The sequence below is a fragment of the Heloderma suspectum genome, chromosome 2, assembly GCF_057233095.1.
Source record: "Heloderma suspectum isolate Gila_16-S chromosome 2, 16-S_ref, whole genome shotgun sequence".
NCBI lineage: Eukaryota > Metazoa > Chordata > Lepidosauria > Squamata > Helodermatidae > Heloderma > Heloderma suspectum.
In genome coordinates, this window is record NC_139459.1 from 384,717,819 (window position 1) to 384,789,370 (window position 71,552).

Genomic DNA, 71,552 nt, shown 5'->3' on the forward strand with positions numbered 1-71,552 from the left:
TGAGATAGATAGTGATCCTAGATGTGAGAAAGTGTGGGAACGGGGCTTGCTAGATGCTTGACTCAGGGAGCGACGAGCGATGGAGGGTGCGGAAAGGAGGTGTAGTGCCCATTTGGCGCAAAAGCAATGGTCGCGTCCCAAGGACCCAAGGGAAAGAGGGAGGTATTCTCCCTAGCACATAAGTTCAGGGTGTTCCCGTGATTCTCCTTCAAACGGGGATCAACTGCCTTCTCGGAGCATAGGCCACTCTACTGTTCCTTGCTTAGTCGCTGGTGATGAGCATCTGAAAGAGTCATTAAGTTCTAAAAGGATTAAAGCCTTGAAAAGAATCCTTCCGTCTGTGTCTTGAGTTGGCTATTGCAGTCAACTGAAAGAGGCCACTAGGTCACTCCTGAGAGCAGGGACGCAAATGACATCGGGGATGCCATTTGTGTCCCTGCTTTAGCTGTGATAGGCTGCGTAAATATATACGTAGCCTATCACAGGCCGGCGTAGGGACGCAAATGATGGCCACTACGACGGCCGCCATTTGCAGCCGCTGCAACCCGGCAGTGGCTGGAGCCGCCGCCAGAGCTGGAGCAGCAGCCAGGTAGGCTCCGTTTTGCGGGGCTTTTGCAGGGTGGAGGGGTGTGGGGGTCTGTTCTGCCACGGATTCCAGGGGTGAATGGTTGGAATGCTCAACCTGCATGTAGAGCAAGTCCTGTACTGCTGAATGGTGCCCCAGTATGGGGAGAATCCGATCGAGTTAGAAGAGATGGCATGGATTCTAAGTGCAGAGACAAGGGGAGACCAAAAGGAGTAACACGATGCTCCGTTGGGGCACTACACTTTGGAGCCAGAGTCAAGGTGAGATTTGGGAGGAGATGCCCATCCTCCCCATATGTTCTGTGGAGCAATACTAGCATATCATAAAAGCATTTTGGTTCAGGGTTCTCCTCTGCAGGGTGCTACATTGACAACCCTGCATTTTCCAGGAAAAACAAAGGGTTGGAGCTCAATAATGCCCACCCCCTTCACACACCCCATGCAGTTGTAGGAAGGGTGGATCCTAACCCATCTTGTTCAGAAGAGCCCCCCCCCCTCCAGGCCAAATGAGCATCTCTGTGATCTGAAAGAGCAAAACATCTCCGAGATCTGAAGTTGGCCAAAGAAGGGTGAATCCATCACAGAGGATGAAGCTTTTACTGTACTTCCATCCCAGCTCAATGCATTTATGACCCAGGACTGTCACCACCAATCATCAGGAAGCAGATTGCCTTGGTCCTCGTCTGTCTCTCCTCTTTGGGCTTCCTGCTCTTGCTCTTCCCTGCCTCTCATGTCTGTCTCCTGTATCCAATTTATATAGCAGGTAATCTGGCATGGATTTTTCACTTGACCCTGGCCTCCTGCCCCCACCCATTTCCACAATGCCATCATCCTATTTGAATGGAGAAAAATTGGGAGCAAATCAGAGGAAATAAGAAGGTCCTCTAAACTTGAGTAGTACAGAGGCGTGTTGCCCTGGCTGTGGGTGTTGAACTCTGAGGTTAGAGGTTCCAATAGTGATAAATCAGATTCAGGTTTGCTTCCAAGGAGACTTTATTGAGTACTTACAGCGCACAGGTGTACCCAACGGTTGGATCAGACAGCTTCTCTGAACCCAGAACCATCGGGTACAATAGGTTTTATAAGGCAGCTAACAGGAGCAAGCACCCCTAGCACTCATTCCCAGCATAGACTAACAGCACTAGGTTCTCAGCACAGCCACCTGTATCTAGGGATGGGCAGATTCCCTACCTTCCAGTCTGTGGGGAATCCACCTGGGGGGGGGGCAATCTGGTCCTCCCCCCAGAATCCCCCAGAGCTGGCTCCTCTCCAAGGTGATTATGAGGAGCCGCACGTCGGCTCCGTATCGCTGAGGAATACAGATGCCAATGGCGTAGTGGACACCACTTGCAGCCGTAAAGCCCTTAGTTTAACCTAATTGCACATTTACGACTGCATTTAGGTTAAACTACGAGCTTTACAGCCGCATGTAATGTCCACTATGTCATTTGCATCTGTATTCATTCCTCAGCGATATGGCAATGGGGACCGCCATTGCCATATCGCCAGTGATACAGAGCTGGCGTGCGGCTCTGCGGAATCGCCGCAGACAGGAGCTGGTTCTGGAGGATTCCAGAGGGAGGCGGAGGTAAGTCATCCATTCTGCCGTCGACGTTGGAGGCTGGATTCTTTTGGATCTGGCCTCATTTGGGTCCGCAGCAGAATTCTCCACCAGCCCTACCTGCATCTCAGCATAAACACATAGCTTCACTTCCCAGGCATGGCCTGATAAGGCCCTCAAGTATTAATTCACAGGGAATGCTCTGGGGCTGTTATCAGCCTTTTGACTCATCTGCACATGCTCAGAGGCTTACTACCAAGGGATTGCACCAATAATGAATTTAAGCAAGCATTATGGATCTATAGGCCCCTCTGACACTATAAATGACTTGGCTATGCTCCTGGGGCCAATACAAGAGGGCAAAAAGGAGGCTTGGTGGTGCCATGTGGAACTTCCTTTGAAGTCAGTTGAGAGAGAGCTGGTGGCCCCGCAGCTGATAAGTGGGGCAGGGCAGAGAGACAGCACTGCACCTGTTTTAAAAGTGTTTCTTTGGCTCACAGTGAGCTCCAGGGTGCAGATTAAAGTGCTGATACATTTGAAGCCTTTCACAGTCCAGGCTCATGATAGGAAAAAGTAGGGCTCTGCAGAGCCCATCCAACCAGCTTAGGAGGCTGATTCAGTGGTCCTGAATCAGCCCTGACCCACTTTCAGCTGCTCCAAAGGCAGGTTGACCCACTTCTGGCTCCAGATCTGAAGCAACTTCTAGAGACCTGAAGCGGGGGGGGGGGCAATCCCCAGGAGACCAGGAAAGGGTGGGGGCCTGTCCAGACAGGTGCAAAGCATCCCCCAAACACTTCAGAGTCCTCTAACCCATACTGGAGTGCTTCAGAGAGATCCTGACGCGTTTCAGAACTTCACTGCTTCGGTCTGAATCACCCCGATCCACTAGGGGTTCAGGATTTGGACCGAAGTGGTGCAAAGCCCTAATAAAAATGATGTCTTCCACAGGAGGCTTGGACATGCTCTCTTTCAGCATCTGATGAGGACTTGTCCAATGGCCCAACCATCTGAGATTTGGAGGGTGACAATTGGCAGGAAGGCATGTTGTGTTGTGGCATCATCCCTGGAGATTTGGTTGGTCATGAGTCTCAAGCAGGAAGTCCTTTGTGTTTCAAGGGGCTTTGGTTTTTGAAATTGGAATGGGATTTTTATGATGTTATGCTCTGGTGTTTCATCATTTGTTTTTTCTTCGTGCCTCTATTCATTTAATAGAGGTTCTACTCTATTAATAGAGGTTCTACTCAGTGGTTTGGCACAGTGGAGGCTGGTGGCTCTGATTTGGGTGAGGCTGTGGTTCCATTCTGAGTTTTAGTCAGAACCACCTAGAACTCTGAAAGAGTCATCCGAGATGCTGAACCTATTTGGGGGATATAAATCCTTCCTGTACCCCCCTTAGTGTCTCCAAATCCACCATATATCCCCGTCTTCTAAAAAAGCCTTTCCTCTCCCAGCTGTGGGATGAGGCCTCCAATCCTTCCTTTCCCTTCTGCCCTGTCACTGAAGATCAAAAAGGGGAAGAGGAGAGGGCCTTTTCAGGGGTTGTGCTATCCTCCCTCAAAAAGCTCATCTCCCTCCCCCTACAGTTCTCCAGGATTGCATGCATAAGTTTTGAAGCTTGTTTTTTTTAATTCCTATTGCATGTAATTTCTGTTATTTTATGGTTGTCTTTTAGTTTATTTCATTGTTGTACCTTTTCTCCTTCAGTTCTTACATTGCCTTGAGTACATGTGTAGTAAACATGGTATATACATTTTGAAACAAACCAACAGACCAAATACCTCCGTGCCATGTGGTGATGCATGAAAAGTGCTTCCCTGAAAGAAGGACCTGGGCTCACATCTCTATTTCACTTATGGTCACTATTTTGAGAGCCTGTTGGGTCCTCCCTAAGCTGTATGACTCATTTCCATAGATAGAAATATTCATAACACTGGTTCCTTGATGCTCCTTCTCTTTGCTGCCAGACCGTGCCTCGTTCCAGGTGCACTGAGAGCTGTTGCCCCAGATACGCCAAGGAGGTCCAGGAAGGAGAGCCACCTTGCTGCAGTGCATGCACTCCATGCACAGATGGAACAATCTCCATTCGGGAAGGTGGGTGACATCAGAGGAATGGGACCTAACTTGGGAAATAGGGCAACCATTTGAATCCACCCAATAGTCTCCACAACCCTATTCTGATTCTCTCTTCTTTTCTTTTAAACCCCTTGAGCAAAACATTCTATGAGTAGGTAAGAGAAGAAGGCTTCATGGATGACTGTTGCTGCTAGTTGAAAATATCATGGCAATTCCTTGAAAATAGAAGCAACAGGAGGGTTGGACTTGGACCGGAGAGACCGGAGTTCAAATCTAGGGATGTACGAAACACCGCTTACCTGGCTCCACCGAGTTCCACTGGGGGGGGAGGCACTCCGTCCCTCCCCCCGGAATCCTCATTTTTTTTTTAAAAAAAAAAGCGCATACGCAAATGACGGCACCCATGGGCACCGCCATTTGCGTACGCGCTTTTTTATTTTTCTTTCAAAGTCACCCGTGATAGGCTACGTTAATCGTTACATAGCCTATCATGGGTGGTTGTTTTTTTTTTTACTTCCTTTGTTGCAGAACCCAGAGTCAGAGAGACCACGGAGTGAAGGAAAAAGAGATTCTTTATTTAACGTGCGGGCTTAAGGCTGGAATCATTTCCAAAGAGCCAGAAGCCCCGAAATACATCAGCACATTGGTTTTATAGACATTGTGACACATATGAAACGGCTCCTCCTCTCCCTCCCACATGGGGTTGCAGTCCTCAACATTTCTTCTCCTAGCACCATTGTTTATAATACAAGAACTGGGTTATAGGGTAGCCATGATAAGGAGAGAACAGAAGAGAACAGCAGAGAACAAGATATACAATTGTATGACCTTTGACAAAATAAGGAATTCCTGTGTCTCGTCAGCTTACAACAATGTATTCAAGAGCTCAGCAAGAACATGAAGCATGAGACTGCATGAGGCTACTTAGTCTGACCCCCGATATGGCTGCTACATTCCCCCCTTAAATGCATAATTTCATTACAATTATAGCATTTCTGATAACCATACAAAGCGTTTTGTGACATACATATTACTTAGCCTCTTGTTGGGCTATTAGAGCATAGAGGGCAGCTGTTTTACTAGCTGAGACATAAAACAGATTGGTTAAACAGCGCATAAGACAAGGAACGCAGAGACATAACAGTATCTCTATGAACAACACTGGTAGAATTAAGATGAACAATGCTTTTAAGCCAGCTAAGATCTGGAAGCCAAGGGGTTAACTAATTGAGCTATTTGTTTTGTCTTATTGTTTTGTTAGCTACTATATTGTGCAGCTTGTTGATCTGTTCATCTACAGCATTGCCATTATCAGTTAAGTTAAAACAACAGAGCTTTTGGTGTGTCTCACAACTTAAATGATGAAGAAGGAAGAGGTAATCTATACCAGGTCTGTTTTCTAGAACTGCACCTCTTAGATCACGCAACTCTTTATTTAACAATGACAATGCTCGTGAGGTTGATCTTTAGACCATTAGCCAAGGCTAAACCTGGAACCCTAACCAGTGACATTGCTAAGGCCAATTTTTCTGAGTCAGAATATAACTGCACATGACTATTACAATTTTTAGTTAGTTGGAGTGCTCGAGGCTGCTGTCGATGGATTTTCTCGGGCTACAGGGGAAGAATTGGCACCAGTTCAATTGGCGGCTGAGGCAACATGGGTGGTTATTAGACAAGTTGGCAGGAATGAATGACCAAGTGCGGGAACTACATGTCTAAAACCATCCATGAGGCAAAGTATGTGGGCATTATTAAAAGATATGTTTTGAATTTTATTACAGTGGAAGGGGGCCAGGGATAGCTTTATATTTTCTGGAAAATTTTTGACAATTAAGCATTCATGCACATGTAGCATTTGTTTCAGCAATGATGGGGGTGCGTAGAGTGAACTCTGTAGGGGGTAGGATCTTTGCAACCATGCCCCAATTAGCATTTTGGGAATAAGTTAAACTTACACCATAAACTCTTAACATGGTATCTTTTTGAATTTTCCCAGGATGTCTACAGACAGGTATTAGGCAAGAGCTAGTAAGCCTGTTTGCAGGTATACCTCTTGGCAAACAAAAATGTTTTACTCTCGTGATGTTAGCCAGGTGAAGCCAGTAATTATCAGCAAATCACTGGGACAAACTTCTTTTTCCAGGGGCAGACCCCCCCTTTTGCACCTTATTAAGGAAACACAATGCAACACTACTAACACTACAACACGCATGTTTGATCTTCTTTGGGATCTGACCGTACGCTGGGCAGCTATTCACCTGGCAAGCTGCAGCAGGGTCTAGTCCCCTTCTTCAATTCTCCAGTTGCAGGTCTGACCGTACGCAGGGGGACAGTTTCCTGGTGTGTCCACAGTAAGGTCTAGCCTGAGTCTTCTTACTGCTTTTTCAGAATGATTTTTAAAGGATTTTCAGGATTTCTGTTTATAGTCTACTCTCCCCCTCTCACTGTCTTGACTCATGTCCAATGTATCCAGGGTTTAACTCCAGCTGCTTTCATAGCTGCGGGGGTGGAAAGTATGACAGTTTTCAGTCCTCTCCATCTGGGAGTCAAAGGGTTATTTTTCCCTCTTTAACTCATACTTTAACTCTTGGTTGGAAAGGATGAGCTTCTGTGATGGGAATGGCTTAATTTTTTAAGACAAAGCGAGGCTGGGCTTGAAGAACTTTGCTCAGTGTTTGAACTTCTTGTTTAAGGCTAACATTTGCTTGCTTTTGATGCTGCTCCAGTGTCAATTATGAAGTCAATGTCACGGCCCCTCACAGTCAATGTCATGGCCCCTCTCAAGCTGTCTCCCTCTTCGCCCATTCTGGCCCCTTTGGTTTTCTCCTTTGTGTATTTGATTTATTTTATTTGGGCATTCATGCCACTAATGTCCATCTTGTCCACACTGGGCACACTGGTCCTTTTTTAAGAATCTTCTGCCTCTGCCGGGTCTTCTTTTCTTCTTTCATCGATGTCTTCTTGGGCCTCTGGGTTGAGGGAGGTATATTTATTTATTTATTAAATTTATTAATCGCCCATCTGACTGGTCACCCAGCCACTCTGGGCGATGTACAACCCACCATAAACAATTTAAAACAATAAAACTTTACCATAAATTTTTTTTTAAAAAAATACCCTAACCCACCCCAAATGCCTGCCTGAACAACCTTCAGGTATACTGGTGATAGGCATCTGAAAGACGCTCCAAGTGCGCTCTGGGGCCTCGGTGGCACCTTGCAGCACTTTAGACACTTTGGTCATATTAATTGACTTCTTTATACCTGCTTTCATGGCTTTTAACAGCAGGGTTTGATACTGGGTGAGGCGCTCTAGCCCCACTTGTGTTTTGGGATTTCAGCGGGGGGGGGGTTACTTACAAGGAGACTTTATTGGGTAACTTACAGCACACAGGCGTACTTAATGGTTGGATCAGACAGCTTCTCTGAACCACGAGCTATTGGGCTAAATCGGTTTTTATACCATACATGTTACCCATGGGGCAGCACAACACTAGCAAGCATTTTCAGCATAGGCTAGAAGTGTTTGGTTCTCAGGCAGAGCTTCCTGTAAACAACTTCGCTTCCCAAAGTGCTTGATAACACTTTTATTCATTAGTATGGGAAGACAATTTTTTTCTCTTTCTTTTGCTTTTTTTTTTCTTTGCTGATCTGCCTGTATTGCAGATCATGTTTCAAACTTTTTACCTAAAACTTTCTGCTCCATGCACCAGCCTTGTCTCTTTATTTGTCTTTTTTAAGTTAAACTCACTTACTTAAACCTTTCTGCCTTACACTAGTCCCAATGACACACATTTGGGATAGGCTCTTCTTCTCCTTCTAGTTACATTTTCTTCATTTTAAAGAACTATTACATTATTGTGGCTACTTTACCCCAGGTAATAAGCTCCAGGCACAACCAGCTGCTTTTAATTTACCCTGGGGGCAACTATGGCCACACTTCTTTTTTTTCAAATGTTTTTTCTCTTTGCCTCTTGCCTCTTGCCTTTTCTTTTTTCTTTTTTCTCCCTTCTCTATCTGTCTTCTACTTTTTCTATTTCCTTCTTTTCAACTTGCTTTTGTCTTTTTTCCTTGTCATCCATTGGGAACCACACTTAGTATCATTTGGAGTTGCAACTAACACTAATCTGCAAATATCACATATACTTTATGATATCTAAGAAATCATAAAATATATACAACAAACTTTTTCTGCAATTTAACACAATGAATGGAAAGCACTTTTAGCACAGTAAGGCATGATGGAGCAGATCCAGCTGAAAGCTCTTCTGGCTGAAAGCTCAGGGCCCATTAAAATCAAGGGACGGGCATACCCACACACGCAAAGAGTTCTAGGTCACCATTTTTGCATCGGCAACTCCATGCTGCATGAGTTCTGGCAGAAGGAAATCTAAAAGTCATAGATCAAACTCAGCCTGCTGTACACTGAGCTGACTACAAACACAGACACACGGTCCACAGCGATGAGAGTTCAAGTTTATCCAAAGCTTCACAGCACTGTCCATGGCAAGTCTTTGACAATTTAAAATTTTAGTTCATGTGCAGAGTGTCTCTAAAAAGCCCAGACAATGATGGAAGCAAACAGAGAAGGCTCTGGGCAATGAAGATGCGATGTTTCCAGCAAAGGCTCTCCACTTTTGCATCAGTTTAAAAAGGGAAAGTGTGGCCCTACACCCCTTCTGACAGACAAGGGCCTTTAACTTTTTAGCAAGGCCTCTGTCTAAACAGAGCAGCACAGCTCAGCTCTCTAGCCGTGACGCTTTAACCTGGGCAACTCCTCTGTAAATTTTATTCTACCTCTGTCAGGTTCTCTCACAGACATTTTAAAAACTTGCCCTTTTTTTTTTCTCTTCTATCCTGGTACACGAAAGCACTGAAACACTGAGTGCCGAAACTCAGGACGCTGGGGGGTGATGGGCATCGCCTTATACTTGCATTTTTCAGGCAGCCGTTAATCTTCGGGGAGGCGGTGGGGTGATTTGCAGGACTTCAAAGGCAAGCTTCTCAGTTTGTTTGTATTTGTAAATCCCAAGCTTAAAACAGGACATGATGAGGTACAGGGCAGCCAAATTCCTGCTTTGGCACGGGCAACAAATAACTCGGGTCAGCTTTCTTCGCTGGGGTCTCAAACAGGAAAACAGTCTTAATTTAAAGTTGTAACATCACTGACAGCATCAGCCAGCCAGCTACACAGATCTCATTGTTTTTTAAGACAGTTGCTCCAATATCTTCTTTTCTTCTCAATCAGGTTGGGTCTCCCAGCTTACACAGTTTATTGCAGCTTTCAGGAGCATGGTAGTAGCGTGATTTTGGCTTGGCCAGGAACATGCTGTCTGGTTTCTCGGTCACTTCAGCACACACACTTAGGCAGTGTAACACTGGACACTTAAATCAGTGAGATTTCTTCATTGCAGGGAATCCCACGGCAAAAGCTTAATGGTCACGCTCTTCAGAAATCATATAGCCGATGGTCAGTAGCTACAGGCTCTATGCAATTCTAACACAGTTCAAAGCTAAACACGGCTACCTTGACAGAGATCTTCAACGTGGTCTCTCCGCTTCATTCTGCTTTGGGACAGTCTTATGGCACACTTTTCACTCGAAGAGGGGTCTAGCCTGTGCTCTGGGGGCTGATTCTTCACCTTTATTTTCTATTTTGCCTTCATCTTCTGGGTCTTCATTTTCAGTTTCCATTTCTTAGGGATTTCATCTCAATTAGGCGAGGTGATGATGTTGCACAACTCAGAACGTTGTGGGCAATTTTCCTGCCCCCCCTCTCTCGGCGCGCTAGGCTAACAGCTACTTCTTCGGCCTTACACTCTCACGCTCCCACGCTTTGTTAAAAGCCAGACTGTCCTGCAACATTTCTCTAATTAACAGCCTCAGATCTTGTTCTTTTTTTTCTCTCAGCTCGACCTTGAGCTTTTTGCTGTTTTCTCTCTCTATTCTGAATCTTTTTTAAAAAACCTTTTTCCTTCTTTGTTTGACATACATCTCAAGGGGGTGCAAGGTTTGCTTCCCCCACCACCCATAGCCTCCCTCCTAAATTGAAGACAGACACAATTAGGGAATGGGAATTGGTCAGTGAGTAAGGGGTCTCACTGGCCGACACAAGAGGATTTTTCGCACCACGCACTTTGCTACTGGCCTGGGCACCCGGACGGTCAACGGTATGCGTCAGAAACCGCTGTAGCCACTCACACAATCATCATTCTCTCCACTGCATCCATATGTCCCTGCCACCCACTTTTCCCACTTTTTACCAGAGCGGAAAGCAGCTTCCCCAACTTCCTCAGCTTCCTACTGAGTACTGGAGTGCTGGGTACTGGCGCCCACTCGGGGGTGTGATCAGGCCCCCCTTCTACCCACAAGGAGTAGGTTCTTTTGTATACGTATACCACCAACACTGACCTTCTTCATAAGGCGGGGCCCTCTTTTTTTCTGCCCAGTGGCCTTTCTCCCTAAAGGCGGGGCCCTCTTTTTCCCATATACTTGCCTTTCTCCTGAAGGCTTCCAATGTGGGTTTCAACTCAATTGCAGCTGCGATACAGGCGGGGCTCAAGTTCCTTCCTCCGCTTCGCAAGGTTCTCTTGCTGCTCGCTGCCGTTTGGGCGATCCCAGTGCAGGCTTTCTCCCATTCACTCGACAAAAAGGTCGGTGGCGCCAAGAAAGGGAGGCATGCGCCGAGCTCGTCCTCCTGGTGCGGCGATCAAGAGCAGGCAACTGCCACCTGTCTGGCTCAGAGCCTGCCACATCCGAGTCACGGCACCATTTATGTTGCAGAACCCAGAGTCAGAGAGACCACGGAGTGAAGGAAAAAGAGATTCTTTATTTAACGTGCGGGCTTAAGGCTGGAATCATTTCCAAAGAGCCAGAAGCCCCGAAATACATCAGCACATTGGTTTTATAGACATTGTGACACATATGAAACGGCTCCTCCTCTCCCTCCCACATGGGGTTGCAGTCCTCAACATTTCTTCTCCTAGCACTATTGTTTATAATACAAGAACTGGGTTATAGGGTAGCCATGATAAGGAGAGAACAGAAGAGAACAGCAGAGAACAAGATAAACAATTGTATGACCTTTGACAAGATAAGGAATTCCTGTGTCTCGTCAGCTTACAACAATATATTCAAGGGAGAAAGAGCTCAGCAAGAACATGAAGCATGAGACTGCATGAGGCTACTTAGTCTGACCCCCGATATGGCTGCTACATCTTTTGTAATGGCAGTGGTGGCAGCCGGTTGGAAGACCGGCCGCCGCCCCCGCCCCCGACTAAACACCGCCGAACTCCCGCCGGGACCCGCCACCAAGAGGGACATTCGAGGGAGATAAGTCCCATCCCGGGGGGAGCGGGGGGGCGGAGAATTTCACCAAAAATTTTGGGGGGCTGAATGTGTTGGCATTCGGCCTCCTCGAGATTTGTGGAGAAATTCTCCGCCATCCCTAGTTCCTAAACAATATCATTCTTTACAGCATCAGACTTTCTTTTCACCACCAGACACATCCACAGCTGAGTGTCCTTTCGGCTTTGGCCCAGCCGCTTCACTCTTTCTGGCAATACTTGGAAATTCCCTCTGCTCTTCCCCAGTAGTATATTGGACACCTTCCGACCTGAGGGGCTCATCTTCCGGCATCATATCTTTTAGCCTTGTGATACATTCCATGGGGTTTTCTTGGCAAGAATACTGGAGTGGTTTGCCATTTCTTTCTCCAGAAAGACCACATTTCTTTCTCCAGTGGACCACATTTTGTCAGAACACTCAGCGATGACCTGTTCATCTTGGGTGGCCCTGTACGGCATAGCTTATGGCTTCACTGAGTTACACAAGCCCCTTTGCCACAACAAGGCAGTGATCCATGAAGATACAAAACAGCATAACCTCACATATACTCCCTGACCCTGAATAATGTTGGGATAATAAACACAGTTGCTTCTCCACATTTCAACATGGTAGGAAGCTGTTTTTATTCCAAATCAACCCATCAATCCATCTAGCCCATTCTTCTCTTCTCTACTCCAACAGGAAAGCACTCCACAATGTCCCACAGAGATAGCTTTCCTGGCCCTACAGCAAAGGTCCTCCTTTTGGTGATGAGGCCATAGATTGAAACTTCTGGTGATAAGCAGGCCCTCTGCAAGGCAATGTTGGTTTTTCTTTCTGCCCAACTGCACATTGTTCCAGATGTACAGTTGATGTGAATCCTACTGAAGTCACTTTCCTTCTTCTCTAGGGATGGCGGAGAATTTCTCCCCGAAACTTCAGGGGGCCGAGCGCCAACGTGTTCGGCCCCCCGAACAAGTTTCGGTGAGAAATCCTCCACCCCCCCCGCACCCCCCCGGGACGGGACTTACCTTCCCTGAATGTCCCTCCCGGCGGCGGGTCCGGCTGGCGGTTCGTCCGGTGTGCGAGCGGGGCAGGAGCGGCAGCCGGTCTTTCGACCGGCTGCCGCCCCCGCCATTGCAATCAAAGAAAAAAAAAACACGTCCCCTGATAGGCTACGTGATGATTCACGTAGCCTATCATGGCTAGATTTGCAAAGTCAGCCGTGATAGGCTACGTGAATCATCACGTAGCCTATCCCGGGTGACTTAAAAAAAAAAAAAAGTGTGTACGGATAATGGCGGCCCCCATAGGGAGCCGCCATTCCCGTTCCTTATTTGGTGGCTGTAGTCTACGTAAATGTTTCGCCGTAGTCTACGTAAACATTTACGTAGACTACAGCAACTAAATAAGGAACGTGAATGGCGGCTCCCTATGGGGGCCGCCATTCGCGTATGCGCTTTTTTTTCTTTTTCTTTTTTAAGTCACCTGTGATAGGCTACGTGAATCGTCACGTAGCCTATCAGGGGACGTGTTTTTTTTTTTTTTAACTTTCGTGTTCGCGGCCGGGCGAGGCGGGAAGCCTCCTCCCCGGCCTGAATTTCGGCCGGGCGAAGCGGGAAGCCTCCCCCCCCGGCCTGAATTTCGGCCGGGCGAGAAGGGAAGCCTCCCCCCCCCGGCCTGAACTTCGCGGGGGGAGCAGCGAAGCGCTCCCCCCCACCGCGAACAAGCTGCGAGAAAAGGTAAGTGACTTTCGTCCACCCCTATTCTTCTCAGATGCAGACCATTGCACCAAGTGTTCGGAAGATCAGCATCCAAAGAAGGATCGAGATCAATGTGTCTCCAAGGAGATAACCTTCCTCTCCTATGGAGAACCTTTGGAGATTGTTCTGACTCCCTTTGCTCTATTCTTGTCCTTATCCATGGGCTACATATTAGGAATTTTCATGAAATACCAAGAAACACCAATAATCAAGGCCAGCAACTGAAACCTCTCCTACATTCTCCTCATCTGCATCATGCTTTCCTTCTTGCCTTCCTTCATGTTCATGGGGCAGCCAAGGAAAGTGACTTGCCTTCTCCGACAAATGGCCTTCAGCATCATCTTCTCACTTGCTGTTTCTTCGGTATTGGCCAAAACCATCATGGTGGTATTGGCTTTCCTGGCCACAAAGCCAGGGAACAGAGTGAAGAGATGGCTGGGCAAGGGTCTTGCAAACTCCATTGTAAGTTCCTGTTCTTGTGTCCAAGTTATCATGTCCACCATCTGGCTGGGGAGCTCTGCCCCATTCACTGACTCTGACATGCACTCCCAGCCTGGACAGAACATCGTGCAATGCAACAAAGTATCAGTTGTCTTGTTTTATTCTGCCCTTGGCTTCATGGGCGACCTGGCTGCCATCTGGTTCCTGGTGGCTTTCCTAGCCAGGAAGCTGCCTGTGGCCTTCAATGAAGCCAATCTGATCACCTTCAGCATGCTGATCTTCTGCAGTGTTTGGCTGTCCTTTCTGCCCACCTACTGAGCACGAAGGGGAAATACATGGTAGCTGTGCAGGTTTTCTCTATCTTGGCCTCCAGTGCTGGGTTGTTGGACTGCATCTTCATTCCCAAGTGCTATGTTGTTGTACTGAGGCCTGATCGGAATACAAAGGAGCATACCATGTTCACAACGAACTAGAGCATCTGATCCATAGAAGTAAAGCTGTGGAAGAATATTTGGTATAGTTTTAGAGGAGAGACTAGTATAGTTGAGATCATAGTTGACAGACCTTTTTGATGCCGAGGTTTTTCTCCTTGGAATGTGTTTACAAGTAGCTATGTTGTGGAGTATGATTTACTACATCCCAAACAACATTCTGCACAATTCTGATGAGCTCACTGGAAGTACTAATAGGGGGAGATCACTGAGTTGAATGGCGACCACCATTCCTCCTGTGATCACTGGTAATCCTGGCTTATCCATCCCCAGGTAGTGTGCACCTTCATGCGCATAAGGAATGGGGAAGATGCGGCCCTTCTGATCTTCTTGGACTGCAACTTCCATCATTTTTCCCCATCCACTAGGCCAGTTAGGGCTGTTGAATGTTCAGTCCACTGCTATCTGTAGGGCCACAGGTTCCCAATCAATGGTTTGTGTCTTTAGATATTTCCTTGATCTTGGCTCTTTTGTGTGAGTTTTTCAAATACAGGCCAGGCCAGGATCACCTTTCTCCCTTGCCAACAAGAAGATGGAGCTGCCTGTGTGACTTCTCACAAACATGTTTTTCTCCAGTTCTGCAGCTCGCCTCGAGGCACTCAGAGAATCCATGAAGTTGCAGCTGTGAAGCTTCCCTGATCATTACCAAAAACATAGTGATCTATTCTGATTCCTGCCAATGCTCAAGAGATATTTTACTTCCTATTTTCCTTGGAGACCAATGATGTAAACATCAGAATGAAAGGCAGCTCCAGGAACCCTCGTGCACCGTGCCTGAAAAGCTTGGTGCATAAAACCTCTCCTGTGCTCCCGAGAGCCTGGGCTCAGATTTCGGACAGGCTGAGATGGCCATGCCTGTGGTGTACTTAGTACTTTAGTACACCACCTCCCACCACTGGCTTTGGCTCAGAATTGTATGTTGTTGCAAAGACACTGCAGCCTTGATCTTGCAAGTCTTTTCTCCCATCTCCTGATTAGCTGGCTGTGGATGTGAAAGGAACAGTCACAAAGGAGGAACAGCAGGAGGCAGGCGGACCCAGAATGATTTCGCTGCTGCTGCTGTTGTTACTCCTGCTTCCTTATGCGGCCGGTCAACTTCAGAAGACAGACTGCCTGATGACTCAGAAGAAAGAGCAAGAGTTAGGATCCTATTATTACCGTCCAGGAGACTACCTCATCAGTGGAGTCCTGTCTTCACAGTATTTTAAGTGCGACGAACCATACGTTTTCTCTGAGTCCCCTTTAAGCAGAGTTGTCATGTAAGTGATGATGATGATTTAATGCTTCCAAACTCACACTCGAACTGTCCCCATTTACGAGAGTCTGTTCATCTTTTCTGGTATCTCTTGTCATCCCTGATAAATCGCTCTCCTGACTTTTGCCACTCTGTACTTTTTGAAGAAGAATTTGGAGCTTCATTGAAGTAAAGGCACCATTTAATTCAGTACGCTCATGAACGACTGGATCCATGGGTTTCCCTTGCATTGTTGCAGCCAAAAGAACCAGCAGCCTCTTTGCTTTTAAATGTTGTGATAAGACACAGGCTGGAGCTGGGTTAGGGATGGCGGAGAATTTCTCCCCGAAACTTCGGGGGGCCGAGCGCCAACGTGTTCGGCCCCCTGAACAAGTTTCGGGGAGAAATCCTCCGCACCCCCCCACCCCCCGCACCCCCCCCCGGACTTACCGGCCGAATGTCCCTCCTGGCGGAGGGTTGACCGGCCGGTGGTTCGGCGGGTGTTCGAGTGGGGCGAGAGCGGCAGCCGGTCTTTTGACCAGCTGCCACCGCCGCCATTCCAATAAAAGAAAAAAAAAACGCCCCCGAGATAGGCTACGTGACGATTAACGTAGCCTATCACGGCTAGATTTGCAAAGTCAGCTGTGATAGGCTACGTTAATCGTCACGTAGCCTATCACAGGTGACTTTAAAAAAAAAAAAAGTGCGTACGGATAATGGCGGCCCCCATAGGGAGCCGCCATTCCCGTTCCTTATTTGGTCGCTGTAGTCTACGTAAAGATTTACGTAGACTACAATGACTAAATAAGGAACGCAAATGGTGGCTCCCTATGGGGGCCGCCATTAGCGTACGCGCTTCTTTCTTTTTTTTTTAAGTCACCTGAGATAGGCTACATGATGATTAACGTAGCCTATCATGGCTGACTTTGCAGATCTAGCCATGATAGGCTACGTTAATCGTGACGTAGCCTATCACGGGGGCGTTTTAAAAAAAAAAAAAAAAAAACAATGGAGTTCGCGGCCAGGCGAGGCGGGAAGCCTCCTCCCCGCCCTGAATTTCGGCCGGGCGAGGCGGGAAGCCTCCCCCCCAGCCTGAACTTCTTGGGGGGAGCCGCGAAGCGCCACCCCCCACCGCGAACAAGCTTCGACGAAAGGTAAGTGCCTTTTGTCCACCCCTAAGCTGGGGAGGTTCTTTCTTGGCAGTGGTCCAAATGTCCGCACAGAGGTTCCCTCTCCAGAATAATTACAGGGCCATAGTTTTTAAGGCTAAGCACCTTTCTCCCTCATCCACCACAGCATGTGACTGTAAATCCTACTGCACTCTGTGGGATGTACTTCTGAAGAAACCGTGTGTGTGTGTGTGTGTGTGTGTGTGTGTGTAATGGGCGTTAGACACATTCAAGATAAAATACAAGACATAATATCAGGACACAGGGATACAGTTTCTTCAGTTGAGCTCATACAATCAGCTGAGTGCTCATACGCATGATGATTAGAAAATAATTAGCCACCTCTTTGTCGAGACATCTGACTTTTCCCAAGACAGTGAATGACCAATCTTTCCTCAGAATGCCCTGGGAATTAGTCACCAGAGCATACAGCATATGGCCTCTCAAACCAGAATAAAAATTACAATAAAATTGTCCTTGGGTCAGAATTTCAGGGACTCCTGCCTTACACAGACACGATCTGCTTTGCAATGGAGTTTCCCCAAACCTCCCCTGAAATGCTGCTGCTGGTGCAAGATTAACTCATGCATGAATGGATGCTTGATGGCCCTGTTTATTCTGAGGAGACGTCAAAGAAAAGAGTAAAGTGCCAGAACTAGGCAGCATCACATGGGGTCACCGGGAAACAGATTCTGCTGGGAAGGAGTGTAGTTCCTGTCACTCAGTATCATCAAGTCTCTGAATCAAGACTGCAGAAGCCTGTGGTTGCTCCTGCGTCAGAAGAGATTCAAGCCAAACCCCAGTTGAGTTTGTTTTGTGTTTTGTGGATAGGTTCCCTATCATGGAGAAAAGGCTTCTGGGATGGCAATGAACCAAAGCCCTTGGTTACCTTTTTGGTGATCTGTTCATTTAGGTTGTTAGAAATAGGAGAGCTAAGAATCTGTATAATGTGTCTCCAATTTTTGTCCGTCTATATCCATGTATATCAAGTATACAGTGGCAGATCATCGGCACCGAGCTACGCCTCTTGTATTATTCATAGGTAGAATCTCTTCTTCTTCCCCCACTCCTCCCCCTGAATATAACGTGGCTTAAGACTATTAACATCCTTCGTGCTATTAAGGACTGGTTCATATTCCAGAATGGCTGAGTGGCTGGTGTGGAAATTCTTTTTTTATTTGAATGCGAGCTTAAAATGAGGTAGAAACTTGGAAATGCCTTATAGTTTTCTGAGGCATAGTATATTCTACACCTTCTTCCTTCCTAAGAGGACAGACTGTTTTCCAAGAGATGCTGTACAAACAGGAGAAATGATCCTCCAAAGTAGCCCATGTAACTCAGATGGGAAACAAATACAGACAAAATCTGTCAAACTGCAGGAGCTCAACTATCAAAATTGAATAGGGATGTACGATCTCATGGATCTCGGAGAGGCCGAATGCCAGCGCATTCAGCCCCCCGAAATCGGTGGCGGAATGGCCCGCCACACCCCCGCCACACCCCCGGGACGGTACTTACCTGGGGCGGATCTTCCTGGCGGCGGCCGCCATTTCCAAGTAAAAAAAAAAAAAGGTGATAGGCTACATAAAGATTTACGTAGCCTATCACAGCTAAATTTAAAAAAAACACCGTGATAGGCTACATAAATGTTTACATAGCCTATCACGGCTGATTAAAAAAAACCCAAACAAACGCGTGTATGCAAATGGCGACGCCCATGCGTGCCGCCATTTGCATTCCTTATTTTGTCATGTCTTAGTGTACGTAAATATTTACGTAGACTAAGACGGCGAAAATAAGGGGAACGCAAATAGCGTAGCATCTATGCTATTTGCGTTCCCTTATTTTCGCCGTCTTAGTCTACATAAATGTTTACGTAGACTAAGACGTGCTAAAATAAGGAACGCAAATGGCGGCGCCCATTGGCGCCGCCATTTGCGTACACGCGTTGTTGTTGTTTGATTTTTAATCAGCCGCGATAGGCTACATAAACATTTACATAGCCTATCACGGCTGACTGCAGGGACGCAAACGGCGGCAGCTACAGCCACCGCCACTGCTAGCCAGTGGCCAGATGTCCTGCTGCAGGCGGAGCTGGCCGGCGGCTCCACAGAATCACTGCGGAGCACAGCCGGCCGGCCAGGATTCTGGGGGGGAGAGGAACGGAGCACCTCCCCCCCCCGGCGAGGATTCCGGGGTGGAGGGATGGAACGCCTCCCCCACAACCATCAGCATAATCCCCAATAGGTAAGTACCTTTCGTCCATCCCTACAAAAAGGTAAGTGACTTCCATACATCCCTAGCTTCAATTTCAGTTTCCACTTTTATGTTATTTCCAGTGAGTAAAAATTAGTGGAAGACAGCTTTTCTTTGAAGCATCTTTCCCAAGCATTTAGCACAAATACTGTAAACATTATAAGCAGTATGTAGGTAATAATAAAATAATTGTTATTTTTATTTATACATAATGAAACAGCATGGATAAGAGGGCACTGTTAATCTATGACATCCCCCTCCCCATATTACTCAGTTTTAAGCCTCTGTGGGTGATATTCAGTAACAAAAGCTTGCAAAGCTAAAAGAGAATTGATTTACAGATAATTTAGGGGAAAGGAGAGAGTGAAGCTAAACTCAAACCAGAAGTGAAATTGCTTGAAACACATAGAACGATAAAAGCAGGAAGAAGCAGACACAGGCATGCACAACTTTCTTCAAAGCATTTACTTACTTTTAAATACCCCATCCTACTTTACTATCATTTCATTGGTCATTACATACCCACTAAATGTCCCTCCAGACATTTTTTTTCCCAGTAGATATCCCTGGCAAAATAAAAAATACTTCTTTGTTTCTTAATGGCTATTGCTTTGATTTCAAACATCAGAAAACATGGCATGATGCAGAAAACAAAATGAAAATAAGGCCTAAAATGGTGTCAGGTGACTTGCATACACATAAAAAGGATTATTTTAAAAAAAAAAGTATTCCATCATCCCCAACACATGAGGAATAGGAAATCATCAATGTTTTAGACAAAAAGAAAAAGTTTTTTTTTTTTCTTCACAGACTCTGATCCAAACAAGGTCGCTGATAACATACTCTCAAAGTCACTTTCGACAGAGAGCCAGGTTTCTTTGTTTCCCTTTTCTCTTTATACTGCTGTTTCTCTCCCAATAGTTCACCAATAGGCCTGGAAATTTCATGACATGTAAACGCAACACTTCTTTTGGCACCTGTAAATTTCAAAAACATTGGTGAGACCATTCTGAATGATACCCCACCCCTATTATGATAATTACATGGCGGAATGATTGTTTTTACTGATAAGCCTTAAGAAAAGACACGTGTGTGTGTGTGTGTGTGTGTGTGTGAGAGAGAGAGAGAGAGAGAGAGAGAGAGAGAGAGAGAGAGATTATCTATCTAAATATAGATAGATAGACAGACAGCTAGATCCTTGATCCTTGAAATCTACCAACATCCCCTCTCAAGGAATGTGGTACAAATATCTTGATCTTTCCTTTCTTCAGGTAAGTGGATACTCAATTACCTTGGAACACAGGATTATGTGATGATCGGCTCTTCCGGGATTTAAATTGCATGAAAAAGTATTTGGGGGTATAAAAGAAAGAAACTGAGATTTGTTTTCATTCAGTGGAGAACGGTAGCATGAGGCATCGAATTTTATCATGATTTATTGTTTTGCAGTTTGCAAGATACAAGGCACTGGCACATCCTGTCCTTCATGTTTGCCGTTCAGGAGATCAGCCGGAACCCCAGGCTCTTACCCAACATCACCCTGGGCTACAACGTCTACAAGTCCTTCTTTGACGGAAGAGCCACCTCCTACGCCATGCTGCAACTCCTTGCTGGAGGCGAAAGCAACATTCCACATTACAGCTGTGGGAGAAAGAATCACCTCCTGGCCGTCCTTGAAGGGGCTGAATCGGACTTCTCCCTCCACATTTCCTCCATGTTGAGCATCTACAAAATCCCACAGGTGTGAATTGGGAGCGGAAAGGAGGCCGTCAGGTGCATAGATAGGGGAGCTGAGCACTGCTTGGGCTCAGCTCTCGCTCTTCAGTCCCTGTGCCTCCTGGGCATAATGCTTCTCTGGAGTAGAGATGTCAGAGAATTCCACCATGGACTCCAGTGGCGGAATGGCCTCCCCCCCACCGCCACCCCACGGAATCCCCCCGGGACGGAGCTTACCCGTGGATACGGCAGTGGTGGATGCGGCTGCGGATACGGCAGCGGCTCCTCCAGCAGGTCTCCCGGCCACTGTGGGGCTGCTGTGGCCACAAATGGCAGCTGTCATAGAAGCCACCATTTGTGTGGCTGCTTTAGCATAATAGGATAAATAAATACTTACATAGCCTATCATGGCTCGCAGCCACGCAAATGGCGGCCAGCGTAGCTGGGGAGTATTATGGGGGGGGCAGAGCACCTCCCCCCACCACAGATGGACCCAGCGGAACCAGGTAAGTGTTTCGTACACCCCTCCTCTGGAATGTGTGTTGGAGTTGAGTCGTGTCAGCGGTGTAGTGCTGGGATGGGAGGCCGGGCATCCCCGGGGGCGGGGATGGCAGGAGACCACAGAACCCGTACTAGACAGATTCTATGTGATCCCCAGCCTGGTTCCCGCCCCTTCCCAATGCCTCACATAGATGTGTGAAAACGTCCATCTAAGGCAAAGTGCAGCACGGTCCGGAGGGAATCCCCTTCTGTGTGCTGGTTCTGCCCTGCATTGGATTGAAGTCCATTCAGTAGACTTCATTGGATTGAAGTCTGTTCAGTGGACTTCAGTGGAGGTCTGAGTGCTTGTCTGTCTCTGTAGGATTGCACCTTGAATCATGTCTTGAAAGGCTCTCCGATGCAGGCGTTGTAGAAAACAGTAGTGGCTGACAGGAGCAAGAACCCTCTCCAGCAGTTTTTGCTGCCCCCACATGACCACTGCCATGATTCTGCCCCAGAAGCTATGATGTCACCAATGTCTCTGTTGAAGGCATAGAGCTGGCATTTATTGATTTCTGTATTCATTTCTGTATTCATTTATTTCTTTACATTTATATTTCACTGCACATCCAGACAGATTCCAGAGTGGTGAACAATAAAAGATACAAGATAAGATAAAAGAATAAAACTCCATGTTAACAATTATTTTTTTAAAAGAGAGAGAGAGAGAGAGAGAGAAACATAATTATAATACAACTGTTGTTGTTGTTCAGTCGTTCAGTTGTGTCTGACTCTTCGTGACCCCATGGACCATAACATGCCAGGACTTCCTGTCCTGTGCTCTCTCCCGGAGTGTGCTCAAGTTCATATTCATTGCATCGGTGATGCTATCTAGCCATCTCATCCTCTGCCGTCCCCTTCTCCTTTTGCCTTCAGTCTTTCCCAGCATCAGGGTCTTTTTCAGAGAGTTTTCTCTTCGCATTAGGTGGACAAAATATTTGAGCTTCAGCTTCATTATCTGTCCTTCCAATGAGCACTCAGGGTTGATTTCCTTTAGGATGGACTGATTTAACCTCCTTGCAGTCCAGGGGACTCGGTTGGTAATAAAATTATTGCAGGGAACCACACCATGTTCATGCCTGCCTGACCTCCACAGGCAGGGAGTTCCACCGAAAGGGGGCCAACGCACTGAAGGCTCTTCTCTGGTTGGACTCCAATTGAGCCATAAGTCCATGGGGAACCACCGGGAACATGCCCCCCGATGAGCTCAGTAATCAGGCAGGTTGGAAAGGGAGACGGCACTCTTTCAGGTATTCTGGTCCCAAGTTGTTTAGCTCTTTGTACACTAGTTAAAAAAAACCCTTAAATCTGACCTGGTATCAAATAGGCAGGTAGTGCAGTTCCCTCAGCAAAGGGGTAGCATGCTGAAGAGGGTCAGCTCCCGACAACTGCCGAGCTCCTGAATTCTGAACAATCGTGAGCTTTCGGAGCAGCCTTGAGGGCAGCCCCGCATAGAGTGCATGGCAGTAATCCAGTCTTCAGGTTATTAGCACCTGTACCATGGTGAACAAGCTACCCCATCCAGGACAGGCCATAGCTGGTGAACCAGCTGAAGTTGGCAAAAGACACTCCAAGCTGCAAGGGCCAAGTGGGCCTGCAGGGACCATGGATGTAGGACTCCCCCGAGATTACAAACCTGATCTTTCAAGGGCACTGCAGCCCCACCCAGAAGAGGCAATGAGCCTATCTCCTGGACTTGGGAACCACTCACCCACAGGGCTTCCGTCCACTTCCAAATCCCCTCATTACTGCTCCAGTGACTCCATAGAGATGTCAACAAATACTGGGGACAAGATGGTGCCCTGTGGAACCCGGTAGCTCAATTTCCGAGAAGTCAAGGAATGGACATCCAACATTACTCCCTCAAATCAGCCCCGTAGGTAGGACTGAAACTGTTGTAACACACTTCCTCTGATTCCCTTCCCACAGAGTCGATCCAGCAGGAAACCATGGTCCATGGTATCCAAAGCTGATGAGAGATGGAGCAGAATTAGCAGGGTGGCGCTCCCCCTCTCCCTCTCTTGATATAGATCATCCAGCAGGGCACCCAAGGCTGATTCGGTCCTGTAACCAGGTCAAAACACAAAGTTGGTTGCTTTTGTCCTCCTGTTGCCTCTTCTTTGGTTTAATAATTAAATAAGACTCCTGTGTGCTCCCCAAACAGAATCTAGAACATAGTTGGGGGCGGGGCTAAATCTATCCATTTCAGTTGTCTCACATGAGGCAGCGAGCAGGTCTAACCTCCATTGATTGGTTCCTGAAGTGTATCACTCTACAGAAGTTTGAATGTGTGTAAAGGACCCCAGCACAAATTTAGCTTGAGATATTTTTGCATTCCCCGTCCATATATACCACTTCATAGTGGCAGGCATTGAGTTAGATACTATGTATGTATGTATGTATGTATGTATGTATGTATTTAATATCCTGCCTTTTTTCCTCTTTAAGGAACCCAATGCAGGATACATAGTCCTCCTTCCATTTTAGCCAAAAATATTTGACCTTCATCCAGAAAACAAACTGATACTAAACTGCAGTCTCTTACTTTACTTTGCTCCCTAGATCAGTTATGGCATTGCTACTCCTGTTTCTAATGACAAAAGTCAGTTCCCTTTTGTCTACCGCATGGCCCCGAAGGAAGAAACCCAGTACCCAGGGATCGTCCAGCTGCTCCTGTTTTTCCGATGGACGTGGGTCGGTCTCTTTGCTCCAGACACTGAGAATGGGGAGAGGTTCCTGGGTGCCTTGACACCCCTGATGATCAGCAGTGGGATTTGTGTTGCTTTCTCCAAAAGGCTACCTCGAAATTTCTTAAATCAAATATTCCAGATCGACCTTTCTTTCTTGGGGAAAGAAGTGAAGGTAATTGTTTACTATGCAGACTCACACTATGGCTGTTTTCCGTTGATTTTGATGCAAAAAACACTCGAAAAGAAGCCAACAGGAGCAAAAGTCTGGATCACACCAGCTTTTCAGGACATTGACTTGAACTTGTATCAGAAACCTTATTACTTCCATTTCCTCCATGGTTCTTTATCCTTCAGAATGAAGAATAAAATAATGACAAAATATGACTACTACGAGCCGTTCTCCTCTTCTCTGGACCAGTTTTGGGATGAAAGCTTTAAGTGTTTCAATTCAACACATGTTTTGCCCATGAAAATTTGGACAGGTTGCAGAGAGAAAGAGAAACAGGCGACGCTGCCCCAGGAGGAGATTGAGAGAGCCCTGTCTCAGGACAGCTACGTTACATATAGCAGCATCCAAGCTGTGGCCCATGCCTTTCATGCTGCATATTCATCCCGACCCAAGCGGATGCTGATGGTGGGTGAAGGAGAAAGGCGGGAACGTCAAAGGCTGCAGCCCTGGGAGGTATTCCCTTTTTCGGTGGCAACACCTCTATAAAGACTCATGATGAAAATAACCAAACATGGGCTAGAGCAGATAATTGTTTGTCCTGCATGGCAGTGCAGGCAGCCACTAGACCCTGTTTTCTGCCACCGTCACATGCTCAAGTAGCTTCCCTCCTGCAAAAATCCCTTACAAATGAAGGCCCAGACCCATCGAGAACCAGTTGTTGTTGGTTTGTGAAGCACCGTGAGGATACAATTTCTTGACTTAATGTTTTTGTTGTGGAAGATCCAGTGGGATCCATTGTTGTTATCGTGGTCGTATGAAGTCCACAGCATGCACCAATGTGCCTGGTTGCATGTCCTCCTAATACAGCTAGCTGTGCAGGATGGGGTATGACCAGGTGGGTGCAGCCTGTGGTAAATGGGGTTGTCACAAGCACCACCTTCATCTAGGAGGCCAGCAGACTCCCCCCTCAGCCCCCTTGACCCTGCTCGATCTGCCATGTGGTGCTCACAGAGCTGGTCGCTGAGCAGCTGGGAACAGCCCCGAGTTCTAATCACAGGCACCCCAACAACTCTCAGTATCTCCTCCATTCTTCTGAAGCGCAGACCGCCTGTCTCCAAAATGTAGCAACTTTCAAAAGGTATTGGAGGGGGAGAGGAGGTGGAAGTTAAGGGGGAAAAGGTTAGGCTTGGCAAATGGCAACTCTAGTTGCCAAATTAGGGCTGAGTATAACCCAGCAGTCTCCATTCAGTGACAGTGGTGGATGGGGGGGGCAGTACTGGAGTGGATAAATTGGAGAGATCAGCCTGCTTTCATTTCAGTGCGTGTGTCTGTGTATGAGTGTGTGTGAGAGAGAGAGAGGGAGAGAGGGAGGGAGAGAAAGAGCACTGACTGGGTGGTGGTTTGGATTTACGATGTGTTGTTAGGAAGATGTCAGGGTGGAAACTGAGCTGATGGAACCCGAGAGTAGTTCTTATTCTGAGGAGGATCAGCAATCCATGGGAGAGGAGCCAGCTCAACCCTCACAGGCATAACAGCTGGCAGAAATTCCTCCTGCCGGCATTTCTGAGATAGATAGTGACCCTGGCAGTGAGCAAGTGCAGGAGGGGGGCTTGCTGGATGCTCAATGCAGACGCAAAGAGCGACAAGCGATGGAGGGCACAGAAAGGAGGCGTAGCACCCATTTGGCGCAGAAGCAACAGTCGTGTCCCGTGGACCCAAGGGAAAGAGGGAGGATCTCTCCCTGGCCCATATGTTCAGGGTCTTCAAATAACTCTCCTTCAAATGGGGATTACCTGACTTCTTGGCGCATAGGCCACTCTGCTGTTCCTTGCTTATTCGCTGGTGATGAGCATCTGAACGAGTCATTAAGTTGTAGAAGGATGAAAGCCTTGAAAAGAAACCTTCCATCTGTGTCTTGAGTTGGCTATTGGAGTCTACTGAAAGAGGCCACCAGGGCGCTCCTGACAGGAGATTTGGCTAAATCTATATCGTGTGTGTGTCTGTACTGTTTTCTTCCTTCGAAATCCAAATATTCTTATTCGTTTTTGCTTTCTTTCTTTCTAGATCCTTTATTTTTTAAAAAACCCGAACACTTGAGAAGTATGGAGTTTGACTTTCTGTGCCTGGTTCTTTGTCTCTCCCCTCCTCCTTCTCTAATAGGTTTTACACATCATTTTTTCTTGACTATTTATTTTATAAAGAAAAAATACAGTAAAAACTACTTTCCTTTTCCTTACCTTGCCTCTTTCTTTCACTTCCACCCCATCCTTCTCAATTCTCCACCATTTGTTTGCCCTCACTTTCATTCTGTCTAGATTTTCTCTCTCTCTCTCTCTCACACACACACACTACTCTCCTGTCCTTTTTCGTGGCTCTCCTCCACCTGCCCCCCTCCATTCCTGTATTCCTTCCTTTCCCATTTTTGATCACATTTCCCTTAAGCAATAACGAGAACAACAACAGTTAAAAACCCCATTGTCTTCTGTTGTCCTCCCACCTTGCTTGTATGTAGTCCAGGATTTGCTTTTCTTTTGATCCTCTCTCTCTCTCTCTCTCTCTCTCTCTCTGTTTGTGTGTTCATTTGTGTGTTTGTGTTTGTGATGTACACAAGCAAGCAGTGTGTGTCAAAGTGCTACACAGTCCACATTTCAAAAAAACAGTAGGCAAAGCATTACACACACATTAACATCTATTATTTGAATAAATCAAAACTACCCTATGTTGCAAAGGAAGGAAGCCCAATATGAGGCATCTTCAGGGTCTTGTTGGCAGGGGAAGAGGTGGATGAGGTGTGGCTGGGATTCGCAGCACTGGTAGGCAGTCAGGCCCTCCCCCAGTCCAGATAGCGTGTGCTGGTGTAGTGGGGCAGCTGAATACGCAAGCAAGTTGCAGTGCTCTGAGGTCCCTGCTTGATGTGGCACTTCCAAGAAAGCTACAGCAGAGATCAGGGACAGTGACCTCCTCCACTCCAACAACTAAATTCTGGGATTATTATCCCTTCTGACTTTGATTTGTATTTCTGAGAAAAGCACATTGTAGCAGTGCCTAGCACAACAACTACCTTGCCAGACTGTCTGAAGTTTGGCAGGTGGAATCCCCTCCATGGAGGATGCCAGGTTCCCAAATTTCATGTGTTTAGCATGAAAACTGTAAAGCTGACACCCATTTCTGTTTTTCAATGCCAGTCAATGAGAACATGTCATATAAGAATGATTTGGATATCCAAGTCTCGCTTTGGATTGGGGTCTGAAGAGAAGTGGATGGGGTCAGAATCAGCCTGAAGCAAAGCAGGGCTGCTTCCGAAGGTTCAAAGTCGCATCCAAACCATGATGGGGATTCTGTTCACAGCCCTGGTTTTGGAGAACTGCTGCAGGCCTAATACCCCCCTTTGGCTAGTGGTCTCAAGAGGGTGGTGGCAGCCCAGCTGCAGCTCCTGACTGTCTGGACCTATTCCATTTGGATTTCCTCTCTGGTTATGCGTAGGGATGGCGGAGAATTTCTCCCCAAAACTTTGGGGGGCCGAGTGCCAACGTGTTCGGCCCCCCGAACAAGTTTTGGGGAGAAATCCTCCGCACCCCCCCGCACCCCGCACCCCCCCGGGATGGGACTTACCTTCGCCGAATGTCCCTCCCGGCGGCGGGTCCGGCCGGCGGTTCGGCGGGTGTTCGTGCGGGGCCGGAGCGGCAGCCGGTCTTTCGACCGGCTGCCGCCGCCACCATTCCAATAAAAGAAAAAAAAATAAACGCCCCCGTGATAGGCTACGTGGCAATTAACGTAGCCTAGCACGGCTAGATTTGCAAAGTCAGCTGTGATAGGCTACGTAAATCGTCACGTAGCCTATCAGGGGTGACTTAAAAAAAAAAAAAGTGCGTACGGATAATGGCGGCCCCCATAGGGAGCTGCCATTCGCGTTCCTTATTTGGTCGCTGTAGTCTACGTAAAGATTTACGTAGACTACAGCGACCAAATACGGAACGCGAATGGCGGCTCCCTATGGGGGCCGCCATTAGCGTACGCGCTTTATTATTTTTTTTTAAAGTCACCCGTGATAGGCTACGTGATGATTAACGTAGCCTATCACGGCTGACTTTGCAGATCTAGCCGTGATAGGCTACGTTAATCGTCACATAGCCTATCACGGGGGTGTTTTGTTTTTTTAAAAACTTTCGAGTTCGCGGCCGGGCGGGGCGGGAAGCCTCTTCCCCGGCCTGAATTTTGGCCGGGGTGAGGCGGGAAGCCTCCCCCCCGGCCTGAACTTCGCAGGGGGAGCAGCGAAGCGCCTCCCCCCCACCGCGAACAAGCTTCGACGACAGGTAAGTGACTTTCGTCCACCCCTAGTTATGCGGCTGAATCAGTCTTGGTTTCATGAAGGATGACAGTTCAAAGACACAGGGGGAAATCCACGCTGCTGATTCTACTCAATCTCACATCTCCTTTGATATGTCTGTTTCCTGTTTCCTACCTGAGCAGTGCAGAGGAAGCTGCTCCAGCTGGTCTCTGGACTATAGAAGCAAGCAAGCTTCCAGAGAGTGAGTGACCAGAGCTAGCAAACTGGGAGAGCAGACAGGAGTTGGCCAGGGGAGTTGCAGGGGAATAGGTGATGGAGGCAAAGCAGTGAGTGGGCTGGAGTAAGCCCAGGGGGCTGTCCTTTCCCTTCTGAGTCTCTGTGTGCTCCCCATCTGCTCCTGAGATATCCAAGTGAATTAAGGGGGTGTGGCCTGAGTGATCCCTGCAGCTGTGTGGGCAGGAAGTTTCAGTCTGTTTCCCGCCTCCCAGCTGAGCAGAGCAGAGGAAGCTGTTCCAGCTGGTCTAGGGCCTATACAAGGAAGCTAGCTCCCAAAGAGTGAGATATCAGAGGGACTGTTTATGTAGGCTTTTACGGTGAAAAAAAAGGGAGCACAAATATCGTAGTGGGCGCTATTTGCATTCCTTTTTCCCCCCCGCTGTAATAGCTTACGTAAATATTTATGTAGGCTAAAACGGCGAAAAATAGGGAATGCAAATGGTGGCCACCGTAGATGCTGCCATTTGCCTACGCTGTTTTTTGTTTTGGCTTGCCATGATAGGCTATGTAAATACTTATGTAGCCTATCACAGCAAAGAGCAGGACGCAAATGGCGGCTGCAGCAGCCAGTCGAAAGACCAGCTGCTGCTGCCGGAGCCACTGCCGCTGCCGCCACCCCAGGTAAGTTTCGTTCCGGGGCTATTCCACGAGGTGGCGGGGGGTGGGAGGCCGTTCCGCCATGGGTTTCAGGGTACCAAATGCCAGTGCATTTAGCCTCACTGAAATCCATGGCGGAATTCTCCGCCATCCCTACCATGGATTCCCCAGGTAAGCTGTCTCCCAGGAGGATGGACTAGAGATGTGTCTGAAGGGTTCCCTATGCTCATAAAGCCCGATGGCAGGTATCCCTTTCTTCTCATCTGTGTGGGAACAAATGATACTGACAAGCAAAGCTACAAAGAAATCATGTCAGACTTCGAAGCTTTGGGAAGGAAACCCAGGTAGTTTTCTCATCCATCCTTCCCGTAGTTAGAAGAAGGATAGAAAGGGAAAGAAAATGACTCCAGTCATAGCCTGAATGACTGGCTATGAAGGTGGTGCCGGCATGAGAGATTTGGATTCTGGGACCACGGGCTACACTTCCTTGAAGATGGACTGTGGGCAAGGGTCCATCAGGTGGATCCACAGTTAGCTGCAGAATTGGACTCAAGGAGTGCTTATCAGTGGGAACTTCTCAAAATGGGGAGAGGTAATGAGAGAGGTACCACAGGGCTCAGTACTGGGCCTAGTGCTCTTCCACATTTTTATTAATGAGTTGGATGTGGAGGTGCAGGGAATGCTGATCAAATTTGCAGATGACACCAAATTGGGCAGGATAGCTAATACCATGGAAGACAGAAACATAATTCAAAGTGAACTTAATAGGCTGGAATGCTGGACAAATATTTGGCTCCAAAGGACTGCAAGCGAGAAGGATCTTGGAATTATGGTTGATCACAAGCTGAATATGAGACAACAATATGATGTGGCTGCAAAAAAGGCAAATGCTAGTTTGGGCTACATGAAAAGTAGTATAGCTTCCAAATCTTGGGAAGTACAATTTCCCCTCTACTCAGCACTGGTTAGGCCTCATTCGGAGTACTGTGTCCACTTCTGGGCACCACAATTTAAGAAAGATGCAGACAAGCCGGAGAGGGTTCAGAGGAGGGCAACAAAGATGATCAGAGGACTGGAAACAAAGCCCTATGAAGAGAGACTAAAAGAACTGGGCATGTTTAGCCTTGAGAAGAGAAGACTGAGGGGAGATATGACAGCGCTCTTCAAGTACTTGAAAGGTTGTCACAGAGAGGAAAGCCAGGATCTCTTCTCGATCATCCCAGAATGCAGGACACGGAATCATGGGCTCAAGTTACAGGAAGCCAGATTCCAGCTGAACATCAGGAAAAACTTCCAGACAGTTAGAGCAATGTGACAATAGAACCAATGACCTAGGGAGGTGGTGGGTTCTCCCACACTGGAGGCATTCAAGACAAGGCTGGACAGCCACCTGTCAGGGATTCTTTGATTTGGATTCCTGCACTGAGCAGGGGGTTGGACTCAATGGTCTTATAGGCCCCTTCCAACCCCGCTATTTTATGATTCTATGATTCTACCATCAAACCTCGTATCCTTCTGGGCCTTCTACACTGGTGTTGGAGGCACTGAACTCCAGTTCCCCTGCTACCTGCAAGGGTGGTTTAAGAAATTAAGATTTGGTGATCATTCTTTGATCTCTTGAGCTGTAGCATCTCAGAGGGTATATGACCTTTTCCACCAATGTTGTGTTCATTTTGCTAACCATCCTCTCTCCATTGTTATCTGACTATCTTCTTGATGTGTTTTGTGAGCATCCCATCTTCTGTGGCATGAAAGGGCTCCTGGCAATCGCACCTAGTGGCTGCTCAAGGGACCAAAATAGGCACTTGGCCATAGATAAAGCCCATGGCAGTTAGAGCATTGCCCACAGTGGAAGTTACTCGACCCAGCAGACTCTATGATCACAGTCTGGAAGTCCTCTGGAGGCTGTTGAAACCGCTGGGGAGACCTCCAGATGACACAAGAAGTCACCTCGGACCATTAACATTTTTGCAGAGGGGTGGTTAGTCAGGGTGGCTTACTAACAGTGGGGAATGTGGTTCCCCCCCCCCCCAACATGACACATTAAGAAACCAAGGTTAGCAGAAATTCCTTAACCATTATGGCTTAGCATGATGTCTGAACATGCCTGGTATCTTCATTATGAGTAGGAATGGGCAGCGTTTGTTTAAAAATCTCTGCAGATGGTCAGGCATCTTTAGTTCTGCCATCTGTTCATTGATGAGATGCACGTTTTTGTTTGAGAATTTTGGTCAAGGCGCACTTTGTACTAATGTGCACTTGCACCTTCCCCACCCCCCATGTAAAAAAAAAATAAAAAATGTTCAGCTAGTTTGCCTGATCTGTGCAACTTAGGAAAAGCCATCTCTTAAATATGATCACTTTTAAATTGATTGTGGATTATTCTGGTATCCCTAGTTGTGAAAGAATGGCATTCTGAGCCCTGATGAGTTGTGCAATGACCATGGAAAATTACAGCTCAAAGTGATGAGGCCTATGATATTGACTGTATTTTCATGATTTCTAAATTTGAGCTGTTTTCTCTGTCATTCTAGCTTCACACTTCCTTACGAGAAATCCAGTTTTCTAATGCTTCCATGGGCGGACTGTATCTGGATAAGACTGGGGAACTGGTGGCTGACTTTGATATCGTGAATTGGGTGATGTTTCCCAATGAGTCTCGTGCTCGAGTGAATATTGGGAGTGTGGAGAGACAGGCATCTGCAGACATGAAACTCACCATTAAGCGGGAAGCCATTGCATGGCCCGGCCATTTTAATGAGGTAGGGGAAAGGATTTGTGTCCTATTATTGGCTTGGCATCTCTTAAGCTCTAATAATACCTGCCCTGTGTTGTGTCCCACTCCCACCCCCATCCCCAGCTTCTAAATATGTGTTAGGCTACATGTCTATCCAGTCAGTTATTCATTACTCCCAATTCATACTGAATTCAAAGGTCAACGTAGGTAGCTGCCTCCAAAAATATGGGCTCATCTAACCCAGTATTCTTGATGACTTTTAACAGCTCTCCAGGGTTTCAGGAAGTACATATTCCAGCCCTACCAGGAGATGCCAGGGATTGAATTAGGGGTGTACGAAACCCCACTTACCTGGCTCCACTGGGGTCCGCATGTGGGGGGAGGTGATCTGTTCCTCCCCCCAGAATCTTTGACAGTGGGGAGGCGATCTGTTCCTTCCCCCCGGGAATCCTGCCTGGCTGGCTCCACTCCACGGCCAGCCGGGCCAACCCGCGGCAGGGCCTCCAGCTGCTGCTGGGCTGCTGTGGACGCAAATGTAGGGATGGCGGAGAATTTCTCCACGAATCTCCGGGAGACCGAATGCCAATGCATTCGGGCCCCCGAAATTGGTGGAGAAATTCTCCACCGCCCCCCCCCCCAGGATGGGACTTACCTCGTGCGAATGTCCCTCTCGGCGGCGGGTCCCAGCGGCGTTGCGGCAGCATTGCGGCTGCGGCCGGTCTTCTGACCGGCTGCCGCCGCCACCATTGCAAAATAAAAAAGGAAAGTAAAACACACACACACACACACCCATGATAGGCTACATAACGATTTACGTAGCCTATCACGGCTAGATTTCCAAAGTCAGCCATGATAGGCTACGTAAATCATCACGTAGCCCATCACGGGTGACTTTGAAAAAAAAAAAGCACGTATGCAAATGGCGGCGCCCATGGGGCGCCGCCATTTGCATTCCTTAGTTTGGTTCGTTTGGCCTGAACTTCAGGGGGAGAACCGAAGCGCCTCCCCCCCACTGCGAAGCAAGCTGCGGGACCAGGTAAGTCCCTTTCGTCCATCCCTACACAAATGGCGTTCTGCATAGGGGATGCCATTTGCGTCCCTATGCCAGCTCGTGGTAGGCTATGTATATATTTACGTAACCTATCACGGCTAAAGCAGGGACGCAAAAGGCATAGGGGACGTCATTTGCGTCCCTGCTTTAGCCATGATAGGCCACTGTCGCTGCCACCACCACTTCATCCGGAGCCGCTGCCACTGTTGGAGCCACAGCCAGGTAGGCTCCGTTTCGCGGGACTTTCACAGGGTGCTGGGGCAGGTTGCTCCATTCCGCCACAGTTTCCGGGGGCCAAATTCACTGGAAATTGGCCTCCCTGGGATCCATGGTGGAATTCTCTAACATCCCTAGATTGAACCTGGGACCTTGTGCATGTAAATCAGGCGCTCTACTGCTGAATTACAGCCCCACTGTGGGTAGAACTGGATTGCGTTAAAAGAGGTGGTATGGATTCTAAATGCAGAGACAAGGGGGAGACCATAAGAAGTAACATGATTCCCAGTTGGGACAGTACAGTTATAGAGCCAGAGTCAAGGTGAGATTATGTGAAGAGATGCCCATCCTCCCTTGGGATGGTGGAGAATTTCTCCACGAATCTCCAGGAGGCTGAATGCCAACGCATTCAGCCACCCGAAATTTTTGGAGAAATGGTCTGCCCCCCCCCCGCCACCCCCGGGATGGGACTTACCTTGTGCGAATGTCCCTGGCGGCAGCGGTGGCGGAATCAGAACTGAATCATCCTAAAGAGCAAAGGGTTGGAGTACAATAATGCTTCCCCCTTTCACACACATCTTATGCAATTGTAGGAAGGATGGGTGATAACCCCTCTTGCTGATAAGACTCCTCCAGGACAATGTAGCTTTCTGTTAGAGCAAAATATCTCCCAGATCTGAACTTGGACAAACAAGGGTGTATCCATCACAGAGGACAAAGCTTTTGCTGTAATTCCATCCCAGCTCAATGCATTGATGTCCCAGGACGCTCACCTCCACCAGTCATCAGGAGACAGCTTCCTTGGTCCTCATCAGTCTCTACCATTTGGACATACAGCTCTTGTTCTTCCTGCCTCTCTCATGCCTCTCTCCCCTATCCCATTTCTGTAGCAGATAATCTGGCTTGGATTTATTGCTTGTTGCTGGCCTCCTGCCCCCACCCATTTGCAAAACACCATCATCCTATTCGGATGGAGCAAATTGGGAGTAATAGCACAGGAAGATTGAAGTTCCTCTCAACTTGAATAGTACAGAGGTCAGAAAGGAGGCTTGGGGGTGCCAGGTGGGGCTTCCTCTGAAGGCAGTGGAGACAGTTCTGGTGACCCCTCAGATGATAACTGGGGCAGGGCAGAGAGACAGCACCACAGCTGTTTTAAAAGTGCTTCTTTGGCTCACATTCCGCTTCAGGATGCAGATTAAGGTGCTGATCCATTTGAAGCCCTCTAGTGTCAGGGTAGCAACAATTAGGGCTGTGCACAACCCACCCAACCTAATACAGAGGTCGATTTAGGACTCAAATGGGCCCAAACTTGCCTTAAACTCCCCTGAAGCTGGGTTGACCCACTTTTCCACATCCAAAGCAACATCTAGAGACTTGAAGCAGAGGGGGGAAAACCCCCACCAAGGGTGATCCCCCCACTGCAATCGCCACCCCCACAGAACCCCCACTCCTTACCTGGATCTGTCTGGAGCGCCCGCACCCATTGGCCTCTGCAAGAGAGTCACTTTAATTTATTTTAAAAAATGATATTTCCTCTTCCTGAAAGAAGAAGAGTCACAATTTTGAAAGGAAATGGCAACTCCCTCCAAGAGAGTGATGGCTGCATGTGATCCCTGGAGACCAGGTACAGAGTGAGGGGCTCACACAGTTGGGTGGGGTTGCTGTCCAGATAGGGCTGAAGCCCCCCCCCAAAAAAAGCTCTTCAGAGTGATCCAACCCATATTGGAGTGCTTTGGCCTGATCCGGAACTGCACCGCTTTGGACCGAAGCACCCAGGCATGCTGGGGATTCAGGGTTCAGACTGGTTAACAGCCCTAGTCAAAATGGCATCTTCCACATGACTCTTGGATATGTTGTCTTAGAGCATCTGATGAGGCCTCCTCCAAGTGGCATGGCCAGCTGTGATATGATTTGGCTGGTGACAATTGGCAGGACGGCCTTTTGTGGTGTGGCAACATCCCTGGAGGTCGTGGTCTGCCATGAGTCTCAAGCAGAAAGTCCATTCTGTTTGAAGAGGCCTTTTTATTATTTGAATGGGATTTTCATGTTGTGATCCTTTTGGATTTAAGTGTTGGTTTTTACATAGTGCTTTTATTCATTTAATTCAATGTATTCTGTGGTTTGGTACAGCGCAGACGGGTGGCTCTGATGTTGGCGGGGCTGCACATCCATTCTGTGTTTTTGTCAGAATCATAGAATCATAGAATCATAGAAACATAGAATCATAGAATAGTAGGGTTGGAAGGGGCCTACAAGGCCATCGAGTCCAACCCCCTGCTCAATGCACGAATCCATGTCAGAGCATCCCTGACAAATGGCTGTCCAGCCTCGTCTTGAAGGCCTCCAGTGTGGGAGAGCCCACCACCTCCCCAGGTAATTGGTTCCATTGTTGTATTGATCTTACAGTCAGGAAGTTTTTCCTGATGTTCAGCCGGAATCTGGCTTCCTGTCACTTGAGCCCATGATTCCATGTCCTGCATTCTGGGATGATCAGGACGAGATCCTGGCCTTCTTCTCTGTGACAACCTTTCAAGTACTTGAAGAGTGCTATCGTATCTCCCCTCAGTCTTCTCTTCTCAAGGCTAAACATGCCCAATTCTTGCAGTCTCTCTTCATAGGGCTTTGTTTCCAGTCCCCTGATCATCTTTGTTGCCCTCCTCTGAACCCTCTCCAGTTTGTCTGTATCCTTCTTAAAGTGTGGTGCCCAGAACTGGTCACAGTACTCCAGATGAGGCCTAACCAGTGCTGAGTAGAGGGGAACTAGTACTTCCCGGGATTTGGAAGCGATGCTTCTATGAATGCCGCCCCAAATAGCATTTCCCTTTTTTGCAGCCACATCACATTTTGGCTCATATTCTGCTTGTGATCGACAACAATTCCAAAATCCTTCTCGCTTGTAGTGTGGTTGAGCCACATATCCCCCATCTTGTAACTGTGCATTTGGTTTCTTTTTCCTAGGTGCAGAACTTGGCATTTTCTAGGTGCAGAACTTGGCATCCCTAAAAATGCTATTCTGTTGTTTTCTGCCCAGTGCTCCAGCCTATCCAGATCACTTTGAATTTTGTTTCTGTCTGCCAAAGTATTAGCTATCCCAACAAATTTTGTGTCATCTGCAAATGTGATCAGCATTCCCTGCACCTCCTCCTCCTAGTCATTCATAAAAATGTTGAAGAGCACTGGGCCCAAGACTGAGCCCTGTGGAACCCACTCGTTACCTCTCCCCAGTTTGAGAAGGTCCCATTGATAAGCACTCTTTGAGTTCCATCCAGAACTATAAAAGAGTTACCCAAGGAGCGGAACTTATTTGGGGGATATAAATCCATCATGTACCCCACTCACTCTCTCTAAATGCACCAGTTACCCACTGCATCTTAAAATGCCTTTCCGTCTCCAACTGTGCCATGAGGCTTCCGATCCTTCCTTTGCCTTCTGCCCTGCCACTGAAGTTCAAAATAGGGAAGAGGAGAGGGCCTTTTCAATGGTGGTGCCTATATTCCCACAAAAAGCTCATCTTCATCCCCCTGTCATTCACCGTTATTGCATGCACATGTTTTGAAGCTTGTTCGTTTATTGCTGTTGCTTGAAATTTCGGTTATTCTAGGATTGTCTTTTAGTTTATTTCATTTCCATAAATTGTCCCATCCAGTTTTTATTAGGGATGTACAAAAGTCACTTACCTTTTCGCGGATTCTGTTCATGGGGAGGGGAGGCGTTCCATCCCTCTCCCCAGAATCCTCAACAGGGGGGAGGTGATCTGGTCCTACCCCCCGGAATCCTCGACGGCCAGCTGTGCTCTGCGGCAGCTCTGCAGAGCAGCTGGCCAGGCCCCGGCCAAGGCCATCCACAGCCGGATTTCCAGCCGCAGAGGGCTCTGTGTAAAAAAATAAAATGCGTACGTAAACGGTGGCGGCTACGGCCGCTGCCATTTGCGTTTCTTACTTTTTGCCATCTTAAGAAAAGAAAGGGGAATGCAAATAGCATAGTGGGTACAAGTTGGGTTTCGAAGAGGCAGAGGAACTAGAGATCAAATCGCCAACTTTCACTGGATCATGGAGAAAGCAAGGGAATTCCAGAAAAACATCTATTTCTGCTTCATTGTCTATGCTAAAGACTTTGATTGTGTGGATCACAACAAACTGTGGCAAATTCTTAAAGAGATGGGAGTACCAGACCACCTTACCTGTCTATTGCGAAATCTGTATGAGGGTCAAGAAGCAACAGTAAGAATTCGACATGGAACAACCAATTGGTTCAAAATTGGGAAAGGAGTATGAGAAGGCTGTATATTGTCGCCCTGCTTATTTAATTTATATGCAGAGTACATCATGAGAAACACCGGGTTGGATGAATCACAGGTCGGAATTAAGATTGCCGGGAGAATTATCAACAACCTCAGATATGCAGACGATACCACCCTAATGGGAGAAAGTGAAGAGGGTCTAAAGAGCCTCTTGTTGAGGGTGAAAGTGGAGAATGCAAAAGCTGGTTTGAAACTCAACATTACAAAAATGAAGATCATGGCATCTGGCCCCATCACTTCCTGGCATATAGAAGGGGAAGGAATGGAAGCATTGACAGATTTTACTTTCTTGGGCTCCAAGATCACCGCAGATGGTGACTGTAGCCATGAAATTAAAAGATGCTTGCTCCTTGGGAGGAAAGTTATGGCACACCTAGACAGCATAGTAAGAAGCAGGGACATCACCTTGCCGACAAAGGTCCATATAATCAAAGCTATGGTTTTCCCAGTAGTAATGTATGGCTGTGAGAGCTGAACTATAAGGGAGGCTGAGCACCAAAGAATTGATGCTTTCAAACTGTGATGCTGGAGAAGACTCTTACGAGTCCCCTGGACTGCAAGGAGGTCAGATCAGTCAATCCTAAAGGAAATCAACCCTGACTGCTCATTGGAAGGACAGATACTGAAGCTGAAGCTCCAATATTTTGGCCACCTAATGCGAAGAGAAAACTCCCTGGAAAAGACCCTGATGCTGGGAAAGATGATTGAAGGCAAAAGGAGAAGGGGGTGGCAGAGGATGAGATGGCTATATAGCATCACCAATGCAATGAATATGAACTTGAGCACACTCGGGGAGAGAGCAGAGGACAGGAAGGCCTGGCATGCTGTGGTCCATGGGGTCATGAAGAGTCAAACACGACTTAACGACTGAACAACAACAACAGCAGCAACATGTATAGTATAGGTGGTATACAAATTTTGAAACAAACAGACCAAAACCTTCTGTGCCATGTTGTGATGCATAAAAAGTGCTTCCTTGAAACAAGGACCTGGGTTCACATCTGTATTTCACTTAGGGTCACAAGTGCTAGAAACCTGTTGGGTCCTGTCTAAACTGGAGGACTCATTGCCATAGGCACAAATATTCATAACACTGTTTTCCTTGATGCTCCTTCTCTTTGTTGCTAGACCGTGCCTCATTCCAGGTGCGCTGAGAGCTGTCGCCCTGGATACGCCAAGGAGGTCCTGGAAGAAGAGCCACCATGCTGCTATGCTTGTGCTCCATGCGCGGAAGGAACTGTCTCCATTCAGGAAGGTAGGCAAGGTCAGAAGAATGGGAATTCCCTTGGGTAATAGGGCATCTCTTTGAATAGGCCGAATTGTCCCCACAGCCCTATTTTAATTCAGGCTTCTTTTCTTTTAAACCCCTTGAGGAAAACATTCCAGGAGTAGGTAAGAAAAGAAGGCTTGTTGAATGACTGCTGCTCCTAGTGTAAAACATCATGGGAATCCCTTATGGTCATGGGCCATTCATTACTGCTCAGCCTAAAAGACCTCATGATGCCATTCCCGGACATAGCACGATTTCAATGAAGGCTTGTTCCATTCAACAGATTGCTAATTTCATTCGTTATTAGTTGCTCTTCTTCTACAATGCTTTATTCTTCTGGTCCATACGTACATCATTGTGATCATTGTTCTGATGTGCAGGCTCAAAAGCATTTTAAGTAACACATTAAGTAGTCATACATCTTAGGAACAGATGCTGAAGACTTTTTTGAACTATGACCCCTTCTTGGCTTCTGCTTTTCTTTTCTTTTTTTTTTTAATCTCCACCATAAATCCCATGGATTGAGGCAAAAGAAAAGATGATGGGAGTGAATCTCTGGAGTGCAAATCAGGGGGATGCTTAGTACACAGTGTTCCTGGTATAAATCAAGCCCCCCCCCCAATAAACTCTGTTTTTTCCATGATTGGGGCAGGGCAGTATGTACAGATATGGTGGGCCTTTCTCCTTTGTATGCAGAGAATTATCTGCACCATGCTGCGTTCCTGTGGCATGCAAACAGTGTGTCCCAGGTAGAAAAAAGGATGTGAAAATGGTGCAACCCCACTTTCTGGTGATCGGAGTACTCCCCTACCCAGCGTTGATTCAGTCTTCTGTTTTTTTTAAACCTCTTTAGTAAAACTAGGGATGGTGGAGAATTTCTCCACGAATCTCCCCCGAAATTGGTGGTGAAATTCTCCGCCCCCCGCCCCCCCTAGGATGGGACTTACCTCCTTCGAATGTCCCTCTCGGCGGCGGCTCCCGGCGGTGTTTCGGCAGCGTTTCGGCAGGGTTGGCGGCGGTGGCCGGTCTTCTGACCGGCTGCCGCCGCCGCCATTACAAAGTAATTTTTTTAAAAAACCACACACACGTGATAGGCTACGTAATGATTTATGTAGCCTATCACGGCTAGATTTCCAAAGTCAGCCGTGATAGGCTACGTAAATCGTTACATAGCCTATCACGGGTGACTTTGGAAAAAAAAAAAAGCGCGTACGCAAATTTGGGCGTACCTTCCTTATTTCCTTATTTGGGCCCGGGTAGTCTACGTAAAGATTTGCATTGCCCTTATTTTCACCATAGTCTACGTACATCATTACGTAGACTACCCCTGCCCAAACAAGGAATGCAAATGGTGGCGCCCATGGGCGCCGCCATTAGCCTACGCACTTTTTCCCCCCCCCAAAGTCAACCGTGATAGGCTACGTAACAATTTACGTAGCCTATCACGGCTGACTTTGGAAATCTAGCCGTGATAGGCTACATAAATCATTACGTAGCCTATCACGTGTGTGTGTGTGTTTTTTTAATTTACTTCTTTATTTCACGGCCGGGGAGATGGGGCGCTCCCCCCCAGCCTGAATTTCGGCCGGGCAGGGCAGGGTGCCTCCCCCCCCGGCCTGAACTTCGAGGATAGAACTGAAGTGCCTCCCCCCCCACCGCAAAGCAAGCTGCGGGACCAGGTAAGGGACTTTCGTCCATCCTTAAGTAAAACGTGATTAAAAAGAAGAAAGCTTTTTGGAAGTTTCCTACTCCAGATTTCAAATTGAACCAGGAGTCCCTTGAGCACCATCTTGTGGTGGAAATGTAGGATTTACCTGAAAAAAAGAAAAGAAGACATAACAAGCCACTTGGCTACCACGTAGCTTAACAGGCCTAAGAGGATTACTATGAAGATAAAAACAGGATAACCTCACGGACACTCCCTTACCCTGACCAATGTCGGGGTAAATACCACAGCTTTTCCATATTTAAACCAGGTAGGACGCTGTGTTTATTCCAAGTCAGCCCATCAGTCCATCAGCCCACTCTTCTCTGTTCTTCGCTGACTGACAACCACTCTCTAATGCCCCACAGAGACAGCTTTCCTGGCCCTGCTACTACCAAGGTCCTCGCTTGGTGATGAGGCCATAGACTGAAACATCTGGTCACAAAACAGGTCCTCTGTGAGGGAATGTTTCTCTCTCTCCCTGCCCAACTGCATTTTTTCTTGGAGGTACAGTTGATGTAAATCCTGCTGAATTCACTCTCCATCTTCTCAGATGCCAAACATTGCATCAAGTGTCCGGAAGATCAGCATCCAAACAAGGACCGAGATCAATGTGTCCCCAAGGAGATAACCTTCCTCACCTATGAAGAACCTTTGGGGATTGTCCTGACTTCCTTTGCTCTATTCTTGTCCTTATCCACGGGCTTTATATTCGGAATCTTCATGAAATACCAAGAAACTCCAATAATCAAGGCCAACAACCGGGACCTCTCCTACATTCTCCTCATCTTCATCATGCTTTCCTTCTTGTCCTCCTTCCTGTTCATGGGGCGGCCCAGGAAAGTGACTTGCCTTCTCCGACAAATGGCCTTCAGCATCATCTTCTCAGTTGCCGTTTCTTCAGTGCTGGCTAAAACCATCATGGTGGTGTTGGCTTTCCTGGCCACAAAACCAGGGAACAGGGTGAAGAGATGGCTGGGGAAGAGTCTGGCAAACTCCATTGTCAGTTCTTGTTCTAGTATCCAAGTTGTCATCTGCGCCATCTGGCTGGGGAGCTCTGCCCCATTCCCTGACTCTGACATGCACTCCCAGCCTGGACAGATCATCCTGCAATGCAATGAAGGATCTGTTGTCTTCTTTTATACTGCCCTTGGCTACATGGGCGTCTTGGCTGCCATCTGCTTCACGGTGGCTTTCCTAGCCAGGAAGCTGCCTGGGGCCTTCAATGAAGCCAAACTGATCACCTTCAGCATGCTGGTCTTCTGCAGTGTTTGGGTTTCCTTTGTGCCCTCCTACCTGAGCACCAAGGGGAAATACATGGTAGCTGTGCAGGTCTTTTCGATCTTGGCCTCCAGTGCTGGGTTGTTTGGCTGCATCTTTCTTCCCAAGTGCTACATTATTTTACTGAGGCCTGATCTGAATACGAAGGAGCATATCATGTTCAAAACAAACTAGGGTATCTGATCCAGAGAAGTAGAGTTGTGGAAGAATATTTGGCGTAAGTCTGGAGGATATACTAGTTTGGTGAGATCGTAGTGAACAGAGCCTTTTGATGTGCTTATAGCTTCAGCTGCACTGTTTCAGTGTTTCTGTTTCAGGAGACAGGCAAGGCTGAGCCTTGGGGCTATCACTCTGCCAGTGACCGCCATCCGCTTCTGAGGTAGAGGTGTGTCTGGAAATATTAGCTGCAGTGTACCAGCATTTTGCAGCTTGAGTGTACATGGAAAGCCCTGAATGCAAGATGTTAAATGGATTCTTGTTTGTTTGTTAATTGCATGAGTGTATTGTAATTGCTTTGCTTGCTATGACGGTTTCATTCACTTTTTAACATTAAGAATTATTCGCAAAGAATGCAGGATTTTCATTCGGGACTTCCATTTCTTTGCTTGTCATTGTCATCTATTATCATCACAGATCTACTGCACAAAAATGATGTTTTTGATTGGAGGGAATTGTATTTCTCGAAGGGGACAGTCTCCCTAATGGTTAGATATTTGATATGGGATAGACTTATGCTCAGTTTTTGGTCCTGGGTCATTTAAACTTTAGATACTGAAATTCTCAGCCTGAGATTTGGGGTAGCTGCCAGTGAAGGCTTGCAGCTCTGATTTCAGTGGAGCTGTGCACCCATTCCGGTTTTCAGACAGAACCAGCCAGAACTCGAAAGGAGGAATCCAATGTGCTGAACCAGCATGGGTGACCAGCCGCTCCAAAACTGGAGCCACCAGCCTCCCCTGGAGCTGTTGCCTGTGTCAACACATAATTTTGGTACATGTTGGCTTGACATTGTAATTCAGCATAAGAAAGTTTCATAATGTACGTCACCCAACCAGGCTATGTTGTGTGGACATTCATCCTAAAGGAGTGTCTTGGCATTGTCTCTTATGATATTGCTTCTATAGTAAATGCCTGGCCAAGGTCAATTGCCCATTTGCTAACTCCCAATCAGAATATGGAGCAGCTGTGGAGAGTTTGCACCATCTTTTCTTCCCTCCATACATGCTACATGGAGTTTAGGATATTGCAGATGTGATGGACACTATGCTTAAAATCATTATGGTTTACTCTTATTTTTGCCAAAGCTGAAGCGGATTTCCCCAAAGATTGCCTTAAGAGCCCCAAAAACATAAACATCAGCATCCAGAGCAGAATGATGTACTTCTACCTTGAATCGAGCCTGAAGAAGTTGGTACATAACTGACACCTCTGTTGCTGAGAGCCTGGGCTGAATTTTAGGCAAACTGGGTGGTAAGTGGGGGTGGGCACATAATTCTGCCCAAGTGGGCTTTTCTATAATTCCGTTTGGATCTAAAGCCTTGCTGGACTCCATCTCAATCAGCAAAGGCTATGCAGTTGAGGGCAGCATCAAGAACAGGGCTGAAGTTAGGTACTAGCTTTGCAGTTCCCCTGTGCCCCAAAATAGGGTTTAGGCTATTCCATGCCATATGCAATATGTGTTCTATGTAATATATATGAGGCTGGACAACCACCTGTCAGGGATGCCTTGACTTGGATACCCACATTGAGCAGGGGGTTAGTCTTGATGGTCTTAGAGGCCCCCTTCAACCCTACTGTTCTGTGATTCTATGATCTCCACGACTGGTGGACTGCTGTCTTCAAGATCTGCAACAATTTTCTCCAGTCCAAACCATGGGCTTTTTGTTACGCTTTGTGAATTATTAATTCATATAACCTCCCAACATACACTGAAAGATCAAGAGAGAGGAGTATGCACACCAACCAAAGGTTTGGGCCACATTAAATCAACCACATGACATCCACCGCTGCAACCAGAACAGTGTCCTCAACGAGACATCCAATCTGGCCCAACATTTCTTTTGACCTCAAGACACTGTCTTGGGCCCTGCTGAATAATTGCCAGTGAGTGTCTTCCAGACACTGGGGGGTGATAGAGAGTGTGTTGCATCAGCAGCCGCTTGTTTTGTTCACCCCCTTGCTGTCCTGTAGCTTGATCAGTTCCTTTTCCCTGCTCCCTCCCCTTCCTCTTCCTTCTTCCTCTTCTGCCTCTGCAACAAGGAAGCAAGGAGCCATATCATCTTCACTTCCTTCCACTCATGCCCAGCTTTAGAGGGTGATGTAGTTAAACAGTGTTGCATAGCCTTCTCGGATGATGTGTACAAAAGCACTACTAAAGCGAGAGCAATCCTACGACCACTAGACAGTGTCCAGAGGACCATAGGATTTCTCTATATTGGGGGACGGAGCTCAGAACCACAGCCCAGATACTGTGTTCTCCACCCCCTCCCTCACCGCCTCATAGTTGGTGTGGTTCTCCATGCCTTCTGCTTCTCCATGCTCACCAATGGAGCAGAGAGAGGGTGAAAGGGGGCGGTCGTAGGGGCTCGGAGTGGAGGAGACCATGGAACCCTGTTTAGGGGGCTTCCTATGCACTGCACAGCATCTGCCTCCTGTTCCCACTCCCTGGCTAGATGCCTGAAATTGCATGTCTAGCTGAATGCCAGATGGATGGAGCACAGAGGAGAGGATCTGCATAGGATAGTTGCCTCACTCCAAGTTCGGAGGGTGGCAACTTTCTTCAAAGGTTTGTTCCCTTAGATAATTTGAACTTCTTCTAAACTGGCTCTGGCCTGTGTTTATTGCCTCCAATGTTAAAAGGCTGTGTTACCACGCTTTGTCCATAAAATGCAACTCTGCTGTACGCCACCCCAGATTTCCCAACACTTTGAGCCAGGAGAGGCAAGGGGTATCAGGCTGCAGGCATTCAGTTTTGCCTGGGAAGTTAGTGCATCCTCCCCTGGAACTCTGGGATGTCCTCTTGTTCAGAGGCTGGAATGATCGGAACTGACAGGAAGCCGCAGCCATAAGCAGGAGCGAAGCGCACTGCACCGCACCCTTCCAACATATTAAGACATTCCCAATGTAATAAGACAGGAAGAGGGAATGAGGGAGGCGCATCCTAAAAATACCTTCTGTTCTGCATTCCTCAGGAGAAGCAACTGGGCAGAAGCCCCACGCTCTCTCTGCCCTCCCAGTTCCCTGTTGTTGTTCTTGTTGTTGTCATCGTCGTCATCATCATCATCATCCACGTGTGTGTGTATGTATGTATAATGTATGTATGTATGTATTAAACTCCTTCTCTCTATCCTGCCCCAATTGGATGCTCATTTTGCAGGAACACAAGAGACGGGTTGCTTGGGGGATGGTCCCAGCCTCTCAAACTCTTTACCATAGCTAAGCAGGGTTGCTGCAGACATCCGATTCTGTCTGGGAATCCAGCAGAACTGCCCCTGCCCACACCCCTGAGCCCCGCTCGCCGAGCCCTTGCCCCTGCCCGCTCCCTGCCTGTGCTCAGCAAGCAGCCTGCACTCACCCCAGCAGCCTTGTTGAGCTCTGTGGCCGCCATTTTTTGAAAAATAAAATGGTGGTCACAAAATGTGCATCTTTGCTTTTGCGCAAAAATGCACACTGTTGCAAAAATGTACATTTTCGCACTCACACAAATATGCACATTTGCAAAATGTGCATTTTCGTGCATACGCAAATATGCACATTTTGTGATCACCATTTTATTTTTCAAATAATGGTGACCACAGAGCTAAACAAGGCTGCCAAGGTGAGTGCTGGTTGCTTGCTGAGCATGGGAGGGGCTCAAGTGGGATCTGGAAACTGGTGAGTGGGGGCAGGGGATGGGCGGATGCCCGGAAATCCGAGATGGGGGTGAGTTCGCACATCCCTATAAGGTAAGTTACTAGGCTAGCTACAACTTTGTTGACCTCCCGGCATCAGGCAAAGGGGTCTTTATTCAGGGCAGGTTTCGGTTATAAAACTGTTTGCTGAAGTGGGTTCAAAGTGGAGGGTGCAATTTCTTTTTTATTGATGTGGCTTGAAATATTTGCATTTATGTTTTAAGGATAATTTTATATTTAATCTTATACTTTACTGTTGTTTGTCACCTTGAGCACAATTCCAAATGGCTTTACAGAGGTGAGGTGCTTGGCAGGGAAGACAGGACAGCACCAATCTAAAGGGTACCTTATATTCCCCATGACTCTAAAATGTTGAAGGGTTTCACTCAATGGCGCTTCAAAAAAAGGGATTCAATGATGAAAGTAGGTAGGTTTTGTGGTGTACCAGTATAAGAGAGATTGTCTCTTTGTGGGAAACCCGTTTTGTGCGATTTGGCACATTATAGTCTCAAATGTCAACTCTATACTGATATTAGAGATTGTGATTTAAATCCCTTCTTAAGGAAAATGAAATTTTGGGATGTACAGAGGAAACTGGGGTTTCTGCTATAAGCGGCTCCCCAGTGTGTGGCCTGGAGGAGTGCTTCTTCTACAGTCCAGGGTGCAAAATGTGGGGGATAGTAGGTACATCCCATTGTGGTGCCTTGCCTGGGAGACTGGAAAATATGAGAAATGTATACTTATCTCAGTCTGTAATCTCATGTATTGAATATGTAAATATTGTTATTGTAAGAATATGTTGCAGTTTCAACAATTCCAACTAATAATTTTAATTAGTGATTACTGTAGTCTTATGTCACTTTTCAAAAGTTCTGTGACTTGGTTTTGTGCTGCTGTGGTCTAAGGATTAACGCAGGAAATGCTATTCATTCATATTTCAAATAGCTTGATTCCAAGTCATGCAGAACATTCCAAGTAATAAACAGCACCATAAACTGTGTCTGGAAATGGACCAGGAGCCAAGAGCAAAGCTGTTGCACTTTGGGAGTTCCATTTTACCAGTATATAGCCCCGGTCAATAGTCCGGCTGCAGCATTCTGCACCATCTGCAGTTTAAAAATACTTTCCAATAGGGATGTCACAGAATTCCGTGACGGATCTCGGTGAGGCTGAATGCCAGTGCATTCAGCCCACCGAAAACCATCGTGGAAAGAAGCCCCCCCCCCACCCCATCCAAGGTTCATGGGACAAAGTCCCTGCCGCCCCCACCCCAAGAAAGGTGAGCGAAACAGAGCACTTACCTGCTCCCGTCTGCGCTGCTTTGTGAATGGTGGCCGTCCTGCGGCCGCCATTCTCTTCTTCCTCTTCTGCCGTGATAGGCTACATAAATACTTACGTAGCCTATCACGGCTAACGCAGGGACGCCATTTGTGTCCCTGTGGAGGCTGTGCTAGGCTACGTAAGTATTTACGTAGCCTATTACGGCGGGGGGGGAACCACAGTGTACGCAAATGGCGGCGGCTACCGCCATTTGCGTACGTTGGGGTTTTCCCCCTGCCATGATAGGCTATGTAAATATTTACATAGCCTATCACACCACACTACAGGGACGCAAATGATGGCAGCTATGACAGCCGCCATTTGCATCCCTGTAGGGCTGCCCAGGGCCGGATGTCTGGCTGCAGGCAGCCGGAGCCGGCCGGCCAGGATTCCGGAGGGAGGGAGGGACGGAGTGCCTCCCCTTCCCGTCGAGGAGTCCCGGGGGAGGGACGGAGCACCTCCCCCTACCTGTGGAACCTGGCGAAGCCAGGTAAGCCGAGTTTCATACACCCCTAGGGATGGACAAAAGTCCCTTACCTTATCCCGCAGCTTGCTTCGTGGTAGGGGGGAGGCGCTCCATCCCTCCCCACCGAAATTCTGGCGGCGGTTCGGCGGCGGTTCAGCGGCGGTTCGGCAGCGGCGGCTGGTCAGAAGACCGGCCGCCGCCGCCATTTCCAACTAAAAACAACAACAACAACAAATGTGATAGGCTACGTAAACATTTACGTAGCCTATCATGGCTAGATTTTCAAAAAAACACCGTGATAGGCTACGTAAATGTTTATGTAGCCTATCACGGCTGACTTTGGGGGAAAAACAAAAAGCGCGTATGCAAATGGCGGCGCCCATGGGTGCCGCCATTTGCGTTCCTTATTTGGGCATGTGTAGTCTACGTAAACATTTACGTAGACTACGGAGAAAATAAGGGCAACGCAAATAACATTGCCCTTATTTTCGCCATAGTCTCCATAAATGTTTATGTAGACTACACGTGCCCAAGTAAGGAACGCAAATGGCGGCTCCCATGGGCGCCGCCATTTGTGTACGCACATTTTTTTTTTTTAAGTCAGCCGTCATAGGCAGGAGAAGAGGTTTCGCGGCCGGAGGGACGGGGTGCCTCCCCCCCGGCCAGAATTTCGGCCGGAGGGATGGGGCGCCTCTCCCCCACCTAGAATTTCATGGGGAGGGATGGAGTGCCTCCCCCCCACCATGAAGCAAACTGCGGGATCAGGTAAGGGACTTTCGTCCATCCCTACTTTCAACTTTGGCTGTTTCATTACCTTTCTGCATGGTTACTCCATCCACTCAGAAATTGTGGAGGCCACCGCTGGACAGGGGGGAAATTGAGGGGGGCTCAGGGTGGGCATCAGCAGTGGACCACAACAGGGCACAGGGACTGGGCAACTGCCCACGGACACCATGTACTGACACCAGCTCAGAAGGGAGCTGCTCTGATAACTAGAATATTGTGTGTGCGTGTGTATGTATGTCTCCATTGGCAAGTTGGGAGTAGGTTGGCCATCCCTTTTCAACTGCCTTCCTGTTGAGAGATTCTCTTGAAACACACTTCATTGGAAGGCTCTTGACATGCGGATTCCATGGATACCAATGATTTTCACTATAATTCAAAGTCAGGAGTTTCTGTTTAAATCTTAAAAAGAAGAAGAAAAGATTTAGGCTCTTTTCTCTAATACTGTACTATAAAGGTTTACATTTAATATGAAAAAGTCAAGTTTAATTAAACCATCTTTTGCAAATTGGAGTGAAAGCAAATATGAACACACACAAAAGTCTCTGTACACCTGTATAAACAGAGCAGGCCAAAGTACCATGATATGCCAGTAACATACAGCCGGCAAACAAATAATGAAGGGATTAAGAGATACCTGCAGTTAAAAGTTAGCTAGGTGAAGTTTATTTATTGCTCAGAAAGGCAGTCTTGAGCTGTTGCATTTAACAAAATGAATTTTATATATTCCATGCATTACTACCATGCCTAGACATGAAATGCTTACTGGTAACAGCAACCAGTAGGTGAACCACGAGTCCTGGCACACCTCATGCCGCTGCACCAATTCTATCCCTCCAGCCCCTAGAGAAGGAGTTTTGTGGCCTGCCCTGGATGCTTCCACCCCCACCTCAATCAGCCTGCATATGCAGGCAACCCCTCGGCCTTTTGACAAGAGCCAAGCTCTGTCCTGCCTTTCATCTGTCAATATCTGAAACCAGCCCAGGCATGGGAGGCAGTCTGTGCCTTTCAGCCTGCGTCCTGCAACCAACACTGACAGTTTCAATATCGGGAACGGCGTTAAGGTTTGTGAGCACTGCGATGCCTGGCTTTTGAATGCTAAATCCTCAACTCCTAGCTGCCATGGCAGAAAGTTTTCACTACCCCCACTCACAGTTCCAGATTTCACCCACAGCTAGGGATGTCAGAGAATTCTGCCACGGATCTTGGTGAGGCCGAATGCCAGTGCATTCGGCCTCCTGAAATCCATGGCAGACCGAAGGCCTCCCCCAACGAAAGGCGCGCGGAACAGAGCACTTACCTGCTGCCGTCCACGCTGACTTGTGAATGGCGGCCGTGTTGCGGCCGCCATTTGCTTCCTCATCATAGCTGTGATAGGCTATGTAAATAATTATGTAGCCTATCATGGCTAACGCAGGGATGCCATTTGCGTCCCTGTGGAGGCCACAATAGGCTACGTAAGTATTTATGTAGCCTATCACGGCAAGCTAAAAAAAAAAAAACAGCATACGCAAATGGCGGCGGCTACAGCGGCTGCCATTTGCATTCCCTTTTTTTCCGCTATTTTAGCCTACGTAAATATTTACGTAACGAAATCCGTCCCAAAGAAAAAGAAATGCAAGAAAGCCAAGTGGCTGTCTGATGAGGCTTTACAAGTAGCTCACGAAAGAAGGGAAACGAAAAGCAAGGGAGAAAGGGGAAGATATACCCAACTGAATGCAGAGTTCCAGAGAATAGCAAGGAGAGACAAGAAGGCCTTCTTAAATGAACAATGCAAAGAAATCGAGGAAAACAACAGAATGGGAAAGACTAGAGATCTCTTCAAGAAAATTGGAGATCTCAAGGGAACGTTTTGTGCAAAGACGGGCATGATAAAGGACCAAGAAGGCAGGGACCTAACAGAAGCAGATGAGATTAAGAAGAGGTGGCAAGAGTACACAGAAGAACTATACAGGAAAGATCTGAATGTCCCTGATAGCCATGATAGTGCGGTCACTGAACTTGAGCCGGACATCCTCGAGAGTGAAGTCAAGTGGGCCTTAGGAAGCATTAGTAACAACAAAGCTAGCGGAGATGACAGTATTCCAGCCGAGCTATTTAAAATCCTAAAAGATGATGCTGTTAAAGTGCTGCATTCAATATGCCAACAAATCTGGAACACTCAACAGTGGCCACAAGACTGGAAAAGGTCAGTTTACATTCCAATTCCAAAGAAGGGCAACGCCAAAGAGTGTTCAAACTACCGCACAATTGCGCTCATTTCACATGCCAGCAAGGTGATGCTCAAAATCCTACAAGCTAGGCTTCAGCAGTATGTGAACCGAGAACTACCGGAAGTACAAGCTGGGTTTCGAAGAGGCAGAGGAACTAGAGATCAAATCGCCAACATTCGCTGCATCATGGAGAAAGCAAGACAATTCCAGAAAAACGTCTATTTCTGCTTCATTGACAACGCTAAAGCCTTTGATTGTGTGGATCACAACAAACTGTGGCAAATTCTGAAAGTGATGGGAGTACCAGACCACCTTATCTGTCTCCTGAGAAACCTGTACGAGGGTCAAGAAGCAACAGTAAGAACCAGACATGGAACAACCGATTGGTTCAAAATTGGGAAAGGAGTACGACAAGGCTGCATATTGTCACCCTGCTTATTTAACTTATATGCAGAGTACATCATGAGAAATGCCGGGTTGGATGAATCAGAGGTCGGAATTAAGATTGCTGGGAGAATTATCAACAACCTCCGATATGCAGACGATACCACCCTAATGGCAGAAAGCGAAGAGGATCTCAAGAGCCTCTTGTTGAGGATGAAAGAGGAGAGTGCAAAAGCTGGTTTGAAACTCAACATTAAAAAAACTAAGATCATGTCATCTGGCCCTATCACTTCCTGGCATATAGAAGGGGAAGAAATGGAAGCAGTGACAGATTTTACTTTCTTGGGCTCCAAGATCACCACAGACGGTGACTGTAGCCATGAAATTAAAAGACACTTGCTCCTTGGGAGGAAAGCTATGGCCAACCTAGACAGCATAGTAAGAAGCAGAGACATCACCTTGCCGACAAAGGTCCGTCTAATCAAAGCTATGGTTTTCCCAGTAGTAATGTATGGCTGTGAGAGCTGGACTATAAGGAAGGCTGAGCGCCGAAGAATTGATGCTTTTGAACTGTGGTGCTGGAGAAGACTCTTACGAGTCCCCTGGACTGCAAGGAGGTCAAATCAGTCCATCCTAAAGGAAATCAACCCTGACTGCTCATTGGAAGGACAGATAATGAAGCTGAAGCTCCAATATTTTGGCCACCTAATGCGAAGAGAAAACTCCCTGGAAAAGACCCTGATGCTGGGAAAGACTGAAGGCAAAAGGAGAAGGGGACGGCAGAGGATGAGATGGCTAGATAGCATCACGGATGCAATGAATATGAACTTGTGCACGCTCCGGGAGAGAGCGCAGGACAGGAAGGCCTGGCGTGCTATGGTCCATGGGGTCACGAAGAGTCGGACACGACTGAACGACTGAACAACAACAACAAAATATTTACGTAAGCTATTACGGCAAAAAAAAGGGGAACGCAAATGGCGCCAACTACGCTATTTGCATTCCCCTTTTTTTCCGCCGTAATAGCTTACGTAAATATTTATGTAGGCTATAACAGTGGAAAAAAAGGGAACGCAAGTGGCAGCCGCCATAGCCTCTGCTGTTTGAGTATGCTGTTTGTTTTTTGGGGGGGCTGCAGGCTGCCCATCAGCCAGATGTCTGGCTGCGGGCAGCCCCGGCTGGCAGCTCCGCGGAATCTCTGCAGAGCAGAGCCAGCTGGGTTAGGATTTTGGGGGGGAGGTGCGGAGCGCCCCCCCCACCGAGAATCACCCCGTCGAAAAGGTGACTTTCGTACATCCCTACCCGCAACACTGACCCTGATGGCTCCTTTCTGGGCAAGCAATTCCTGAAGGGCATTCGCAAGGACAACGGGCCTCTAGGCTTGGCTTCCTGGTATGCATCACTCAAGACTGCACAGCCGCAAGGTCCCAATGCACTTGTGTTCAGGGTGCAAGGCTAAGTTTACCCTCTGATGTGCACTTTGTGGTCAGATAAGCCTCCAAGCTACGGCCAGCTGTACATCCTGAACACCGAGGAGGCCACTACGGCTCTCCAGGATAACAGCAACCAGTAGGTGAACCATGAGTCCCAGCACAACTCATGCCGCTGCACCAATTCTACCCCTCCAGCCCCTAGAGAAGGCACTTTGTGGCCCAGCCTGGATGCTTCCACCCCCACCAGAAATGGCCTGCATATGCAGGCAACCCCTCGGCCTTTTGACAACAGCCAAGCTCTGTCCCACTTTGCATCCATCAATATCTGAAACTAGCCCAGGCATAGGAGGCAGCAGACTGTGCCTTTCAGCCTGCATCCTGCAACCAACATGCACAGTTTCCATGTTTTCCCTCCCCACTGAAATTCTGGCCTATCATGGCTAGGTTTTCAAAGGCATGCACCAATGGATGTACCTCTGTGGTTCCATCGCGACCGCAGAATGATGAGCACTATGGCTCACTCTAGATTAGGGATGTCAGAGAATTCTGCCACGGACTCAAGTAAGGCTGGATTCTAAAGAATCCGGCCCCCCAGAATCCGTGGCGGAATGGCCTCCCACCACCCCGCGACCATGCGGAATCTAGGGATGTACGAAAGGCACTTACCTTTCGCAGACTATGTTGATGGTGGAGGGGAGGCGCTCCGTCCCTCCCCTCCCTGGAATCCTGGCCGGCAGGCTGTGCTCCACAGGGATTCTGCGGAGCCGCCGGCTGGCTCCGCCAGCAGCCGGACATCCAGCCGCTGGCTAGCAGGGACGCAAATGGTAAATGTTTACGTAGCCTATCATGGCTGACTTTAAAAAAAACAACAACATGCATACACAAATGGCGGCGGCCATGGCCGCCGGCATTTGCGTTCCTTATTTTGGCATGCCTTAGTCTACGTCAAGATTTACATAGACTAAGATGTGCCAAAATAAGGAACGCAAAAGGCAACAGCCATGGCCACTGCCATTTGCGTAAGCGTGTTGTTGTTGGTTTTTTTAAAACATTTACGTAGTCTATCACATTTTTTTTTTAAAAAAAACTTAGCCATGATAGGCTACGTAAATCTTGATGTACTATCACATTTTTGTTTTGTTTTTTTTACTGGAAATGGCGGTGGCGGCAGCTGGTTGGAAGACCGACCGCCGCCGCTGCCACAGAACCACTGCCGGAGCCGCCGCTGTGGATCACTGGTAATCCTGACTGTATTTCTTTGCATAAGGAATGCGGAAGATGTGGCCCTTCTGATGTTCTCGGACGGCAACTGCCATCATTCCTCCCCATGGGCTAGGCCATTTGGCTGCAGGGCCACACTTTCCCAACTACTGGTATGCATCCGAAGAGATGTTCTTGATCTTGGCTCTTTTGTGTGAGTTTTTCGAATACAGGCCAGGCCAGCCTCACCTTTCCCCCTGGACAACCAGAAGATGGAGCTGCCTGTGTGACTTCTCACAAACATGTTTTTCTCCAATTCTGCAGCTCGCCTCGAGGCACTCAGAGAATCCATGAAGTTGCAGTTGTGAAGCTTCCCCTGATCATTATCAAAAACATCGTGATCTATTCTGAGCCTTGCCAAAGCTCAAGAGATGTTTTGCTTTCTGTTTTCCTTGGAGACCAATGATGTAAACATCAGAATGAAAGGCAGCTCCAGGAACCCTCTTGCACCGTGCCTGAAAAGCTTGGTGCATAAATTATCTCCTGTGCTCCCGAGAGACTGGGCTCAGATTTAGACAGGCCGAGATGACCGTGCCTGTGATGTAGTTTAGTACACCATCTCCCACTGCTGCCTTCGGCTCAGAGTGGGATGTCGTTGGAAAGACACTGCAGCCTCGATCTCGAAAGACTTTTCTCACGTCTCCTGATTAGCTGGCTGTGGAGGTGAAAGGACACTCAGAAAGCAGGAACAGCAGGAGGGAGGCAGACCCAGAATGATATCACTGCTGCTGCTGCTGTTGCTCCTGCTACCTTATGCGTCTGGTCAACTGCGGAAGACGGACTGTCTGACAAATCTGAACAAAGAGCAAGAGTTAGGATCCTATTATTACTGGCCAGGAGACTACCTCATCAGTGGAGTCCTCTCTTCACAGTATTTCATGTGCAACCAACCATACATTTTCTCTGAGTCCCCTTTAACCAGGGTTGTCACGTAAATGATGCGGATGATGTAATGCTTCCAAACCCGCACTCTGGTTGTCCCCAATTACAGGAGACTGTCCGTCTTTTCTGGTATCTCTGGTCATCCCTGATAAATCGCTCTCCTGACTTTTGCCATTCTGCACTTTTTGAAGAAAAATCCGGAGCTTTACTGAAGTAAAGGCACCATTTAGTTCAGTACGCTCACATATGACTGGATCCATGGGGTTCCCTTGCATTGTTTCAGCCAAAAGAACCAGCAGCCTCTTTGCTTTTAAATGCTGTGATAAGAAATAGGATGGAGCTGGGGAGGTATTTTCTTGGGAGTGGTCCAAATGCAAATGTCTGCACAGAGGGTCCCTCTCCGGAATAATTACAGGGCCATAGTTCTAAGGCTGAGCATCTTTCTTCCTCATCCACCACAGTCCTTGACTGTAAATCCTACTGCGCTCTGTGGGATTTACTTCTGAAGAAGCCAGGTGTGTGTGTGTGTGTGTGTGTGTAATGGGCATTAGACCCATTCAAGATAAAATACAAGACATAATATCAGGACACAGGGATACAGTTTCTTCAGTTGAGCTCATACAATCAGCTGAGTGCTCATATGCATGATGATTAGAAAATAATTAGCCACCTTTTTGTTGAGATATCTGACTTTTCCCAGGACAGTGAATGACCAATCTTTCCTCAGAATGCCCTGGGAAGTTAGAGCATACAGCATACGGCCTCTCAAATCAGAATACAACTTACAATAAAAGAGTCCTTCAGTCAGAATTTCAGGGTCTCCTGCCTTACACAGACAGGATCTGCTCTGGAATGGAGTTTCCCCTAACCTCCCCTGAAATGCTGTCCCTGGTCAAAGATTAAGTCTTGCATGAATGGATGTTTGATGGCCCTGTTTATTCTGAAGAGACATCAAAGAAGAGGGTGAAGTGCCAGAACTAGGCAGCATCACATAGGGTCACCAGGAAACAGGTTCTGCTGGCCAGGAGTGTAGTTCCTGTCACTCAGTATCATCAAGTCTTTGAATCAAGACTGCAGAAGCCTGTGGTTGCTCCTGCATTAGAAGAGATTCAAGCCAAACCCCAGTTGAGTTCGTTTTGTGTTCTGTGCATAGATTCCCTATAATGGAGAAAAAGCTTCTGGGATGGCAATGAACCAAAGCCCTTGGTTATCTTTTTGGTGATCTGTTCATTTAGGTTATTAGAAATAGGAGAATTAAGAATCTGTATAATGTGTCTCCAAATTTTGTCCATCTATATCCATGTATATCAAATACACGGTGGCAGATCATCAGCACCGAGCTACGCCTCTTGGATTATTAATATGTAGATCTCTTCTTCTTCCCCCACTCCTCCCCCTGAATATAGCATGGCTTAAGACTATTAACATCTTTCATGCTATTAAGGACTGGTTAATGTTAATTACAGGTTAATTAATAAAGGCTGGTTAATTACTGCTGTGGCGAAGAGAAAACTCCCTGGAAAAGACCCTGATGCTGGGAAAGACTGAAGGCAAAAGGAGAAGGGGACGGCAGAGGATGAGATGGCTAGATAGCATCACGGATGCAATGAATATGAACTTGAGCACGCTCCGGGAGAGAACGCAGGACAGGAAGGCCTGGCGTGCTATGGTCCATGGGGTCACGAAGAGTCGGACACGACTGAACGACTGAACAACAACAAATTATTTTTTTAATTGAATGCCAGCTTAAAATGGGATAAAACCCTAGACATGCCTTATAGTTTTCTGAGGCATAGTATATTCTACACCTTCTTCCTAACCAAAGATGACAGACTGTTTTTCAGACTGCTTTCACTGTACAAACAGGAGAAATGATCCTCCAAAGTAGCCCATGTAACTCAAGTGGGAAAAAACAGCAACAGACAAAATCTGTCAATCTGCAGGAGCTCACCTATCAAAATTCAACTTCCTAGAAAAAAGCAATTTCTACTTCAAAACTGCCACAGGCCATCCTCAAATACACTTCTCCTCCACTCAGAAGATTCAGACTGGTCTGTTGAGGCATTGTCTCTGTATAAGGAATAGAATATACTCACCCCCCAAACCTCTGGTTAATAGAGAATACGATTCACCCAATTTTCTCCTCCACAACTGGAAAGCCACAGGAGAAAAGGCCCTTATCTTTCTAGCCACCCACTTTGCTTCATTTGGCGGGGGCTCGTGCAGTCAGACTGCTAAAGCTGACCTCAGGGTCTGGGCAAGTGTATACGGCAGGAGACGATCCTTCAGGTAGCAAGGTGTGTGATGGGGGGGGCAGATTGGGCATTCAGGGCATCAGGCTGAGCTGAGGGGCTGTGTTTTTGAATACAGTCTCTGCAGTGAGCTAAAATGGCAAAAGCAAGTGTCTGCAACCCTCCTTTCAAGGTTCTACAGGTTGTATGAGTACTAACTGGAAAAATGCCCTTCCTTCTAGAAGCGGTAAAGTGTGTTTTGTTTTCAGTTTCCACTTTGATGTTAATCTTTGATGTTAACAGATGTTAATTCTGACCTGTGATTCATCCAACTCGGTGTTTCTCATGATGTACTCTGCATATAAGTTAAATAAGCAGGGCGACAATGTGAAGCCTTGTCGTACACCTTTCCCAATTTTGAACCAGTCGGTTGTTCCATGTCTGGTTCTTATTGTTGCTTCTTGACCCTCGTACAGGTTTCTCAGGAGACAGGTAAGGTGGTCTGGTACTCCCATCTCTTTAAGAATGTGCCACAGTTTGTTGTGATCCACACAATCAAAGGCTTTAGCATAGTCAATGAAGCAGAAATAGATGTTTTTCTGGAATTCTCTTGCTTTCTCCATGATCCAGCGAATGTTGGCAATTTGATCTCTAGTTCCTCTGCCTCTTCGAAACCCAGCTTGTACTTCCGGTAGTTCTCAGTTCGCATACTGCTGAAGCCTAGCTTGTAGGATTTTGAGCATCACCTTGCTGGCATGTGAAATGAGTGCAATTGTACGGTAGTTTGAACACTCTGTGGCGTTGCCCTTCTTTGGAATTGGAATGTAAACTGACCTTTTCCAGTCTTGTGGCCACTGCTGAGTGTCCAAATGTGTTGGCATATTGAGTGCAGCACTTTAACAGCATCATCTTTTAGGATTTTAAATAGCTCAGCTTGGATACTGTCATCTCTGCTATACTCCGGGAGGGAGCGGAGGACAAGAAGGCCTGGCGTGCTATGGTCCATGGGATCATGAAGAGTCAGACACGACTTAATGACTTAACAACAACAACAACTGCTTTTTGTCTCCCAATAGTTCACCAATAGTCCTGGAAATTTCATGGCATGGAAACACAGCACTTCTTCTGGCACCTGTAAATTTCAATAACATTGGTGAAACCATTCTGAATGATACCCCACCCCTATTATGACTCTACATGATGGAATGATAGTTTTTACTGATAAGCATTAACAAAAGACACGTGTGTGTGTGTGTGTGTGTGTGAGAGAGAGAGAGAGAGAGAGGGAGAGAGAGAGAGAGAGATGATCTATCTCTATATTAGGGATGTACGAAAGTCACTTACCTTTTCGCTATTCTGTTCGTGGCGGGGGGGAGGCGATCTGCCCCTCCCCCTGGAATCCTCGATGACCAGCTCTGCTCCGCAGTGGCTCTGCAGAGCAGCTGGCCAAGCTAAGGCCAGCCACAGCTGGATTTCCAGCCGTGGACTGGCTCATGCGGATGCAAATGGCGGCCGCCATAGCAGCCGCCAATTGCATCCAGCCAGGGATCCATGACAGTAAAGACTTACGTAGCCTATTACGTCTCGGTAAAAAAAAAAAAAAAAATCATACGCAAATGGCATCAGCTACGGCGGCCGCCATTTGCATTCCTTATTTTTTGCCGTTTTAGTCTATTTTAATATTTAGGTAGACTATTATGGTGAAAAAAATGGGAACGCAAATAGCGTAGTGGGTGCTATTTGCGTTCCTTTTTTATTCGCTGTTTTAGCCTTACCTTGCAACATAGGTATGTTTTCTGCCCCCTATAAATGTTCAAAGCACTATGTGATGATCGGCTCTTCTGAGATTGAAATTGCAAGAAAAACAATAGAGGGATATGAAGGAAGGAAAGGTTTGTTTTCATTCAGTGGAGAATGACAGCACAAGGTATTGCATTTAATTCTTGATTCTTTCTTCTTCTTCTTTTGCAGTTTGCAAACTACAAGGCAGTGGCATATCCTGTCCTTCATGTTTGCCATTCAGGAGATCAACCAGAACCCCAGGCTCTTACCCAACATCACCCTCGGCTACAACATCTACAAGTCCTTCTTTGACGGAAGAGCCACCTCCTACGCCATGCTGCAACTCCTTGCTGGGGGCGAAAGCAACATTCCACATTACAGCTGTGGGAGGAAGAATCACCTGCTAGCTGTCCTTGAAGGGGCTGAATCGGACCTCTCCCTCCACGTTTCCACCATGTCGAGCATCTACAAAATCCCACAGGTGAGAATGGGGAGTGGACAGTAGGCAAGGTGCATAGAAAGCGGAGATGAGCATCGCTTGGGCTCAGCTCTCGCTCTTCAGTCCCTGTGCCTCCTGGGCATAATGGCTCTCTGGAGTGTGTGTTGGAGGTGAGTCATGGCAGTGGTGGAGCTCTGGGATGGGAGGCCAGGCATCCCTGGGAGCAGAGATGGCAGGAGACCACAGAAGCTGTACTAGACAGCTTTCCATGGGATCCCCAGCCTGGTTCCTGCCCCTTCCCAATGCCACACATAGACGCATGAAAACGTCCATTTAAGGCAAAGTGCAGCATGGAGGGAATCCCCTTCTTTTCACTGGTTCTGCCCTGCATTGGATAGGAGGTTTTCTCTGACTTCAGCGGAGGTCTGAGTGCCCGTCTACCTCTGTAGGATTGCACCTTGAATCATGTCTCAAAGGATCTCCTATGCAGATGTTTCAGGAAACAGTAGTGGCTGACAGGAACGAGAAGCCTCCACAGCAGTTATTGCAGCCCCCACATGACCACTGTCATGATTCTGCCCCAGAAGGAATGCTGTCCCCCATCTCTCTGTTGAAGGCACAGCCCTGTAGGGCATTTAGTTATTTCTGTATTCATTTATTTACATTTATATGTCACTCTACATCTAGACAGATTCTGGAGTGGTGAACAACAAAAGATGCAAGATAAGATAAAACAATAAATCTCCATGTTAAAAAATTCATGCCTGCCTGACCTTCAGAGGCAGGAGTTCCAGACAAAGGGAACCACAACACTGAAGGCTCTTCTCTGGGTGGACTCCAATTGGGCCATTAGTCCATGGGGAACCACCAGGACATGCCCCCCGATGAGCTGAGTCATCAAGCAGGTTGGAAAGGGAGAAGGTGCTCTTGCAGGTATTCTGGTCCCAAGTTGTTTAGTTCTGGGGACACTAGTGAAAAAAACACTTAAATCTGACCTGGCATCAAATAGGCAGGTAGTGCAGTTCCCTCAGCAAAGGGGTAGCATGCTGAAGCGGGTCAGCTCCCAACAATAGCTGAGCTCCTGAATTCTGAACTATTGCCAGCTTTCGGAGCAGCCTTGAGGGCAGCCCCGCATAGAGTGCATTGCAGTAATCCAGTCTTCAGGTTACTGGATTACAGGTACCATGGTGAACAAGCTATCCCATCCAGGAGAGGACATAGCTGGCGAACCAGCCGAAGTTGGCAAAAGACACTCCAAGCTGCAAGGGCCACGTGGGCCTGCAGGGGCAATGGATCTAGGATCCTGCCAGATTACAAACCTGATGTTTCCAGGGCAGTGCAGCCCCACCCAGAAGAGGCAATAAGCCTATCTCCTGGTCTTGGGAACCAATCACCCACAGGGCCTCTGTACAGCTCCAAATCCCCCCATGACCACCCCCAGGAATTTCATACAGATGTTGAGCAATATTGGGGACAAGATGGTGCCCTGTGGAACGCTGTAGCTCAATTGCCAAGGGGTCAAGGAAAGGACACCCAGCATTACTCCCTCAAATCAGCCCCTAGGTAGGACTGAAACCGCTGTAACACACTTCTTCCGCTGCCCTTCCCACAGAGTCGATCCAGCAGGAAACCATGGCCCATGGTATCCAAAGCCGATGAGAGATGGAGCAGAATTAGCAGGGTGGCACGCCCCCATCCGTCTCTTGATATAGATCATCCAGCAGGGCAACCAAGGCTGATTTGGTCTTGTAACCAGGTCAAAACCCAAAGTGGGGTTCTTTGGTTCTCAGGTGGCCCCTTGATTGCTTTAATTCTTGAATAGTTGGGGGTGGGGCTAAATCTATCCTTTTCAGTTCCGTCATGCAAGGCAGCGAGCAGGTCTAACATTCATGTTTTTGCCCTCCCCCTCCACATATACCACTTCATAGTGACAGGCAATAAGTTAGATACCATTCATTCATTCATTCATTCATTCATTCATTGCATTTATTGCAGTTACTGTATATCCTGCAATCCCCCCCCCCCCGCTGCCCTGCAGAATCCCCTGGGGATGGAGCCTACCTAGTGGCAGCAGTGGGTCTGGGGGTCTTCCAGCCACTGCCAGGCTGAGGACGCAAAGGCGGCTGCTATGCTGGCCGCCATATGCATCCCTGCTAAGCTGTGATAGGCTACGTAAGTATCTACATAGCCTGTCATGGTCTGGCAGGGACACAAATTGCATAGCGGCCCCCATTTGCGTCCCTGCCTTTTGCCGTGATAGTCGCTGTGGAGGCACTGCGTAGCATAGTGGGCCAGGGAGGATTCCAGGGGGAGGGACGGAGTGCCTCCTCCCCATCGCAGATGCCCCGGGTTGGAAAGGTAAGTACTTTTTGTACATCCCTAGTATATAATCCTCCGTCCATTTTAGCCAAAAATATTTGACCTTCATCCAGAAAACAAACTGACACTAAATTACAGTCTCTTACTCCACTTTGCTCCCTAGATTAGTTACGGTATTGCTACGCCTGTTTCTTATGACAAAAGTCAGTTCCCTTTTGTCTACCGCATGGCCCCGAAGGAAGAAACCCAGTATCCAGGAATTGTCCAGCTGCTCCTGTATTTCCAATGGACGTGGATTGGACTCTTTGCTCCAGACACTGAGAATGGGGAGAGGTTCCTGGGTGCCTTCACACCCCTGATGATCAGCAGTGGGATTTGTGTCGCTTTCTCCAAAAGACTGCCACGAAATATCCTATATCAAATATTCCAGATCGACCTGTCTTTCTTGGGGAAAGAAGTGAAGGTAATTGTTTACTATGCGGACTCCCACTATGGGTCTTCTGTGTTCATGTTTATACAAAGAATACTCGAAAAGAAACCAACTGGGGCAAAAGTCTGGATCACACCAGCTTTTCAGGACATTGACTTCAACTTGTCTCTTGCACCTCCTTACTTCCACTTCCTCCATGGTTCTTTGTCCTTCAGAATGAAGACTAAAATAATGACAAAATATGACTACTATGTGCCATTCTCCCCTTCTCTGGAACAGTTTTGGGATGAAACCTTTTAGTGTTTCAGTTCAACGCATGTTTTGTCCATGAAAATTTGGACAGGTTGTAGAGAGAAAAAGAAACAGGCGACGCTGCCCCAGGAGGAGATTGAGAGAGCCCTGTCTCAGGACAGCTACATTACTTATAGCAGCATCCAAGCTGTGGCCCATGCCTTACATGCTGAATATTCATCCCGACCCAAGCGGATGTTGATGGTGGGTGAAGGAGAAAGGCGGGAATGTCAAGGGCTGCAGCACTGGCAGGTATTCCCCTTTCCTTTGGCAACACCTCCATAAAGACTCATGAAGATAACCAAACCTAGGTTAGAGCAGATAATTGTTCTTCCTGAGTGGCAGTGCAAGCAGCCAGTAGACCCTGTTTTCTGCCACCGTTACATGCTCAAATAGCTTCTCTCCTCCAGAAATCCCTTATAAATTATCCCCCGCCCCATCAAGAACCAGTTGTTGTTTTGTGAAGCACCATCAGGATACAATCTCTTGACTTTGCAATGAACATGATGCTTTTGTTGTAGAAGATCCAGTGGGATAACAATTTGTGTTATCCTGCTCATTGATGCAAATACAAAGAGTTTGCAGCAATGTGCCTGATTACTTGTCCTCCTAAGAAAAACGAGCTGTGGAGGATGGGGTATGACCAGGTGGGTGTGGCCTGTGGTAAATGGGGATGTCACAAGCACCCACCTTCATCCGGGAGACCAGGAAACTCCCCCCACCCAGCCCCCTTGACCCCGCTTGCCGAGCCATGTGGCGCTGACAGAGCTGGCCGATGAGCTGCAGGGAACAGCCCCGAGTTCTCACCACACGCACCCCAACCACTCTCACTATCTCCTCGTTGCAAGGAAGAGATGGCAAGTGTGGCTGGGGCATATAAAGCACTGAGGCCTCATCTTGCCCTGTCAGCTGTTGAGGAAGCCCTGAACAGCTGGCATGGTCTGGATGAGGCCTCAGCATCCCATCCTCTCTAGCCATCTCCTCCTTGCGAAGAGACAATGGCTTGCGTGCTGGGCCCATGTGTGCTGAGGACTCCAGCAGTTAACCCCTGTGGAGGTGGGGGGGGGGCAGCTTGCTTGGCTGACCTTGCAAGGCAAGCTGAGTGGCTGGGAGGAGGGCTCTTGGAGCTCCCCCATGCCTTGGACAGAGGGGACTCCATCCATCCGCAGTGGTTATTGCATCCCGATGTGAGGGGTAAAGCTAATGGAGCTCCTAAGGGAGCAGTAGTGTGACCATTTGTTTTGAAACATTGTCTGGACTCGATGGTTTTGGATAAGGCTGTGCACATCTTCGGATTGAATCCCTAAGAATGAAGCAAAGTGGGCTGCTTTGGAGGTGTCTCGCTGTGATCCAAAGTGGATCGGACCAGCACCGAGGGAAGTACAATTTCCCCTCTACTCAGCACTGGTTACGCCTCATCTGGAATACTGTGTCCAGTTCTGGGTACCCCATTTATGAAGGATGCAGACAAACTGGAGAGGGTTCAGAGGATTGCAACAAAGATCATCAGGGGACAGGAAACAAAGCCCTAATAAGAGAGGCTGAATGTATTGGGCATGTTCAGCCTTGCGAAGAGAAGACTGAGGGGAGATATGACAGCGCTCTTCAAGTACTTGAAAGGCTGTCACAGAGAGGAAGGCCAGGATCTCTTCTCAATCATCCCAGAATGCAGGAAACAGAATCATGGGCTCAAGTTACAGGAAGCCAGATTCCAGCTGAACATCAGGAAAAACCTCCTGACAGAGCAATACGACAATGGAGCCAATGACCTAGGGAGGTGGTGGGCTCTCCCACACTGGAGGCATTCAAGACGAGGCTGGACAGGCACCTGTCAGGGATTATTTGAATTGGATTCCTGCATTGAGCAGGAGGTTGGACTCAATGGTCTTATAGGCCAAATCCAAAGCTATTATTCTATGATTCTACCATCAACCCTTGTATCCTTCTGGGTAGGGATGTACAGAAGTCACTTCGCTTTTCGCAGATATTTACGTAGGCTAAAACGGAGAAAAAAAAGGAACGCAAATAGCGCCCACTACACTAATTGCGTTCCACTTTTTTTCGCCGTAATAATGTCCGTAATTATTTACGTAGACAAAAATGGCGGGGAAAAAAGGAACACAAATGGCAGCCAACATAGCCGCTGCCATTTGTGTACGACATTTTTTTTGTTTTTGTTTTTTACCAGACATGATAGGCTACATAAGAAAGAAAAAAGACCATACTGCAAATGGCGGCTGCGGCACCTGGTCGAAAGACCAGCCGCCGCCACCGCTGCCACCGCCGAAGCCGCAGCTGGAGCTGCTGCCATCTGGAACATCCGCCCCAGGTAAGTCTCGTCCTGGGTGGAATCCACGGTGGGGTGGCAGGCCATTCCGCAACGGATTTCAGGCGGCCAAATGCCAGTGCATTCGGCCTCACTGAAATCTGTGGCAGAATTCTCCGCCATCCCTACTTCTGGGCCTTCTACACTGGTGTTGGAAGCATGGAACTCCAGTTCCTCTGATACCTGCAAGAGTGCTTTCAGAAATTAAGATTTGGTGATCATTCTTTGATCTCTTGAGCTGTGGCATGCCATGGGGGAATAGGACCTTTTCCCCCAATGTTATTTTCATTTTGGTAACAATCCTCTCTCCATTGTTATCTGGATATTTTCTTGATGTGTTTCCTGAGAATCCCATTTTCTGTGGCATGAAAAGGCTCCTGGCAGTCGCTCCTGGTGGCCACTCCAGGATCCAAAATAGGATCTTGGCCATAGAGAAAGCCTATGGCAGTTAGAGCATTGCCCACAGTGGATGCACCTCACCCAGCAGACTCTATGGTCATGGCCTGGAAGCCCTCTGGAGCCTGTTGAATCCCTGAGGAGACCACGAGATGACTCGGTTAGTCATCTCGGGCCCCTTAACACTTCTGAAGAGGGGAGGTTAGTCGGGGTGGCTTACTAACAATGGAGAATGTGGTTTCTCCCCCACATGACACACTAAGCCACCAAGGTTAGCAGAGATTCCTTAACCATTATGGCTTATCATCATGCCTGAACATGCTTTTTATCTTCATTATGAATAGGAATGTGCAGGTTTTGTTTCAAAATCTCTGCAGATGATCAGGCATCTTTAATTCTGCCATCTGTTCATTGATGGGATGCACTTTGTATGAGAATTTTGGTCATGTGCAAAGGCGCACTTTGTACTAATGTGCATTTGCACCTCCCTCCCCTCATGTAAAAAAAAAATGTTCTGCAACTTTTCTTCTGTGGCCAAATTACAGCTCAAACTGATGAGGCCTAAGATATTGACTACATTTTCATGATTTCTAAATACAGGGCGTTTTCTCTGTCATTCTAGCTTCACACTTCCTTACGAGAAATCCAGTTTTCTAACGCTTCCATGGGCGGACTCCATCTGGATAAGACTGGGGAACTAGCAGCTGACTTTGATATCGTGAATTGGGTGATGTTTCCCAATGAGTCTCGTGCTAGAGTGACTATTGGGAGTGTGGAGAGACAGGCATCTGCAGACATGAAACTCACCATTAAGCGGGAAGCCATTGCATGGCCCGGCCATTTTAAAGAGGTAGGGGAAAGGATTCGTGTCCTATTATTGGCTTGTGACAACTCTTAAGCTCTAATAATATCCACCCTGTGTTGTCTGCCCCCCCGCCAGGGTTTTAACATGTGTTAGGCCACATGTCTATCCCATCAGTTATTAATTACTCCCAATTCATACTGAATTCTAGGGTCAACGTAGGTAGCTGCCTCCAAAAATATGGGCTCATCTAACCCAGTATTGTTGACACTGACTGGTAACGGCTCTCCAGGGTTTCAGGCAGGAGTTCTTCCAGCCCTACCAGGAGATGCCAGGGATTGAACCTGGGACCTTGTGCATGTAAATCAGGCGATCTACTGCTGAATTACAGCCCCAGTATGGGTAGAATTGGATTTAGTTAAAAGAGGTGATATGGATTCTAAGTGCAGAGACAAGGGGCAGACTATAAGAAGTAACACAATGCCCAGTTGGGGCAGTAAACTTTGGACACAGAGTCAAGGTGAGATTTGAAATGGCAACTCCCTCCAAGAGAGTGATGGCTGCAGGTGATCCCCTGGAGACCAGGTAAGGATTGAGGGGCTCACACAGCGGGGTGGAGTTGCTGTCTACATCGGGCTGAAGCACCCCCAAAGCTCTTCAGAGTGATCCAACCCATATTGGAGTGCTTCGGCCTGATCCTGACCTGCTCCAGAACTGCACCGCTTTGGACCGGAGCACCCAGGTACGCTTGGGATTCAGGGTTCAGACTGAAGTGGTTAACAGCCATAGTAAAAAATGGCATCTTCCACATGACTCTTGGATATCTTGTATTACAGCATCTGATGAAGCCTCCTCTGACTAGCACAGCCAGCTGTGATTTGGCTGGTGACAATTGGCAGGAAGGCATTTTGTGGTGTGGCAACATCCCTGGAGATCTTGGTCTGCCATGACTCTCAAGCAGGAAGTCCTTTCTGTTTCAAGAGGCTTTTTATTATTTGAATGGATTTTCATATTGTGATCCTTTTTTGTCTAATTGTTGGTTTTTATCTAGTGCTTTTATTAATTTAATTCGATGTATTCTGTGGTTTGGTACAGTGGAGGCTGGTGGCTCTGATTTCGGCGGGGCTGTGGATCCAATCTGGGTTTTAGTCAGAACCATCCAGAACTATACAAGAGTTATCCAATGGTGCTGAACTTAATTTGGGGATATAAATCCATCATGTACCCTGCTCACTGTCTCTAAATCCACCAGGTACCCCCCTTCTTAAAATGCCTTTCCATCTCCAGCTGTGCCATGAGGCCTCCGATCCTTCCTTTGCCTTCTGCCCTGCCACTGAACATCAAAACAGGGAAGAGGAGAGGGCCATTTCAGTGGTGGTGCCTATCCTCCCACGAAAAGCTCGTCTCCCTCCCGCATCGTTCACCCTTACTGCATGCACATGTTTTGAAGCTTGTTCTTTTATTACTGTCGCTTGTGATTTCTGATATTCTGGAATTGCCTTTTAGTTCATTTCATTGTCTTACCTTTTCCCCTCCAGTTTTTATATTTGCTTGCGTACATGTATAGTATAGGTGACATATACATTTTGAAACAAACTGATCAAAAACTGCCGTGCCATGTTGTGATGCATAAATCCTTCTTCCCTACAACAAGGACCTGGGTTCGTGTCTCTATTTCACTTAGGATCAAAAGCGCTAGAAACCCTGTTGGGTCCTGTCTAAATTGCAGGACTCATTTCCATAGGCACAAATCTTCATAGCACTCTTTTCCTTGACGCTCCTTCTCTTTGTTGCTAGACAGTGCCTCGGTCCAGATGCACTGAGAGCTGTTGCCCTGGATACACCAAGGAGGTCCAGGAAGGAGAGCCACCATGCTGCTATGCTTGCACTCCATGCGCGGAAGGAACCATCTCCAGTCGGGAAGGTAGGCAAGATCAGAAGAATGGAAGTTCCCTTGCATAATAGGGCAACTCTTTGAATGCACCAAATAGTCTCCACAGCCCTATTTTAATTCTTTCTTCTATTCTTTTAAACCCTTTGAGCAAAACATACCATGAGTAGGTAAGAAAAGAAGGCTTCATGAACAACTGTTGCTCCTAGTGTAAAGCATCACGGGAATTCCTTATGGTCATGGGCCATTCACTACTGCTCAGCCTAAAATACATCATGATGCCTTTCTAGTACATAGCGTGATTTTAATGAAGGATTGTTCCATTCGACTGAATACTTTTTTTTTTTGTTATTAGTTGCTGTTCTACAAGGTTTTATTCTTCTGGTCCAAACGTACATCATTGTGGTAACTGATCTGTTGTGCAGGCTCAAAAGCATTTTAAGTAACACATTAAATATTCATACATCATTGGAACAGTTGCTAAAGACTTTTTTGAGCTCTGACCCCTACTTGGCTTCAGTTTATTTTTAATCTCCACCGTTAATCCCATGAAGTGAGTGGAAAGAAAAGACCATGGGAGTGAATCTCTGTGATCCCGTGCTGCAATCCCATGGCAGGCAAGCAGGGATTTCAATAGGGTGCAACACCCACTTTCTGGTGATCAGAGTCCTCCCCTGCCCAATGTTGATTCAGTCTTCTGTGTTGTTGTTTTTTTAAAAAAACCAAGTTAGTAAAATTTGATAAAAAAATAAGAAAGCTTTATGGAAGTTTCCTACTCCAGCTTTCAACCTTAACCAGGAGTCCCGTGAGCACCACCCTGTGCTAGAAAGGAGGGGCATAAGTTGAGTAAATAAATAAATCACAAGCCACTCAGCTACCAGGTAGCTTAACTTGCCTTATTATTATGAAGATAAAAACAGGATAACCTCACACACACTCCCTTACGCTCAACAATGTTGGGATAAATACCCTCGCTTTTCCATATTTAAACAAGGTAGGAAGCTGTGTTTACTCCAAGGCAGCCCATCAAACCATCTAGCCCACTCTTCTCTGTTCTTCTCTGACTGACAACCACTCTATGATGCCCAGCAGAGACAGCTTTCCTAGCCCTACTACTACTAAGATCTAGGGATGTATGAAAATCACTTACCTGTTCGTGGATTATGTTTAGGGGGGGGGGAGTCGTTCCGTCCCTCCCCCCAGAATCCTCCCCGGTCGGCTGTGCTCCGCGGCAGCTCCACGGAGCAGCAGGCCAGGCCCAGCCAGGCCAGAGCCGTCAGCAGCCAGATTTCCGGCTGCGGAGGGCTCTGGGAAAAAAACAAAACAAAACCGCGTATGCAAAAATGCGTACGTTCCTTATTTTTGATGTCTTAATCTACATAAATATTTACGTAGACTAAGGCGGCGAAAATAAGGGGAACACAAATAGTGTAGTGGACACTATTTGCATTCCCCTTATTTTTGCTGTCTTAGCCTTTGTAATTATTTACGTAGACTAAGCCGGCCCAAAATAAGGAACGCAAATGGTGGCGGCCATAGCTGCCGCCATTTGTGTAGGCCTTTTTAAAAAAAAACCCAGTCATTTTAGTCTACGTAAAAACTTATGTAGCCTATCACGTGTGTGTAAAAAAACCCCCAACAAACTGAAAATGGTGGCGGCGGCAGCCAGTTGGAAGAACAGCCGCCGCAGCCGCCGCCGCCGAAGCCACCTCCGCAGCCACTGCCACCCAGAAGATCCGCCCCAGGTAAGTCTCGTCCTGGGGGGATCCACGGGGGGTGGCAGGCCCTTCTGCCACAGATTTCGGGGGGCCGAATGCACTGGCTTTCAGCCTCCCCGAGATCCGTGGCAGAATTCTCTGCCATCCCTACTAAGATCCTCGCTTAGTGATGAGGCCATAGACTGGTCTGGTCACAAAACAGGTCCTCTGTGAGGGAATGTTTCTCTCTCCTCCTGCGCAACTGCACATTTTTTTCTGGAGGTACAGTTGATGTGAGTCCTGCTTAGGGATGTCAGAGAATTTCGCCACGAATATTGGGGCGGCTGAATGCCAGTGCATTCGGCCCCCTGAAATCGGTGGCGAAACGGTCTGCCACCCCGCCAGCCCCCTGGGACGGGACTTAGCTTGGGCGAATATTCCTGGCGGCGGCGGCAGTTCGGCGGCGGCTGCAGCAGCTGGTCTTCTGACTGGCTGCCGCTGCCACCATTTCCAGTGAAACAAACAAACAAACAAAAAGTGATAGGCCATGTAAAGATTTACGTAGCCTATCATGGCTAGATTTTTAAAAAATACCATGATAGGCTACGCAAATGTTTACGTAGCCTATCACGGCTGAGTAAAAAAAAAATAAAAAAATGCATGTACGCAAATGGCGGCGCCCATGGGCGTTGCCTTTTGCGTTCCTTATTTTGGCACATCTAGTCTACATAAACATTTACGTAGACTAAGGCGAAAATAAGGGGAATGCAAATAGCGTAGCGTCTACGCTATTTGTGTTCCCCTTATTTTCGCTGTAGTCTACGTAAATGTTTACGTAGACTAGACATGCCAAACTAAGGAACGCAACTGGCGGCCCACATGGACGCCGCCATTTGCGTACGCCTGGGTTTTTTTTGTTTTTTTTTTACTCAGCCGTGATAGGTTACGTAAATATTTACGTAGCCTACAATGGCTAACTGCAGAGACGCAAATGGCGGCGGCTACGGCTGCTGCCATTTGCGGACCCCACCAGCCAGGATTCGGGGGGGAAGGGACGGAGCGCCTCCCCCCCCGGCCAGAATTTTGGGGGGAGGGACGGAGTGCCTCCCCTCCACCTTGAATCACATTTCATTAAAAGGTAAGTGACTTTCATACATCCCTAATTCCTGCTGAAGTCACTCTCCGTCTTCTCAGATGCCGACCATTGCATCAGGTGTCCAGAAGATCAGCATCCAAACAAGGACCGAGATCAATGTGTCCCCAAGGAGATAACCTTCCTCACCTATGAAGAACCTTTGGGGATTGTCCTGATTTCCTTTGCTCTATTCTTGTCCTTATCCACGGGCTTTGTATTAGGAATCTTCATTACATACCAAGAAACTCCAATAATCAAGGCCAATAACAGGGACCTCTCCTACATTCTCCTCATCTTCATCATGCTTTCCTTCTTGTCCTCCTCCTTGTTCATAGGGAGGCCAAGGAAAGTGACTTGCCTTCTCCGACAAACGGCCTTCAGCATCATCTTCTCAGTTGCCGTTTCTTCAGTGTTGGCCAAAACCATCACTGTGGTGTTGGCTTTCCTGGCCACAAAACCAGGGAACACAGTGAAGAGATGGCTGGGGAAGAGTCTTGCAAACTCCATTGTCAGTTCTTGTTCTTGCATCCAAGTTGTCATCTGCACCATCTGGCTGGGTAACTCTGCACCATTCCCTGACTCTGACATGCACTCCCAGCCTGGACAGATCATCCTGCAATGCAATGAAGGATCTGTTGTCTTCTTTTATACTGCCCTTGCCTACATGGGCTTCTTGGCTGCCATCTGTTTCACGGTGGCCTTCCTAGCCAGGAAGCTTCCTGGGGCCTTCAATGAAGCCAAGCTGATCACCTTCAGCATGCTGGTCTTCTGCAGTGTTTGGCTGTCCTTTGTACCCTCCTACCTGAGCACCAAGGGCAAATACATGGTGGCCGTGCAGGTCTTCTCAATTTTGGCCTCCAGTGCTGGGTTGTTGGGCTGCATCTTTCTTCCCAAGTGCTACATTATTCTACTGAGACCTGATCTGAATACGAAGGAGCATATCATGTTCAAAACAAACTAGGGCATCTGATCCATAGAAGTAGAGTTTTGGAAGAATATTTGGTGTAAGTTTGGAAGAGATACTTGTTTGGTGAGAACATAGTTAACAGAGCCTTTTGATGTGCTTATAGCTTCAGTTAAACAATTCCTGTGTTTCTGTTACAGGAGACAGGCAAGGCTGAGCCTTGGGGCTATCACTTTGCCAGTGATTGCCATCTGCATTTGAGGTACTGGTGAGGCTGGAACTATAGCATACCCATATTGTCTAACTAATACATCTGTTCAAGGCATGGCCCTTAACAGCGGCAGTGTACCAGGATATTCCAGCTTGAGTGCACATGTTAGCCCTGAACACAACACATCAAATGGATTTTTTTTTGTCCATTTACGGGATTAGTGTATTGCATTTGATTTACTTCCTTCAAAGTTTTCATGCACTTTTTGTCATTAAGACTTACTCCAAGAGAATGCAGGATTTTTATTTGGTTCTTCCATTTCCTTTCTTGTTG

General features: G+C 47.5%; 2 protein-coding genes across 2 annotated transcripts; both read left to right on the top strand.

The window, feature by feature from the left end:
- The first annotated feature begins 2,066 nt into the window (after positions 1 to 2,066).
- Positions 2,067 to 41,911, top strand: LOC146356400 (vomeronasal type-2 receptor 26-like). Its single transcript, XM_084830090.1, has 3 exons — positions 2,067 to 2,173; positions 4,128 to 4,237; positions 41,010 to 41,911. The coding sequence occupies exons 1-3, from the start codon at positions 2,067 to 2,069 to the stop codon at positions 41,909 to 41,911; spliced, it is 1,119 nt and encodes a 372-aa protein (XP_084686216.1).
- Positions 41,912 to 58,832: 16,921 nt separating this feature from the next.
- LOC146356401 (vomeronasal type-2 receptor 26-like) lies at positions 58,833 to 71,065 on the top strand. The gene is made up of 3 exons (XM_084830091.1): positions 58,833 to 58,859; positions 67,179 to 67,305; positions 70,164 to 71,065. Exons 1-3 carry the CDS (start codon positions 58,833 to 58,835, stop codon positions 71,063 to 71,065), a joined length of 1,056 nt encoding a protein of 351 aa, XP_084686217.1.
- Positions 71,066 to 71,552: the final 487 nt, after the last annotated feature.

What these genes read in the sequence shown, in the direction of transcription:
- LOC146356400 (XM_084830090.1), top strand. Translation starts at nt 2,067, where the DNA reads ATGGGGACCGCCATTGCCATATCGCCAGTGATACAGAGCTGGCGTGCG. An exon ending in GATTCCAGAGGGAGGCGGAG is followed by an intron (nt 2,174 to 4,127) that starts GTAAGTCATCCA and finishes GCCTCGTTCCAG; the next exon opens with GTGCACTGAGAGCTGTTGCC. An exon ending in AACAATCTCCATTCGGGAAG is followed by an intron (nt 4,238 to 41,009) that starts GTGGGTGACATC and finishes CCATCTTCTCAG; the next exon opens with ATGCCAAACATTGCATCAAG.
- LOC146356401 (XM_084830091.1), top strand. Translation starts at nt 58,833, where the DNA reads ATGTCGAGCATCTACAAAATCCCACAG. An exon ending in GCATCTACAAAATCCCACAG is followed by an intron (nt 58,860 to 67,178) that starts GTGAGAATGGGG and finishes CTTTGTTGCTAG; the next exon opens with ACAGTGCCTCGGTCCAGATG. An exon ending in AACCATCTCCAGTCGGGAAG is followed by an intron (nt 67,306 to 70,163) that starts GTAGGCAAGATC and finishes CCGTCTTCTCAG; the next exon opens with ATGCCGACCATTGCATCAGG.